The following is a 72,089-nucleotide window of genomic DNA, read 5'->3' on the forward strand; positions in this document are numbered from 1 at the left end:
CTACTACTACTATGCAGAGAGTATTATGCGAAATGCCAGGCTGGATGAAGCACAGGCTGGAATCAAGATTGCTGGGAGAAATATCAATAACCTCAGATATGCAGATGACACCACTCTTCTGGTGGTGGCAAAGAAGAACTAAAGAGCCTCTTGATGAAAGTGAAAGAGGAGAGTGAAGAAGCTGGCTTACAACTCAATATTCATAAAAAGGAAGATCGTGGCATCTTGTCCCATCACTTCATGGCAAATACATGGGGAAACAATGGAAACAGTGAGAGACTTTATTTTCTTGGGCTCCAAAATCACTGCAGATGGTGACTGCAGCCATGAAATTAAAAGATGCTTGCTCCTTGGAAGAAAAGTTATGACCAACCTAGATATAATATTAAAAAGCAGAGACATTACTTTGCCAACAAAGGTCATCTAGTCAAAGCTATGGTTTTTCCAGTAGTCATGAATGGATGCGAGAGTTGGACTATAACGAAAGCTGATCACCGAATAATTGATGCTTTTGAAATGTGGTGTTGGAGAAGACTCTTGAGAGTCCCTTGGACAGCAAGGAGATCCAACCAGTCAATCCTAAAAGAAATCAATCCTGAATATTTATTAGAAGGACTGATGTTGAAGCTGAAACTCCAATACTTTGGCCACCTGATGTGAAGAACTGACTCCTTTGAAAAGACCCTGATTCTGGGAAACATTGAAGGCAGGAGGAGAAGGGGATGACAGAGGATAAGATGGTTGGATGGCATCACTGACTCGATGGGCATCAGTTTGAATAAGCTCTAGGAGTTGGTGATGGACAGGGAAGCCTGGAGTTGGACACGCGAATGAGCAACTGAACTGAACTGAACGGAACTGATGCTGGGAAAGACTGAAGGGAGGAGGAGAAGGTGACGACAGAGGATGGTATGGTTGGATGGCATCATGGACCTGATGGACATGAGTTTGGGTAAACTTTGGGGGTTGGTGATGGAAAGGGAAGCCTGGCATGCTGCCATTCATGAGATCGCAGAGTCGGACACGACTGAGCGACTGAACTGACTGACTCGTACGTAGTTCAGCTGGTAAAGAATCAGCTTGAAACAGAAATAATAATTTTAAAACCCCCTTATTTCTTCACTTTCTATTTTTATTTTTGCCGCGCTGCGCGGCAACAAGTTTAACTTTAGCTGATATTTTATTTTTATATTTGTTTAAAAATGTTTTTTTCTTTACTTTTGGCTGCACCGAGTCTTAAGTTTCAGCATTTGGAATCTTCTGCAGCTCTAGGGGTGATGCGCAGGCTCTGTACCTTGTGGTAAGAAGGCTTAGTTGCCCAGAGACCTGTGTGTGAATGCTCTGACACTAAGTGTCTTAACTCTTTGTGACTCCTTGGTCTGTAATCCGCCAAACTTCTCTGTCTTTGGGATTCTCCAGGCAAGAATACTGAAGCAGGTTGCCATCTCCTCCTCTGAGGGATCTTCCCCATCGAAGGATTAAACTCCACCTCCTGCATCTCCCACACTGGCGGGCAGATTCTTTACCGCTGTGCCACCGCGGAAGCCCCTAGCTAATATTTTAAACAGAAAACAAATCAGAAGACTCATAAACCAGAACACAACAAGCACCAGCGAAACATTTCACTCTCTAAACCTTCATTTTTCCTGTTTAAAACAACTTCCACTCTGCCACAGAGGATTCTATTCATATCCTGAGTTTCATTTGAGTGTCATTGTGAAAATACAATTACTGTATGACTTTATATTCCTAGTTCTTCGTTTCTAATTTAGACTTATTATACGTTGCTTTTTTCTCTTACAATATTCTGGAGCTCTTTTTCAAATAATAGTCAAATGTCACCAAGAAAGTTTTAAAAAATAGGGCTTATGGAATTCACATTAGACTTTAAATTCTTCCTTATAGCAACTGTATTTCTTAGAGAAGGAAATGGCAACCCACTCCAGTGTTCTTGCCTGGAGAATCCCAGGGATGGGGCAGCCTGGTGGGCTGCTGTCTATGGGGTTGCGCAGAGTCACATACGACTGAAGCGACTTAGCAGCAGCAGCAGCAGCAGCAACTGTATTCCAATGAAATACTTCTATATTGTTGCAAGTCAATCAATGAAAACACCTGGGAGCTTAAATAGAGGAAAAATCGCAAGAATATAGCTCTCATATTGATAACTTCATCAAATAAAAAGGCCATAGTAATTATTTTTTAAAAAATTAAAACACCAGAGAACATGAGCTTTGCAATGACATTTGAGTTAAAGGAAGGGACAAGTGTTAAGTAATGACATTTTCAGTCCTTATCAGTGCCTGAAGTTGAAAGCACTGTTTTTGAGGAGTACAACCTGTTTCTGTGCAAGAAAAAAGGAAGGAAAAGAAGAATGGGCAGGCAGAAGCAAAAGAGGGGAAGAAGAGAAAGGAAAAAAAGAGAAAGGAGTAGAATATGGTAAAAATTAGGCAAGAAATATTGCGAACTATGCCAAACATGTTCCAAACTTGTCTTAGTATGAAGGCATGTTACAGGTGTTTCCACAGGATGTAAAAGTGGAATAGAGTTGATCTGATTAGACTGAAGGAAGAAAATAGAACGAGAAGGCTATAACAGAGAAGTTAAACCTCACTGTAAATAATTTTAAATTGCTTTAGGGGAAAACGCTATGATGTTAAAAGTGTAGTCATTTGCCCTGCTGCTATGCCTTTGCCTACATCCACTTTTGACGAGCAGAACAACCAGTAAAAAATATTTTTGGTCTTCAGTTCTGAAGGATAATCTGTAAGTCTACTTAGAAATAGGTTTATATTGCTATTTGGTGATATGCCAACTTTAGACATCATGCAGGGGTTAGAGGTACTGACTCCTCTCCTCCAGCAGTTCAAATCTGTGTTGTCTGAGGGTCAAATCTGAGGGTCAATTGTATATTAAATTCTTACATGATAAATGAAGATTTAACTCATCTGCATAATATCCCCCTGAGCTCTCCTCCCCAGGGTTTATACTGCGATTTTCCTAGGTCCACCATATACCTCTGCGACTTAAAGCTATATACTTTAACTTTCATTTCTTTTCTCAAATCTCTTTGTTCTTTCTTGTTCTAACAATCAGAAAGAGGAAGATGTCAGCACTATTCTTCTTTCCTTAGCCCTCCTTCTTTTAGATGAAACTTTTGTCAAAGATGGGAAATATAAGAGGGGATCAAGAACGAGATGAAATGGGAGGTATTTTCTGACCATTCTCATTAATTCTTTTTTTTTTTTTTTTGAGTGCTGGGAGGACTTTATCATTAATTCTTAAATAGTCATTTGGATGAGGCATGTGAGTGAATTCTTTTCCCTGAAAGATGACATTATACCCTTTAAAGAGGTAAAATGCCAAGCTAATGATGAAAAGCTTCAAAATGATCTGAATTAACTGTAAATAGGTAGGTAGGCACAACAACAGAACTTGGGGAAAACGTAATTCAAACTCTAGATGGATGGAATCTAAATTCTTTTATGACTTAGGAATGAGATCTAGGTTTTCCCTGTAGCCATCTCCCTTAAGACACTAGCCTAATGTTAGCTTACACAGCTTACAAATTACAGGTATTTGTGGACACAGAAGAACAGCTTTTTTGCTTCCTTTGAAGAAAGAAGATAATGAAATTATGTATGTGTATATATATATAGTCATTTTCTCCCTGAGTAGGGAGTGAAATACATATAATTGCAACCTTGATCCTTAGCATCTTTTAAACAAGTATTTGTTGAATGTATGGGTTTATATCTATAATGGGTTAATAAAGGATTGGGAGGAAATTATTACTTCTGAGCTTAATCTTAAAAATAATTAAGTTTTATTGAAAATGCACCCACTGCCACTAGAGTGAATCTTGTCTGGAAGGACTGTTAGTAAGTAAAATTGGTTATAGTGTTCCTCAATTTTCTTTACATTCCAAATTTTCTGAATCACTTTTTGAATCAGTTGTTGATGGCTGCAATTTTCCACACAGTACTGTGTGTGTGTGTGTGTGTGTGTGTGTGTGTAAAAGTGTTGGTGGCGTACATCCTTGGGTTGTGAGTTTTATTAAACAATGCACTTAGGTGAAGTGAGGACAATGTGAACAGCTACATTCAAGTTTCTATGTATGGAAGGAATGACCACTTGGTTAATATTGCCAACTGGCCAATAATATTGAGACCATTTTGTAACATTCACCCCAATTTCAGAGATGTTAAACAGTACATCATGTTATGGTGTCTGGGTTTATGTGTAAAGAGTTTTCTTTCATCATTTCCAAGGTTAGGATTTGGAAAGGGTTTGCTTCAAATGAGCACTTTTTGGTGTGTCAAAAAAATCGAAACGGGTTTTAAACGAACAGTTGCAATACTCCCAAATTTAAAGCGGGAGAAAGATGTAGTGGGGGAGGCAAGAGCTGAGAAATGCAAAAAGAAAGGAAACTATGGACACCACTTCAATGCATACTTGAAAAAAAACGGGGGGGAGGTGCAATGTCACAATTTGACCAAAAAAGTGTAATGATAGTTATCAGTTCAGTTCAGCCACTCAGTCGTGTCCGACTCTTTGCGACCCCATGAATCGCAGCACACCAGGCCTCCCTGTCCATCACCAACTCCCGGAGTTCACTCAGACTCGCATTCATGGAGTTAGTGATGCCATCCAGCCATTTCATCCTCGGTCATCCCCTTCTTCTCCTGCCCCCAATCCCTCCGAGCATCAAAGTCTTTTCCAATGAGTCAACTCTTCGCATGAGGTGGCCAAAGTACTGGAGTTTCAGCTTTAGCATCATTCCTTCCAAAGAAATCCCAGGGTTGATCTTCAGAATGGACTGGTTGGATCTCCTTGCAGTTCAATGATAGTTATAGCAGCAACTAAAGAGAAGAGTAGCCCATGCTAAGGTTATTTTTATATAAGACATGCTCTCCAATTGGAGACCCTTTCCATTTTTGGAATGATGATTTTCCTCCTCACAAATTATTATGATCTATTCTATACTGTGGTTGATTTAGGCTTATATCTCTCATACACAAAACTATAGTGTTTCTTCCACTCCACTATATTCGTAGTGAGTTGCAGTACCGTATGACTGTCGATTCTGGTTAATTTTCATAGCCTTTTCATGTGCAGTGCAGGTCTCCAAATATCTAACTTCTTCAAATCTCACTTTTCTTATTTGTCAACTGAAAGTTGCTCAGTCCTGTCGGACTCTTTGTGATCGCATGGGCCGCAGCCCACGCTCCTCGGTCCGTGGGATTCTCCAGGCAATAATACTGGAGTGGGTTGCCATTTCCTTCTCATTTGTCAAAGGAGGTATTAATAGGATTCGTCCTAAGATCCTATAAAGGGGTGCCTTGAGTATACATTGCAAGAATACACAAATAAACCTTGAACAGCTCCATTTTCTTTTCTACAGTTGCTCTGCGGCTTTGAATAGGCAAGCAATTTCTAGGCGGGTCCTCAAAAGCTAAAACCTTGAAGTCCATCCTGCGCTGGGAGTCTAGTCGCTCGGTTTATAACAGGTTTGATCTGACAAGCTCCGGACTGGGGCCCTGACCCTGGAGAAAGTGTTCCTTCGGAAGACGTGAGGAGGGGACATTGCGGCGGGAGGAAGGGGCACTTCGGCGCCAGGGGCGAGGGGTGGGCAGGGGGCGGTCCCCCGGCTCCTGCGTCAGTGGGGCCCCTGTTCTCGCACCTTCCTTGACGTCAAACCTTAATGAGAGCCGCAAGGCTGTGTTCCCCGGGGATGTCTACGTGATGAGGCGTGATGCGGGACGGGGGACCTGCGAGTGACGCTCCCGCTCTGCTTATCCTCCCGCAAAGGCGGGAGAGACGGCGGCTCCGATTTCTGGCTCCGCGGGCGGCGGGCAGCGGCTGCTGTCTGGCCGACCTTGGGGTCCGGACGCCGCGGTGGAACCGAAGTAAAAGGGAGCGCAGTCCCCAGGTCCTCAGCTTTCACCCCAGGCCGGGAAGAATTGGGGAATCTTTCACCGAGGTGAGAACGGCGGCGGGGCGGAGTGGGGGCGGAGCGGGCGCGGGCCGGGCGGGGCCGGGCGACACCTGCGGGCTCGGGCCGGGCGCCTTCTTCCTCCCGACGGACGCGCAGACGGCTCGCCAGTCTCCGGCGCCTACCGCGCAGGTCCTCGGCTTCCCCTCGCCCCGAGTCCCCTTCGGCGCCTCCTGCGGGAGCCGGGCCGGCACCTCCGGGCCGCGATCCAGGGGGCCTGGGTGGTGGGTGGAGGTGGCGAACTGGCTGCCTTGCGCTTCTGTCGGGGCCCCTGGATCAGGGGTCTCCCGGACGAGGCCCGAGGGTGGGGTTGGGGAGGGGGCTGCCTGTGGAGGTCGGATTTAGGGCTTTGTGCCCGCGGGGACGGGCAGAGGCACCTGTGGAGCCGAGGCCCGGAGCCCCCTGTCCACAGATCCCAGTGTCCGCTTTCCCTCAGTGTCCCGCGTTGTGGCCAGCTCTCCCCAAATCTAGGCCTTCAGCGGCCTCTGGCGATCAGAATTTGCTTTGAAAACGTTAGATTTTTGTGTTAATGATCGTTTTACTATTATCGTGCAACAGTTGTGTAAATCTGGTCAGATCACGCCGTCATTTTCACGCGCTCCTAAGGCCCTCTCCAGTTCCTAACATGATTCTGGCAGCGCGTGGAAGAGATACCGGCTCTCACGGAACGAAAACACTTTTTTCTGCCCCCTCAAATTGAAATTTTGTCTACTTTTTTTTTTTTTTTTTTTTTTGCAGGAATTATGTACTATCAGGGAGGGAAAAAACGTTGAAAAAAGCTATAAAACCCTTATCCTCAAGAGAGTCACTATTAACTGTTTTAGACACAAAATATATATTCGTCTTACATAAATGGGTTGCTAATACGATCTGTATTTTAATACAAGAAAGACTTTTCCTATATTAATGTGTAAACATCTTTCTACTGCCTTCCCAAATTGCACTGATTTGGACCCAATTGCACTGATTTTGGAACAGCAAAAATTTTCTTCTTCAATCTTGACCAGTGACTAACCTTAGCAGAGAAACTATTAAAAAGCTTAATAAATGTCACTGCAGTGGCCAAGACGTTGGATGAAAATAAACTGAATTCAGAGTACCAGTCATTTTCTAGAAAATATTGTTTGCTTTGTTTAATCACTTGAGACAATGTTTTTTAAAATGGCAGCTTTCAAACCATTAGTGAATTGTGAAATTAATTTAGTGGATCATAACTACTAAATTGATTTCATAAACCAAAATAAGATAACATAGAAACACCAGAGTTCATTACAGGTAATGAAGGTATTGTTTTGTGAAGCTGTTTTAACGTGTGTGTGGTGTGTACGTGTGGGTTATGATAAAATGAATTGCTTCCCATGTGCCATGCTAATTAAATTTGGAAATCACTAATCCAAGGTACTGTCAAGCACTCATCTCTGAATGGGAGGGGAAAAAATGAAAAGGAAAAAGAATGGGTGCAATGATGCAATTAAGGTTAACAATAGTTTTACTCTTTTCTTTGGTCTATGTGACCTTGTTTTTTGTACACATTAGGTTTGCAATTACGTGTTTTCACGTATTATTAAAACAATCAATTAGCATTCCTGAAAATACAGAGAGAAAGCCTTTGAAAGAAGTTCACAGATTAAGAGCATAAACTGCTCAGACTGACCAAGAGTCAATTTGGAGCTATACTGGTGATTGGTGAGTGACTGGAATAAGATAGTGCTTCTCTCTGAACTTCCTGATTTGTAATGTGGGAGTTATTGGAACACCAACCTTTTAAGGGTGTTTGATATTCAGATGCAGTAATGCATGTGAAACTGTTGATTTAGTGCTTGGAACATATTTGATTAAGTATTCACTAAAAGTTATCTATTAAGACTGAGCGAAGGTATCCAGGATAATTCTTGTCATCAGAGGTAAACCCCTATAAGGCAGATAATCCAAAAAGGTGGGACATTGAAAATTAGTTAATAATGTTATAAAGAAGAGTACCCTGAATTAAGATGGTCTTTCAGTATCATTTGGTCATTATTTTGTGATTGCTCCCCTATTGTTTTCCTATTGCTAGAAAAATATTTTAGATTTTCTTATTCAGTTGACCAAGTGCCCTTGATAGTTCAGTTGGTAAAGAATCCGCCCACAATGCAGGAGACCCCTGTTCAATTCCTGGGTCAGGAAGATCCCCTGGAGAAGGGATAGGCTACCCACTCCAGTATTCTTGGACTTTCCTTGTGGCTCAGCTGATAAAGAATCCGAAAGCTTGCATGAGATCTGGGTTTGATCCCTTGGTTGGGAAGATCCCCTGGAGAAGGGAAAGGCTACCTACTCCAGTATTCTGGCCTGGAGAATTCCATGGACTCTGTTGTCCACAGGGTCGAAAAGAGTCGGTCGAGACGTTCACTTTCACTTATTAATTTATTTATTTTGGCCCCTCTGTAGGGCATGTAGGATCTTACTTTCGTTACCAGGAATCAAACCTGTGCCTCCTGCATTGAGAACGCAGAGTCTTAACCACTGGACCATCAGAAAAAGTCCCAGTCTTTCCTTATTTGCTGTTGAGCTGATGTCTCTGTTGTCAGACAATTGAAAAATGTTTCTCACAGGGATTCTGGGTTTAGTTCTTACTCAGTGTCACAGCTTGAGAAACTCACATGCTTCTAATTCAAGGCATTTCAGCAATGTGTTTATCTCTGCAGTAGGTACAGATCTCAGATATGCAAGAAATAGTTCTGGGGGAAAAAAAAGCACAACTTTATTTCTGTTTTGAGTCAGTTCTGCTGAAGTTATCTCAAGCACTTCAGAGATCTCTATTCGCTGCCCCAGATTGGTTTTTACAGTTTTGAAAGTTACATAAACCAATGAAAAAAGAGTGTAAGCACTGTCATGTTTTTTTGTAGCATTGTTATTTTTATGAAAAGTAAATGCTTTGGCCTCAAAAAAAAAGGCTGTTGCAAAAGTACTTAATTGGGTATCACAACTGTGAAAGGTTTGGGAAATTCTTAAGCATTAATCATAATACTGCTTTCGGTTTTGAAAATGTCTTTAAGTTCTTATTCTGTTTTAGAGGAACCAAAATGGAAATGTTACCGAACCGAACTTGGGTCTGCTCGCCTGCTGCACAGCAAAGCCAGTCTACTGACACCAGGTTGTAAAGGAAAGTACAGCGTTTATTTGCAGGGTGCCAAGCAAGGAAAAAAGGCAATTCGTGTTCAAAAGAACCGAACTCCCTGATGACTTTCAGGAAGTGTCTTTTAAGGACAGCATTTGGGATGAGGGTTGATGGACTTTTTTCTGATTGGTTTGTGGTGAGATAATTGGGTGATGGCTCAGAACTCTCAATCATTAGCCTTCTGGTTCCAGCCAGTCTACCTACTTTCAGCATGTAGTCAGCTACACCCATCCCTGGCCTGGGTGTGGGAGGGGCACCTTAGTTTCTGCAAAAAAAAAAAGCTGGAAGTTATGCTTCAGATTGCTACATATATATACACACATACCCTACGGTTGTTTTATTACTGAAATATTGTTTAAGCTATATTTACTTTTCTTGACTAACTGCTTTTCCTTTGTTTCTGCATTCTCACTTCCCTCTTTGCTTTTTGAAACTCAGGGAAGGTCTAGGAGGCTAAAGCCTTTTTCTACAAACAAGAAATCGGAGACATGGAGGGGCTTTTGCACCTGGGAGGGCCCTTCAGGGTCCTGCTGGGTCTCAGAACCCGCCTTTTCTTTGATACTTACCTCAATCCTAAAGGGAGCAGGGGTGGAATAAGAAAGGGAATAAAGTTTTGGATAGAAAGGTTAATTATAAAAGTCATCTGAGGAACTCAGTTTTAGGGGGACTTGGTTTCGGAAACTCCTTGAGGGTAAATCAAATGTGTTTATGAAAATATGACAAAAAAAAAAAGACTCGGAACTCAAGCTGACTTGTCCACAAAGAGACCTCAATGAAGCAAAAAAGCCCATCTTGACCTTAAGTCAAACGTGTATTAATTTGTATGTTTTAAGTTCGATAAAATATTAAGATTATATGTCTATATATTTTACAAATCATCTTATTGACTAATTTTTAAAAAGTTAACTCACCAACTGCCGGGTCTTTTCTTGTTAGGCAAGAAGACTTTTATCTTACACTGATAAAATGAAATAGTATGTAGTCTTTAAATATTCTGTTTTGGAATTGTATATATTATCATATAGAGGTATCCATCATATATAGTTAAGAGAGAGGAGACTATAAAATAGATTGGGTAGTACCATTCCATTTTCGTGAAAACATGTTTAGAACAAGATTATATGACAAATGTGAATGGTGGGTAGTGGGATTATGGCTGATTCCTATGCTCTTTCTTTCTTAATTTTTATAATTGTGCTATAATTTTGTTTTTCATAATAAATTAAGTTAATAAATTTCATAATAAAATTAATAAAAGTCATTTCTTAAAAAAAGTTAATGTGTGTTTTCCTAATTTATAAGCATAAATGGGACTAAGTCTTTGCTCTAAGGGATACTGACTCTTTGAACTTAAATGTTTTGGGTATTAACTAATTCTTCAATATTCTAGGAAATGGTGCTGAATAGTTTAAAGCTATATTCCTAATCCTGTGAAAAACATCTTTGAGTAGGGAAGAACTGTTGTTCTAGAATTTTCTTAAAGCACTCTCTGAATACACTGCTTTTCAAAAAATTTATATGCTGCCTAAAGATATAGTCTAAATCAGGGGTCCCCAAACTTTTTGGCAACTGGGACAGGTTTCGTGGAAGACAATTTTTCCACAGACAAAGAAGGGGGTGAGGGAGATGGTTTTGGGATAATTCAAGCACACTGCACTGATTGTGCACTGATTTCTTTCTTTCATTATTGCATCAATTCCACCTCAAATCATCAGGCATTAGATCCCAGAGTTTGGGGATCCCTGGTCTAAATCTTTGGTCTACTTTTAAATCCTGTTATGTCAAACTTCAGTCTACTTTTCTTGCTCTAAGGCCCCTTAAATTCTTAAGTGAAAATGTAGCTCAAGCTGAACTTGTCAACTTACCATCTCCAAAGGTACCTCGTGCTTTCTTGCTTTTATACTTTTACCTCTGTGATACTTGGAATATCTGTTCCTGACAATTGTGTCAGCAAATTCTGTGCAGTTACCAATGTCGAGTTATAAAGCCATATCTGCTGTGACATCCTGGTTCCTACAGCTAAAACTGAATTTTGCAACTAAACCCATTTGCACGTATTATTTGTGCCTAGACATTTCTCAGCTACCACTTCATATTTTTGCATTTATTTCCCAGTTCCATTTAAACTTATTGAGAGCAAGAAAGCTTGTCTTATATTTCTTTCTATCCCTTCACGCTCCTAGCATGGACCTTTGTCCAGGGTAGGAGCCTGATGTTTATTTCTTGATCAGACAGTGGTGTCGGGTGTTGAGTCCAAGTGTTGGAATTTTTTGCTAACCAGTGATTCTGGATAAGGGGGAGGGGGAGTCAACATTTAGCTCACAACAATGTGGAGGAATCAAAAATTGATAATTCGGCTGAATTGTCAATTGATATAGATAGCTGAGAGGGAATCGACAGTATTTTTTTAAAACTAAAACTAACACAAGAGCTAAGTGTTGGCGTGGTTAGTACAAGACCCAAACCTAAATTTCACATAAATATTTCTTCGAGAAGTTTCTCATAAAGTTCATTTTGGGTTTGATGGCCTCTTTGTTCTTAACCCTACCAGAGGCACAGGTGTGCCTTGCGTTCTTACAGCTACTGTTCCCAGAACCCAGACATCTGAAGTGTTTGACGGTGGGTTCAGTGAACCGTCAGAGTTGCTCTGTTCCAGAACATCTTAAGAGGTCATGTGGGATTCAGTGAGTCATAGTATGTAAAGTGCTCTGTGTTCAAAAGTTAATTTTCTTGTTATTGAAAGCATAATTGTGTCACTTTTCAAATTTAAACTGTGACTTGAGGGTGTTTATTTAGTTAATGGTAGACACTTAGAGGGCTTATCTTTTTTTTTTTTGTTAAACAGTTTTATTTTGATTTATAGATGTTTGCCAGGACTAAATATAGCTGATGAAATATTTGATCTTTTCTGCTCAAGGTAAATGATTTGTTACTTTATAAAAATACCAGGTACCAATAGAATTCAGAGTTTATATAAAAAGAGCCATTTGGTCATTTAATGTCATCCCAGACCCCAAAGAAATGGTACCTTTCAGGATTTTGTTACTACATGAAAAATGACATGTTATTGGTTCAGCCTGTATCAGAATAATCTTGGAATGTTTTAAATTTGTGTAATATGCATGTGCCTGCTTCCAACCAGGGGATTTTGGTTCCGTGTTTTTGGGGTTCTAGCATGTGAATTTTTCAAAATGCCAATGGGTGCTTTTGGTTTATTGTAGGTCTGTTTCATTGTGGCATATGTATGGCACTAGAGATGATGAAAATGGCAGGTAATAATGCCTTGGGAGTTAACCATAAGGGTGAAAGATTAAAAAAATTTTAAATTTTGCGCGCATGTGTGTGAGATGGTAGACTTACACTTTCATTTTGCCTTTTATTCAATGAATGTTTTGATTATATTTTAAATAAAGCACTAAAAAGTTTATTTAACTATCTTCAGAGTTTAGGTTTAAACTCTAGAGTTATCTCAGCCTGAAAATTGCCATATCTGTGAATGCAACTTAAAATTTCTTTCATTTTGTTGCTTCAGGTTAATAAAGTAAGTTGAAGAAAGATCAAATTTTAAGTAAATAATTTCTTTAATATTCTTTATTTCAGAGGCTGATTTAATTGATTTATTTTCCTCACAAGTGAGAAGTCAGACACTATCAGATTTTCTCATAATAAAAAGTAATGGGTAAGTGAATGTTATGATAGAATTTTGATTTAATGAAGCTTTGTTATTCTCACGGGTTTTAAGGTTGTGATTTCAATGTTTGAACACTGATTTTAGTGAATAAACTTTTTCTGTTGCAGACAATCTTATCAGAAATACTCAATATTACAGAATTGTTCTCTTTATATTTTTTGACAGTTAAGAGTATTTAAAATATTAGAATTAAAATGTTAATGAAATTATTTCTTAAAAATACTATTTTCACTTTCAAAAAACAGCAAAAAGATGCATTGTATTGGATTTATTACTTAAATTTGTCATATTTTGTATAAATGAGTACGTAAGGAAATTAAAAAAAATTCTAACTTCTAGGCTCTATTCTCAGATTTACTAAATCAGAATTTTGGAGGATGATTTTTATATTCAGTCTGGCTTGGAAATCACTATATTATGAAGTGTTGAAGGATTATAGTTTTGGGCTTGAGGGTTGAAACTTGGAAACTATTCTTTATTTGTTTAATAAATAAACTGTTCCTGTTTAACAAATAAACTATTCCTTTGTCTCTTATTGTTTTCATTAAGAGAAATTTTTGTTGGATTTCCACTAGTTGGAAAAAAAATCTTCATGTTTGGTTTATGTAATTGTCAGAAGAGAAATATCTTTTGCTTCTGAGGCTGTATTGGTTGCTATTTTGTTTTTTAGCAACTTTGTTGGATAAATTACTTTAAAATCTGCCTCTTTGTGGATTAAGCAGAAAATAAATGCAGTATGCTTTACTCTCATGATAGAGAATAAGGTGTTATATATGACATTGAGTGTTCACATGATGTGGGATTTTGTGTAGAAACATCATGGAAAAATTAACGAGCTTCACTAGAGTATAGTAAGTATACTATTAGTAACAATTTAGGAATAGTAATTTCTTTTTATAAATTGAGTACTGTATTCAATACTGAGCCACTTCCTGATAATTCTTAACAACTTACCAGGAAATCAGTAAAAATGTAGTCCTCAAGGCTTGAAGTATTGGCAACACATTATTCCTTTAGAAGATGCATAGGTCTCAGTGAAAGACAAATACTGCATATATGAGGAATCTAAAAAATAAACTAGTGAATATAGCAGAAAAGAAACAGACTAGCAGATACAGAGAAGAAACTAGTGGTTACCAGGGTGGAAGGGGAAGAAAAGAGGGGCAAGATAAAGGCAGAGAATTAAGAGGTACAAACAATTATGTATGAAATAGAGAAGCTACATGGATATGTAGTACAATACACAGAATATAGCCAATATTTTATAATAACTATAAATGGAATTTGGCCTTTAAAAATTGTGAATTGTGCTATGTTGTACACCTGAAACTTATATTGTGCATCAAATATTCCTCAGTTTAAAAAAAAGATAGAAGGGTCTCAGTTCATTGCAGGCTCACTGATTGGTTCAGTAGCACATGGTGCCTTTTCTATTCTCATAGTTATTAGAAATACTAGTGAGTAGGACTCAAGAATGAATTTCTGTTCTATGGTGTTATCATAGCTATCTTCTTCACGGTAGTAAGGAATTATTGTGTTTTTGTCATTTTTCTTTTCTTCCAGTTTGAGTATTCAAGGACAATAGCCATCTGACTTTGGTTTTTCAACATGCAGAACAGATCAGGATATTGCGGTTTTTGTTGTGTATTCTATAATAACCTGGAGCAGGTGAGAAGATCCTATTACTATGGTTATACCACAAAGGACCTACTCATAACTTTCCCTTCTTTTACACAATCAAATTCATTTAACAGACCATATTGAGAATCTACTAATGAGGAGATGTGGCTTGTAGGGATATGGCTATGAACAAAATCAGTTTCTTTTATTCATGAAGCTTACAGTGTGATGCACTAAGACAGAAAATAAGCAGTCACATAAATTTAGTACATAGTATGTCAGATTGTGATAAGTGATATGAGGAAGGTAAAATAGGGAAGAAGGTGCGATTTTAGGGAGAGTGGCCAGGTGAGGTTACGGAAGTGACATTTGAGCTGAGATTTGAATGAATTGTGGGGACCAGGCTTGCTTATATCTTGGGGGTGCAGAATTTCTAGGTTAGAGGGACAGGATAGCAAGGATAGAGACCCTGAGGCAGAAGGGTAGGATTACATCCTGATCATAATTTGAAAGTCTCTTAAGTTGATAATGCGTGTAACACACCTAACCTACTGAACATCACAGTTTACCTAGCCCACCCTAAAAGTACTTGGAATACTTACATCAGCCCACAGTTGAGCAAAATCATTTAATGCAAAGCCTGTTTTATAATGATTGGGTACCATGTAATTTATAGAATACTGTACTGAAAGTGAGAAACAGAATCGTTGTATGGGTCATTTACCCTTCCGTTAGAGAGACTGGTTTCCCTTTGCCTTTGAATCCCCTCCCCTGAGCACAGGTACAAACCACTTGCTTGTTTTTCTTCCCTTTGTACCCTTCCTGCCTTTCCTGTGTATCTTCCTTACAGCCATGGTTGTGCAGGAGTCCTTTTACTCATTTCCAGTTAGTTTTCAGTGAGAATTGTTTCACATGTAGATGTATTTTTGATATGTTCATGGGGAGAAGTGAGCTCCATGTCCTCTAATATTCTGCATTGATTTGCGCTCCCCTTAAAAGGTCCTCTGGAGAAGGAAATGGCAATCCACTCCAGTACTCTTGCCTGGAAAATCCCATGGATGGAGGAGCGTGGTAGGCTACAATCCATGGGGTCGCAAAGAGTCAGACATGACTGAGCGTCTTCACTAAATGGTTTTCAGATTCGTATTTTAGAATTGCTTTATATAAAGGGCATATCAATTTATACTTTTACCGGGAGTATGATGAATCTATAGTGTGATGCTCTCACTACTAATGAGTATTACCCATTAGTATGTTTACCCATTAGAATATTTAGAAACATTCATTTTCTTTTTACTTCCCAGCATCTATCCAGTGACTATCACAGATCCTTGATCACACAGAAAAGACAACGGATGGGTGCTGCTAGTTTGATGAAACGTTTCTTGCAGGATGTACTGCAGCACCACCCATGTCATTATCAAGAAAGCAGGTAGAGTAACTGAGTGAAATAATATTAGTATATCCATGTGTGCTAAGTTGCTTCATTTGTGTCCAACTCTGTGCGACCCTGTGGACTGTAGCCCCACCAGCCTCCTCTGTCTGTGGGATTCTCCAGGCAAGAATACTGGAGAGGGTTGCCATGCCTTTCTCTAGGGAATATTAGTACGTAGTTGTATATTACAGTAGATGTTTGTGTTAACGTCCTAATGTTTCCTAAAATGAATCTTTGAATCAGGGAATATAAAGTGAACCTTTAGTAACTTATCTTTGCAGTTTAAAATTTTTTCTTAGGTTAAGTAACAAAAATCTCACTCTAAAAGATACAGACTACACTATGCTTTTTCTAAAGAAAAGTCAGGCCAGTAAATATGTATCATCAAGGATGTCACAGGATTAAGCAGGGTAAAAAGGTGGGAACAAACATAACTTTAACAAGATTACCAAAAGATGTTGATAGTAGCTAAGTAAGGATAGTCAAGGTAAAAATTAATTGCACATTAATGGAACTATTTGCTAACTCTATGCTACTCTGTAAAACAGAATTGATTATTTTTATAATTTGTCAGTATCTTGATAGCTTACTTTTTATTAATATATTTTGATTGTTTTAATAAAAAGAAATGTTTTGATAACATTTTTAAAAGTTAATGCCCTATGTTGAAGAAGAACTTTGGTAGAAAATCAGATGTACTCTGATGAGTTTGCTGCTACAGCTGTATAAGATAAAGCAACATAGATCATTAGCACACCTGTACAGTATTAGTTGACTTTAGTCCTAGCAGCAGAATAAAGGATAAACTTCTTGCACACTTTGCAAGTCACCAACCTAAAACTTAGCAAATGACGAAAAAGTTATGATGGGGAAAAGTTAGGAAAAAATATTTGTGTTCTTAGCTGGTGGAAAGATGAAATTAACCTATCTTGAGGTCAGTATAAATTACCAGTTTATAGTGTATATAAGCAATGCTTCAACAAACATATTTGTACATCCAACTCTTTCTGTGGAGTAGACTTCTAGACTGTGAACTTTTGGGCTAAAGTTTATGGACATTAAAATATTTTTATTTTTTAACTTTGCATTTTAGAATAATTTCAGACTTAAAAAATTTAGTTGCAAAATGTTTCTTGTGTAACATTCACCTAGCTTCCCCAAATGTTAAATCTAAAATAACCACAGTGGACTTCCCTAGTGATAGTGGATAGGAATCTGCCTGCCAGTGCGAGGGTCATGGGTTTGATCCTTGATCCGGGAAGATTCCACACGCCGTGGAGCAACTAATCCTGTGTGCCACAGCTAGGGCCTATGAGCTGCAGCTACTGACACCCACGGGTCTAGAGTCTGCTCCACAACAAGAGAAGCCAGCGCAATGAGAAGCCCGTGCCCCTCAAGGAGGAGTAGCCCTGTTCCCCGAAACTAGAGAAAGGCTGCACACTAGCCAGGAAGACCCAGTGCAGCCAAAAATAAATAAGAAAAATAAAGTAACCACCCACTTGATCATGGTGTATGATCCATTAATGAATTGTTGGATTTGATTTGCTAATATTTTGTTGAGCATTTTTATGTCTATGTATCAATACATAAGTGATACTGACCTGTAATTTTTTCTTTGTGTGTGATATCTTTGTTTGGTATAGCATTAGGGTGGTGCTGGTTTCATAGAATCCTTTGGGATTTTCAACTTGTTTGATTTTATGATTACCTTCCTTTCTGTCCTTAGCCAGATGTTACAAAATTAATTTATTTTGAAACTCTCTGTTCTAGGAATCCGGCCCAGGATAGAAAGAACATAGCATTTATTATGCGTTGAAAAATCTTAAACGGATGTCAAAATAGTTTAATGGAATTTTCCCCCTTATTTTTTAGATCAGTGCAAAATGAGAGACCTCATATGACTACTGTGTCACCTTCAGAAGTGGTTCCTAATGATGATTTTAGTCCTGAAATAAAGACTGAGGATGTTGCTGGAGTCAGAGAAGAGATATCTACCAAGGCATCTGAACCCATTGAAAAGTTGTATTCTAGGCCTCAGGGATATATGCATAGTGTTTCAGATAGACCATCAGTTATTCAAAAACTGGAGAAAGGACAACAGCATCCCTTGGAGTTCATTCATAAAATTGGGAGCAGTATGAAAGAGTTTAATCCAGTTGGTATTGGTCACAGTACAAATAATAGACAAAGTGTAATATGTTCATCAGTGATTTCTAATGCTCCTGTTAGTTGTTTACCTGAAAGTTCTGATGAAAGACCAGTTACAACTGACACCACTACTAGTTTATCACTTGGAGTCCATTTGGATTTAGTTAACAAATGTGACCCAAACAAAGCTGACAAGTACCTTAAACAGCTAAACAAGGGCTCTAGAAACCCTATGCTACTGTCCCATCCAGAAACTTCTTCAGTTCCATATCAGAAATCTAAAGAGTTAAACAGAAAGTCTTTATGTACAAATTCAGATAAGTTGACCTTACAGGAAGATGTAAATTCTCAGACTAAAGCATTGTCAACTGGCTTTAAAGTCCATGAATTTGTGGGTACTGAAAACTCTTTAAAATTGGAATCTCTTTCTAAATTTGCAGTAAATCCAGTAGTCAACCTGAGTAAAACTAATATAGGAATCTTTGAAGGTGACATTCCAAAGCACCATGAGAAATTCTTTCCTAATATGGATCATAACCAAGAAGGAAAGCATTTGGTTTTTAACAAGTCAGCCTTTTTGGAACAGAAGATCGCAGTGAGTTCTGAAATGAAGTTTGCTGGTGGCTCTCTTCAGTCAGCATCTGATCACTGTGAAGAGGCTGAACCAGACGTTTGGAAGGGGGAGCAAACTGACCAAGAAGATAAGAACTGTGAATCAAGAGATTCTGAAGTAAGTTTTGATGGCAGTTCCTCTTTTTATCCACTGATGGACCAATCCAAAGTGACTGCTGAAGAAATAAAGCTTTCAAAGGAAGTACATACTGATTTGCAATATAAGAATAATACATCTTATATTTCTGAAATAAGCTCTGATTGTGATGACTCCCTTCAGTTGACTACCAGCAGAACTCAAGTGAAAGAGGAAAGTGTTCAGAAGGTAATGCGTATTAGGCTGGTTGATGAAAGCTATGAATCCAGTGATTCTGAGATGAATTTTGATTGTGATGCCTCACTTCAGTCAACTGATGACTGCCGCCAACAGCCTGAGAAAGAAGTGAACCTTCCTAAGGGGGTGCTCGTTGGCTTGGTTGATATGAACTATGGATGTAGTAGCTCTGAAATAAGCGCTGATTCTGTTTCCTCGCTTCAGTCAATGCCTGGCCAATTCCCAGTGACTGTCACAGAAACAGAACTTCAGAAGAAGGTTCAGATCAGCTTGGTTGATAAGAACTATGGATCGAGTTGTTCTGAAACAAGTTTTGATTGTGATGTTTCCCTTCAGTCAGTCTTCGACCATCCTCACATGGCTGTCAGTGAAAGAAACCTGGAGGATAGGCCCGTCTCTCTAAAAGATAGGAATTATAAACCCAGGAGTGCTAAAGCATATCTTGATTGTGATGTCTCTCTTGAGACCGTGTCTGATGGACCTCAGAAGGATGTTGAAAATATTAATCTTCGGAAAGAAAAGAATGGCCTTGGGGATATGAACTGTGAATTTCATGGTCCTGAGATAAAGTTTCATCTGATGAAAACAGATCCTCAGTTAGTGCCTGCTCAATCCCAAGTAGCAGTTAAAGATGTAAATGCTCAGAAAGTAGCTCCTGACCTGGAGAACAAGAGTGTTAAGTCTAGCATTTTTGATCTCAGTTTTGATTCTTACCCTATAGGTGCTTGTGGTGAAGTAAATCTGAAAGCATTAAATGTTGACATGGAAGTTAAGAGCTCTGGATGCTCCAGTTTTGAGTCCACTTTTGACTCTGATTCTTCTTTTATGTCGGTTTCTGAGTATCCTGAGCTGGATGTTGAAGAAATAAGTAAGAAGCATGTTAACCTGGAAGATGAGAGCTTTGAATCAATTAGTTTGGAAAGAACTTTTTATTCTGATAGTCCTCTTCACCCAGTAGTTGACCAATCTCAAGTAACTGTTTATGAGGAGGATCCTGTTGATCTGGAAAATAAGATTAGTGAATCTTGTGTTTCTGAAATAACTTTTGATTCTGATGTGCCTCTTCATTCAGGGACTTATCAGCCTGAAGTAGTGGTTAAAGAAACATTCATTCAGAAAGAAGTGCGTACTCACTTAGGAGAGAAAGATGATGTACCCACCGGTTCTGAAATAAGTTTGGCTTCTTATATCCCTTTTCACTCAGTGATTAAGCAGCCAGAAGAAGCTGTTAAAAACCTAAATCCTCAAAAAGAAGAGTGGGTACACTTAGAAAATAAGGAAAATGAATCTAGTGATTCTGAAATTTTTGATTATGATATTTTTCGTTCAATGACTGGACATTCTGAATATCCTATTAAAGAAAGAAACCTTCAGAAAGGGGAGAATATACACTTAGAAAATAAGGATAATGTACCTGTTGTTTCTGAAAGCAGTTTGAAATCTGTTAGTACTTTTCATTTAGTGACTGGTCATCTTTCCATAGCTATTAAAGAAATAAACCAAAACGAAGAACACGTAAATTTAACAGATAAGAGTACTGAGTTAAAAGTTTCTGAAACAAGTTTGGATACTGATATCCCTGTTCAGTCAGTGACTCACGAACCGGAACTGATTGTGAAAGAACTAGGGCTTCAAAAAGAAAAGCATGCTAAGTTAAAAGGTCAAAGTGCTGAATATAGTGGTTCTGAAATAAGTTTAGATTCTGATTATTCAATGACCGAACCTCAAATAACTGTTAAAGAAAAAAGTGCTCAGAAAGAAGAACATGTTGTTCTAGAGAACAAGAGTGATAAATATAGTAGTTCTGAAATAATTTTGGACTCTGATGTCCCTCTTCAGCCAATGAATGAAAAACCTCAAACAACTATTTTGAAGGAGGACCATGTTGACCCAGAAGATGAAAGTACTGGACCTAGAGGCTTTGAAAAAATACTGAATACTAATAACCTTCTTCATTTAGTCATTGACCAACCTCAACTAGCCCTTTTGAAGGGAAAACATGTTCATTTGGAAGATACAAACAATGAATCTAGTGATGGTAAAATAGATTTTGATTCTGCTGACCCTCTTCAGCCATTGACTGAACAATTTCAGGAAGTGGTTGAAGAAACAAATGTGCAGAAAGAAGAGGATATGAGCCTGAAGAATAAGGTTGATGAACCTAATGATTGTAAATTAATACATAATTCTGATGTTTCCCTTCCAGCTGTGCCCAGTCAACCTAAAGTGGCTGTTAAACTAATAAACCTCAAGAATGAAAATCATGTGTACTTAAAAGATAAGAACAGGCAAGATAGTGGTTTTGCGATGAGTTTGATTTCTGATCTCATGGATCAGTCAGTAGTTGATCATCCTCAGATAACTATTTTGGAGCAAAAGCATACTGAACTAGAAGATAAGCACAATCAATCTTGTGGTTCTGAAATAAACTTTAATTCTGATGACCCCCTTCAATCAGTGGCCAACCAGCTTAGACAAAGTGTTAAAGAAATAAGCCCTTGGAGGGATGAAGTTGACATGGAAGATAAGAGAGATGAACCTAAGCATTTTGAAATTGAATCTGACTCTGATGTCTGTGTTCAGTCAGTGGCTGGCCAAACTGAAGTTGTTAAGGAGGTAAACCTTCTGAAGGAGCATGTTGACTTGGAAGATAAGGTTGTCAAACCTAGTGATTCAAAAATAAACTTTGTTTCTGATGAAGCCTTTCAATCTGTGGCTAATGAAGTTCAAGAGGCTGTTACAGAAATGAATCTTCCGAGGGAGGGACCTGTTTGTCTGAGTGCTAAGAGCTATGGACCTAATGATTCTGAAATCATTTTTGCTTCAAATACCCCTCTCCAATCAGTGGTTGAGCCACACCACGATTTGGAAGAGCAACAAGCCAATTTGGAAGATAAAAGCAATGATCCTTGTGGTCCTAAGATAAATTTTGTTTCTGAATATCCTCTTCAGTCAGTGACTGGCCAGCTTCAAAGAAAAGCTGTTAAAAAAATAGGTCTTTGGGAGGAAGGCCATATTTACCTGGAAGATAAGAGATACAAACTAGGTGATTTTGAAGTAAGTTATGATTCTGATGTTGACTTTGTAGCTGGTCATTCTGCTGTGGCTGTCAAAGAAATAAACTTGCAAGAGGAGGATCAGAATAACCTAGAAAATAAGAACTGTGAACTTAGTGTTTCTGAAATAAAATGTGATTCTGGTGTTCATCTTCAGTTAGGAGTTGCCCAACCTCAGGTGGTTTGCAAAGAAATAAACCTTCAGATGGAAAAGTACCTTGGCATGCAAGAGGTTAGTGAACCTAGGGATTCTGAAATGATGTGTGATTCTGATGTTCCTCTTCAAATAGTGATAAATGAAGAGTCAGACAGAGAAACAGATAAGATGCTGTTTGTGGACCTGACAGCAAGTGATAATGACTGTGAAGTGATTTCAGATTCTGATGTCCCTTTTCAGCCAGTGATTGATTCACCTCAAAGGACTGTCAAAGAAATCAGCTGTATAAATGCGGAAAGTTTTGACCTAGATGAGAACTGTGACTCTTGTGATTCTGACCTAAGATATGTTTGTGAAGCCTCTCCTCAATCAGTGACAAATCATTCCAAAAAGGTCTTCAAAGTAGTAAAGCAGAAGCAAGACTATATTATTCTGGAAGAGACAAGCTGTGAGCCTTATGTTTCTGAACTGAGTTTTCAAATTGATTCCTCTCATCAGTCCATGACTTACCAGTCGCAAAAATATGAAAAAAAAAGGGCAAAATATAGTGACCCCAAAGATAAGAGCTGTCAATATAGTGGTCCTAAAAGAAACTTTGAACGAGAGGAGACTTCTCAGCCAGTAACTCAGCAACAGCAGAAGGTTGACAAAGGAGTCAGCCTTTGGAAAGATGTAGAAAATATTGGCCTAAAAGATAAGAACTGTGAATCTGGTGTTTCCGCAACGGATTGTAATGCATCTCCTGGATTGGTGATCCATCAAATGCCTGATCAAGAAAACCTTTTGAAGTTAAAACATACTGATCTAGAAAGTATGAGCTATGAACCTTGTGGTTCTGGGGTGAATTTTCAACGTGATCCTTCTCTCCAGTCTGTCAATGACTGGCCTCAAGAAGCTGTTAATAAGATCAACCTATTTACGAAGATGTCTTTTGACCAGAGAAAAATAAACGATAATAATTCCCATTCAGACTCTGTTCCCATGATTGATTCTATAAGGAACTTGGCAAAAGCAAAGGAGGTCATAGAAGATGATCTTCATGAACTACTTCCTGAAGACTTGCCTCCCGTCCCTCCTTCATTTGTGGGGAAAACGCAGTCTCAGATAATGAAAGAAGATGATGTGCAAATGAGTGCTCTTATGAAGGAATTCAAGAAAGATCGTTTCTACTGTTACTTTGTTAGCGACTGTGAGATGAGAAAAATGAAAAAAAAAAATTTGAATGAAGAAAAAAAGATGACCTGGACTGACCTCAATCAGGATACCACATCAATTCAAGTTCTGTCAGATTGTGATGGTAATGCGGGTGGCATTTCAGATATTGATGACTTTTCAGTGGCTTTAGATAAACCTAACCATTATCCTTCAACAGGAAGGAATCATGAACAAACATGGCAAGTTGCCTCTCAAGGCCAGGCTATAAAAGTTAGCCATAGAACTCAAACCAGTCTCACAAGTCAGCCAGGGACAAAAAGAAGAATTAGTGGACAAGAGAAAGACTCTCCAGTAAGGAAGTGTTTACTTTTACAAAACAACGGGAAAACAAGAGAGAAAGTTAAAAAAAATGAATTTCCTGAATCATGTATTAGTGTTTTGAAGCCTTTGCAAGGAAATACCTTAATTTATATTCTTTCTTCAAATATTAAGTTGAAGAAAGGTGAATCCAACAGCTTCTCTAAAAGGAGGCACTGTAGTAGAAATAATTGGGATATTAACATACAGTACAAATTTAACCAGAGTTCCTTTAATTGTTATGACCCATTGAAAAAGAAAATTGTAATTGATCCTCCTCTGAACATAGAAGTACCAGGGTCTGACAGGAATACTGTTGAAATACATGTTAGCCCCTTAAATTCTAATGCAGAAGATAATGATCCTTTTGTACAAAGCTCTGCTTCAGTACCTTTTATGACAGTGCCAGTAAGACATGAACTAAACTCACGGCAGGAGGCCAGTGAATCTTCTGAGTTTCCAGAAAAATCCAAGATTTTTAGTTCTAGTGAAATTTCAAAGGAAAGTAATTTCCAGTCAACTTTTTCAAGTCGTGATGTTGCCAAAACTTCATCAAAATCATTTAGAAAAAAGTTTTTGAAAAGTAAAAGCAAAAATCAGACAAAGAAGGTATCAACAAATAATAAGCCAGATTCTCCCAAAAAAGGTTGTAGATCAGTTATTCCCCAGCAAAATATCAGAATTGCTTCAGAAAAACGGTCGATTTGGATTCAGAGCAAACTAAGTGATATAATTAAAAAGTATATTCCAAAATACTCTGTTTTTTTGCGTCACAAATATCAGCCCAGGAGCACTTTTGTTAGGACCCATATTAAGAAGAAAAAACCTAATGTGAGTAGGTTAAAGAGGGCGAAGAAACCAGCTAATATGCTCTCAAACGCCTCAGTTCTGTCAGCAGGAGCTGAAGAGCAGTCACGAGCTATAGCAGGCTCTTCTAAGCAACGTGTGCAGACGTCTTCCAGCGTTGCACGAAGTAAGAAGAATGGCAATAAAAAACACCCTAGAAAACAACAGAGAAAGCCGTGTAGACCTATTAGAACATATGATTTGAGAAGTTTGTTTTCTGGTGTACCGTATTCGGACAGAGTGAAGACTCGATTCTCTAATAACAAATTGTGAGGTAATGAAGTAAACTAGAGGTGTTTCTGTTAAGGGCTGGTTGAAGATTCAGTGCTTCAGTTGAAAGTACATTTGGTACCTAGGTACTACCTAGTCTACATAGCTTTCTTAACTTTGGTGGAAAAAATGAACCTTCAACTGTTTTGCTATAGCCTTATTTTTCAGGGCTTTTAATATTCATTTAAAGTTAGTGTTAGGGTCTTTTTTTTTTTTTAAATGCCCTTTGTCCCTTTGTTGTGGAAGAGCTTCATCTTAATTTATATTATATAATTTAGCACAATGTATATACCATTTTCTACCTTCAATCATGTCCCATTTATTTTTTATGATTGTGTCTCGTGTCAGCAGCTTAAAATATTGCAAGAATGAATGTGGCAAACATAAAATGCTCTCTTATTACTTACTTTTTAAAAATTGGAACAGATGAAGTTCCAATGTAGTTATGTAGTTATTTTCTGTGTGTTTCACAGTAGTGTTGTCAATGTCATATTCTAACTGGGTAGTTAAAAAGAAGAAGTTCTAATAGATTATCTCAGCTTTTGAGTGGGATTAACCTAAATAATCACAGACAAAATACAATTTATCTTTCTTTCAAAAGCATTACAGAGAATGAGATTTCATTTTTAATCCAGTTTTTTAAAAAAACTGCTTGGTAATTTAAATACATAACAGACTCCTGTTTCACTTAAACTGTATCTGCAGGCCTTCAACTTTCTTCACTGAGCCACATGCATATTGTATATATACAGTATCTGTAGGTTTTTCTTTAGCATTACTAGATCTTAAGGGGAAAATGATCTTGCCAGTGTGATTATGCTTTCCTACCAGCTTCCCTGGTGGCTCAAGCAGTAAAGAATCCGCCTGCAGTGCAGGAGACCCAGGCTCGATCCCTGGGTGGGGAAGAGTCCCTGGAGAAGGAAATGGCAATCCACTCCAGTATTCTTTCCTGGAGAATTCCATGGACAGAGAAGCCTGGCGGGCTGCAGTCCATGGGGTTGCAAGAGTTGAACACAACTTAGCAACTAAACCACCACCACCAATGAAACTGATAACCTAAGTGGAGCCCCATTTCGCTGTATTTGTACATTGGTTTGGCCTTCTTTCAACTTGCTAACTGATTTTAATAGTTCAAATGAAAGATGTCAAGATATGCAGTTTAGGTCTGACGTACTCAAAAGATCTTCAGATCTTTTATTCAGGGACACTGGTTGTGCTGGTACAGGTTCATTTGGTTATTCTGCTAAGTCAAGGAAACTGGATCCTTTTCTGTCATTGGTACTAAAAGGGAAACATGAATTTCAGCTTCTGTATTGTATAAACCATATTTAATTGAAATGATCAGTGTACCATGTTTTCAGAAATAAAAATGTGTTACTTCAGAATTAGGTGCAGTGTAACAGTTGGTTTCTAAATGTAGCTTTATTTCAGGTGCCATTATTTAGCCTGTGGATATGTTATGGTGTTACGTTGTATTGTATTAATAATTTCTTTTAGTTCTGTTCAGTTGCTCAGTTGTGTCTGACTCTTTGTGACCCCAGCACGCCAGGCTTTCCTGTCCATCACCAATATCTGGAGCTTACTCAAGCTCATGTCCATCGAGTCGATGATGCCATCCAACAATGTCATCCTCTGTCCTCCCCTTCACCTCCCACCTTCAATCTTTCCCAGCATCAGGATCTTTTCCATTAAGTCAGTTCTTCACATTAGGTGGCCAAAGTATTCCAGTTTCAGCTTCAGCATCAGTCCTTCCAATGACTATTCATGACTGATTTCTTTTAGGATGGACTGGTTGGATCTCCTTGCAGTCCAAGGGACTCTCAAGAGTCTTCTCCAACACCACAGTTCAAAAGCATCAATTCTTCGGCGCTCATCTTTATAGTCCAGTTCTCACATCCATGCATGACTGCTGGAAAAACAATACCTTTGACTAGACGGACCTTTGTCGACAGAGTAATGTCTCTGCTTTTTAATATGCTGTCTAGGTTGGTCATAGCTTTTCTTTCAAGGAGCAACCATCTTTTAATTTCATGGCTGCAATCAGCATCTGCAGTGATTTTGGAGCCCCCTAAAACAGTCTCTCACTGTTTCCATTGTTTTCCTATTTGCTGTAAAGTGATGGGACAAGATGCCATGATCTTAGTTTTCTGAATGTTGAGCTTTAAGCCAAGTTTTTCACTCTCCTCTTTCACTTTCATCAAGAGGCTCTTTAGTTCTTCTTTGCTTTCTGCCAGAAGGGTGGTGTCATCTGCATATCTGAGGTTATTTCTCCCAGCACTCTTGATTCCAGCTTGTGCTTCATCCAGCCTGGCATTTCTCATGATGTACTCTGCAGATTAGTTAAATAAGCAGGGTGACAATATAGAGCCTTAACATATTCTTTTCCTGATTTGGAACCAGTCTGTTGTTCCATGTCCAGTTCTAACTGCTGCTTCTTGACCTGCATACAGATTTCTCAGGAGGCAGGTAAGGTGGTCTGGTATTCCCGTCTCTGAGAATTTTCCACAGTTGTTGTGATCCATACAGTCAAAGGCTTTGGTGTAGTCAAAGTAGATGTTTTTCTGGAACTCTCTTGCTTATTCTATCAGTGGATGTTGGCAATTTGATTTCTGGTTCCTCTGCCTTTTCTAAATCCAGCTTGAACATCTGGAAGTTCACAATTCATGTGCTGTTGAAGTGTGGCTTGGAGAATTTTGAGCATTACTTTGCTAGCATGTGAGATGAGTACAATTGTGCAGTAGTTGTACATTCTGGCATTGCCGTTCTTAGGGATTGGAATGAAAACTGACCTTTTCCAGTTCTGTGGCCACTGGTGAGCTTTCCAAATAATTTCTTTACTTCTAAATTTAAAGCAGTAATTTGGTTTTAAAATGGACAAATGTTTTTATTTTTAGTTGCAGAGCAACTTCAACTTACCCTATATTCAAATATTTTAATTTCTTTTCTTAAAATATCACTGTCAGCTGCTAATTTGGAATAATCCTCCAATTTTAATTTAGAAAGAAAACTGTCCTACTGATTAGGAAGTAAATAAGCAATTAATTCATAAAAATATTCTACTTGTGGTTATTGGTGTCTTTTTTCCCTATGAAGTAGACATGTAATTCTCTTGAGTACTGTTAATAGACATTCTGCAAGCTTTTAGTGTCAGTTTAAAAGCAAGAGATCATATGGAAAAAAATGTACCATGTAATTGTGATGTATCATATCTACTGTGATTACATCATGCAGAGAGGAAAGTTCTTATAATTCAGCTGAACAAAAACTTGAAGAAAATTTACTACCATTTTCACATTGGAAACTCTTCTAAGTACCTTTTTTTCCCCCTAAGAAAAGGTTTATATCTAAAGTTTAAAGTATAAAATAGTCCTGATTATTTTAAAAAGCATTTTGAAATGTTTACTGAGTTCCCGTAGTCATTGTTATTTTAGACAGGCTTGAAATCTTGAAATTGTAAATGTTATAATTTAAACTAAGTAGTGAATAACTTTCAGAGTTTGGTAGGATACAAGTGTGTCCCTTTGTCAAAATTTGTTTGGGCTTAATTTACATATTAGATAAAAATTACATTTTTCTGTGTGTGTATTCAAGTATGCATTAAATTATTTTAATAGTAAAACATCAAGTGATAGCCATAGTCAGTGTTTTATTAATCTGGTCCTTGCTCAGTAGCTTGCATAAATGTTTATTATAATTATTCCAAATTTTGTAGTATGTAGACAGTGTGTAAAGTGTGTTTTGGACTTGTGTGTTTAAATTTTTGTGCAACTCAGGCTCTGACTGACATGATTTTGCTAAAGAGAAACTATATTTAAATACTCAAATGATTATATATTTCCATGTAAAATGAATGTGAAGAGTAATGTATTTTTATAATGCAATTTAAAGAGTAAATTTGTTTTCAAAGTTAACACGATAAAATTTATCAAATATTGAAATTTGCCTCTATTTTCTCTTCACGTTAGGAACTTTATCTGGGAATACTTAAGGAATGTTAGAATAAGGAAAACAGAAGTTCATTTTATAAATCGTCATACAGATGATATAGGGGAATATAAATGTTGATGCCAGTGAGAAAATAATTTAACCAAAGATACGTAGGCTATATTCGATGAAGTAGTTATTTCAAAGGATTAAAATTAAACAACTTTTTCTTTGTCTGGTGGAGTGGTGAGTTAGCAGTTTTTCACTTTGTATACCTGTATGGAAAGAGTCCGTGAACAGATTGAGTTCAGGAGGCAGTACCTGTATCATTATTTGACACCTACTGGAAGAGAACCTGGTGCCTCCAATACCATAGCACTGTTTTAAAGAATGAGAAAACGTGGAAGAGCGTACGTATCTGTCAGTGCCTTTCTCACCAGTATTGGCTTCTAGCGTTTTGGTTCAGGATTATATTGGATTATATAAGGAGAAGTCTCTCTTATATATGTCTCTTAAATAAGAGACTTCTCCTTATATAAATATGTTAATAAAGTAAAAATGTTAGTTGAAGCCAATTTTCAATAAAGGACTTTTATGTATAGAAAAAATGTGGAAAACTGTGAAAAATCATGTAATTAAAAAAATCAGGAAGTTACCCATCAAAATGTCAAGATGAAAGGCTGAGGAAGAGTCTCAACATTTCCTTATACTTCACTGAGACCGCAAATATTAGGGAAATAACAGTATATTTAATAATTTTCATGTGTTCTTGTACTTGACTGTACATATTTAAAAAGTTCTCCTAAAGTCTTTTAAATTATTTACCTTGATTAGGATGAGCTATACTTAATGCTGAATCTTTAAAGTATGAGCTTGTACTGTTCTCTGTGTTTACCATTTATTACACGCATTTTTTTTACATGCATTTTATTTTCTGAATTTTTAAGCTGGACGTGTGTATGTACATGTTGAGCCCTATGTACCAGACATTGTTCTAGACTTTTGACCTGTGTTGTCTCCTTTGATCTTCAAAGAGCCCTTTTGAGCTAGGAACTGTAATTGTAACAAAATAGCCAATGAGAAAATTAAGGCATTGAGCTTCAGTTTGGTGATTAAAGATGAGTTGTTTTCTATAATCAAATGAGGATTACAAATAATCCCCATTCCCTTCCTCATCCCCAATTTCAGGCTGCCCCTAATCTATTGTCTGTCTTTATAGTTTAGCTTTTTCTGGACTTTTCATATAAAGGGCACCATATAATATGTTGTGTTTTGTGTCTGACTTATTTTCATTTCCTGTAATGTTTTTGAGCGTTATTCATATAGCATGTAACAGTATTTGTTCTTTTCTAAATTGCTGAGTAGTGTTTATAATTAATTTTTGATAAAAATGGTAACAGAACACTGATCTTCTGATGACAAATATGATAAAAGCTATTAGGTGTGAGGTTAGATGTTTATGCGTCATATTCCTGTTACCCTTGATTACTGCCCTAGATCCACAACCAACTGGATATCTGCCTTTGTGAGTGCTCTTATTCCATACTTGAATGCTTTATACTTCCTGTTTTTGACTCTTATTTTCTTTACTGCCCTTCTTGGCATTCTTTTCATTGTGCTTTGTGAATTCTCATTTTCAGTGTCAACACATTACTTTCATTATGAATTCCTTGCAAGTAACTAAACTGAGAATCATATCCAAGTTGCCCATTTTCCTAATCTTACATGTACGTTAAAGCCAGGAAGTGTTGATAATGGTACCGGTCATAGTGAAAGTTCTTGTTTAAGATGACTGTCCTACAGGGACTTCCCTGCCGGTCCGATGGTTAAGACTTCATCCTTCCACTAGAGGGGGTCTGGGTTTGATTCCCTAGACAGGGAACTAAGATTCTGCATGTCGCTTGGTGCAGCCAAAAAAGAAAAAAGTTACTCTCCTACATAACCACAGTGTACCTCATCAAAATCAGGAAACTAACATTGGTATGATTATTACCCTCTACTCGACCGGTCTCACTTGGATTTTACAGACTGCTCCAACGCATCCTCTATAGGTCCAGGATTTAATTCGGGATCACACATTGTCATGATTCTAGTTTCCTTCAATATGGAACAGTTCCTCAGCCTTTCTTTGTATTTTATAACTTGACATTTTGAAGTGTACAAATTTCTTTGTGGAATGTCCCTTAGTTTGAATTTGTGCAGTGTTTCTTTATAATGCTTTTTCTGTGGGCGGTGGGGTGGGGCAGAAAAATCTGTGGACTTCTCAGTGTATTAGAACAAAAGTCATGTGATGTCAATATGAATAAATGTGATGATTGAAAATATCTAATTTTTGTTTTTATTTTAGAGTAAAAGCGTTTAGTAATCTGAAATGGGGGCTCTCATATAAAGTAAATTATCAACAGTGGAAATAGTGTCAGACTTTATTTTTTTGGGCTCCAAAATCACTGCACATGGTGACTGCAGCCATGAAATTAAAAGACTCTTACTCCTTGGAAGACAAGTTATGACCAACCTAGATAGCATATTCAAAAGCAGAGACATTACTTTCCCAACAAAGGTCCATCTAGTCAAGGCTATGGTTTTTCCCGTAGTCATGTATGAATGTGACAGTTGGACTGTGAAGAAAGCTGAGCTCCGAAGAATTAATGCTTTTGAACTGTGGTGTTGGAGAAGACTCTTGAGAGTCCCTTGGACTGCAAGAAGATCCAACCAGTCCATTCTAAAGGAGATCAACCGTGGGTGTTCTTTGGAAGGAATGATGCTAAAGCTGAAACTCCAGTACTTTGGCCACCTCATGTGAAGAGCTGACTCATTGGAAAAGACTGTGATGCTGGGAGGGATTGGGGGCAGGAGGGAAAGGGGACGACAGAGGATGAGATGGCTGGATGGCATCACCGACTCGATGGATGTGAGTTTGAGTGAACTCCGGGAGTTGGTGATGGACAGGGAGACCTGGCGTGCTGTGATTCATGGGGTCGCAAAGAGTCGGACACGACTGAGCGACTGAACTGAACTGAACTGATGTGCCTAGCCCTATGGTGGGTGCCCAGGATCCAAACATCAATTAAACAGGTCTCTAGTTGATCACTTTCATTGCTGATATGAATGAAAGACAATTTCTGTAGTGGTAAGTCTGTGGAATTGCAACATAATTCTTAGGCTTTCAAAAGATCATTAAAAAACCTTGTGTTAGATCAAGATAGTGCTCTTTGGCATTAAAGAATTCCCCAACTTTCTACATTGGGGCCCATTGCAAAGCATTTCTCATGATTATCTTGGAATGATTGTTTTTCTATATTTGCATTATTATGAATAGTCTCTCCTGTGTTGGTTGATGCCCCAGGATCAAGTGTTATTTATATAGATTCACTTAGTTACACATCTTATCGCAGCACAAAAATGACTTCCTAAGGAAAAGTTTATATTTTCATCAGATGTTTATTTGAAAATATTCTAATTGAGGTATAAGATGATTTACAATATTATGTTAGTTCAGTTCAGTTCAGTCACTCAGTCGTGTCCGACTCTTTGTGACCCCATGAACCGAAGCATGCCAGGCCTCCCTGTCCATCACCAACTCCCAGAGTCCACCCAAACCCATGTCCATTGAGACGGTGATGACATCCATCCATCTTGTCCTCTGTTGTCCCTTTCTCCTCCTTCCCTCAATCTTTCCCAGCATCAGGGTCTTTTCAAATGAGTCAGCTCTTTGCAGCAGGTGGCCAAAGTATTGGAGTTTCAGCTTCAACATCAGTCCTTCCAATGAACACTTAGGACTAATCTCCTTTAGGATGGATTGGTTGGATCTCTTGTAGTCCAAGGGACTCTCAAGAGTCTTCTCCAACACCACAGTTCAAAAGCATCAATTCTTCGGTGCTCAGCTTTCTTTATAGTCTGACTCTCACATCCATACACGAGCACTGGAAAAACCATAGCCTTGACTAGACGGACCTTTGTTGGCAAAGTAATGTCTCTGCTATTTATTATGCTGTTTAGGTTGGTCATAACTTTCCTTCCAAGGAGTGTCTTTTAATTTCATGGCAAATAGATGGGGAAAGTGCAAACAGTGGCTGACTTTATTTTTCTGGGCTCCAAAATCACTGCAGATGGTGATTGCAGCCATGAAATTAAAATTAAAATATTATGTTAATGTATAGCATATTGATTCAGTAGTTTTGCAGATTATATTTCATTATAGGTTGTTAATGAGAATAATTCCATGTGCTACATGGTATATCCCTGCAGCCTATCTATTTTATTATATAGAAATTTGTATTTGTTAATCCCATACACCTAATTTATTCCCCCCCATTTTCCTCTCCACTTTGGTAACCATAAGCTTTTTTTGAAAAAAAATCTGAGTCTGTTTCTCTTTTGATACATATATTTGTATTATTTTTTAGATTCCATATATATGGTATCATATAGTATGTTGTTTCAGGCTCTGTTTCTTTCTCCTCTGATATTTATGATTTCTTTCCTTCTACTAACTTTGGGTTTTATTTGTTCTCTTTTTTCCCTAGTTCTTTTAGGTTTAAGGTTAAGTTGTTTGTTTGGTGGGAGTCTTCTCAACCCAGGTGGCTGGCATGTTTCTCCCTCACTTGGCCATCCCGTGCCTCCTCTGCAGGACTCAGCCCATATACTTTGAAATCTAGTTCTTGTTTATTTCTCCCAGTTACCTTTTAATTTTCAAAACTTTGGTGTGGTGTGTGAATCTTTTTTTTTTTTTCAAATTTTGAAATTTAAGTAGAAGATCCTGAGGATGAAGAGGGTGAATTCACTGAGGGATATACACTTGAAGTGGCAGCATCCCTTTTTTTTCTTTACAATTTGTTTGAAAAAAAAATTATACATTTATAACAATATATAAATTATATATTAAAATTCAAACACATAGCATTGGGATTTTGGAAGAGTTAATCTCTTGTCACTTTCCAAGCAATTTTTGACTTGTTATTATGAATAAGAGGTTCTTTTCCTTCCTTGAATTTTGTTACAAAGTCCTCTCTAATAACTTGCCATTGAAGGATCCTATGAGTTTGTGTGTGTGCGTGCAGCGTGCATGTGTTTGTGTTCACATGTGTGTTTTTTCTTAACTAGGAGTTGTAGGAGAGAGGGCAAACCTCATATGGGGGAAGATTGTGACATAGGTTAGATCTATTATAATCAATAATCAGTGAATGTTGAAGGAGCATTGTATTCCTCAGCAGCTAAGTGCCTATTCTACATTCTGACCAGAAGCTTCTGGGGACACTGGTGTTTGGGTAGTAGTTTTCCTTTAGGCTAGTTATTTGGCGCCACAGGACACTTTCACCTCTTACAGCTAAAATCTATGAGGGAAAGAGCTGTGGCTATCAAAATATTTATCTCTAGGATATCAGCTATCTAGAAGTCATTTGTCACATTTACTTATTGATGTTCAAGTCAGAGGTGTTGAGGGATTTTCTTTACAAAAAACAAAAGTGAAAGCAAAACTTTTAGAAATTTAAGATAAGAGAAAAATAAATTTCCTTGTTTGTTCTGGAAAAACTTGAAGCTATGGACAAAGTTAAAATCATCCAGAAAGAACAGTTTTGGTATTTTGGTGTATATTTTTCCAGATATATTTTAATGAGATGATCCTGCAAATAGTGTATGGAGGATTGTTTTGTGACTAGTTTTCTCACCACTAAATACACTGTAATCATCTTTTCTTGCCACATTTTTGAATAAGGTACTTTTTTTTTTCTTAGGCCTCGCTGGGCAGCATGCAGGATCTTAGTCCCCTGATGGGGATTGAACCTGTGCCCTTTCATTAGAAGCATGGAGTCTTAACCACTAGACCACCAGGGAAGTCCATGAACAACATTCTTTTTAATGGTCTTGCTGTACTCCCTTGCATGCATGGTCACATGTTTATTTAAATAATTCTAGATATATTAGATGGTTTTCAGTTTATTTTTTGCAAGTATGTAAAAACTCTGCAACTACTATTCCTGTGGATAAAGCTTTTGAATATTCATGATTATTTTCTTGTGATAAATTCCTAGAAATAAAACTGTTGGAACACAGCCTATGTGCATTTTTAATAAGTGCTTTTCCTAATGTAGACAAACTGGTTTTATAATTAGTTGCTCTACCAAAAAGTGCAGCAGAGATTTAACATATGGCTTTTTCTTAAATTGTTCCATAATAAAAAGCTGAGGCTAATTTTTGTGCTATCATATTGTGAAAGGTAATTCTATTGAGGATAAGAGAGCAATGTAGTACAGATAGGCTTATTTCTGGCAGTCTGTCTATTATACTGTCTCTCTAACCCCATAGAATGTAAGTTCCATGAAGAGAAGGATTTTTTTCTGGTTTCTTTAATACTGTATTTCCAATGCCTGTATCTAACACAGAGTAGGCATTCAATAAATAACTGTTGAAAAATAAATAACTCTGGACTTTTGGGCTTCCCTGATGAAAATGAAAGTAAAAGAGGAGAGTGAAAAAGTTGGCTTAAAGCTCAACATTCAGAAAACGAAGATCATAGCATCCAGTCCCATCACTTCATGGGAAATAGATGGGGAAACAGTGGAAACAGTGTCAGACTTTATTTTTGGGGGCTCCAAAATCACTGCAGATGGTGTTTGCAACCATGAAATTAAAAGACGCTTACTCCTTGGAAGGAAAGTTATGACCAACCTAGATAGCATATTCAAAAGCAGAGACATTGCTTTGCTAACAAAGGTCTGTCTAGTCAAGAGCTATGGTTTTTCCAGTAGCCATGTATGGATGTGAGAGTTGGACAGTGAAGAAGGCTGAGCGCTGAAGAATTGATGCTTTTGAACTGTAGTGTTGGAGAAGACTCTTGAGAGCCCCTTGGACTGCAAGGAGATCCAACCAGTCCATTCTGAAGGAGATCAGCCCTGGGATTTCTTTGGAAGGAATGATGCTAAAGCTGAAGCTCCAGTACTTTGGCCACTTCATGCGAAGAGTTGACTCATTGGAAAAGACTCTGATGCTGGGAGGGATTGAGGGCAGGAGAAGAAGGGGACGACAGAGGATGAGATGGCTGGATGGCATCACTGACTTGATGGACGTGAGTCTGAGTGAACTCCGGGAGTTGGTGATGGACAGGGAGGCCTGGCATGCTGTGGTTCATGGGGTCGCTGAGTCGGACACGACTGAGCGACTGAACTGAACTGAACTGATAGCTCAGTTGGTAAAGAGTCTGCCTGCAATGCAGGAGACCCCGGTTTAGTTCCTGGATTGAGAAGATCCACTGGAGAAGGGATAGGCTACCCACACCAGTATTCTTGGGCTTCCCTTGTGGCTCAGCTGGTAAAGAATCTGCCTGCAATGTGGGAGACGTGGGTTTGATCCCTGGGTTGGGAAGATCCGCTGGAGAAGGGAAAGGCTACCCACTCCAGTATTCTGGCCTGGAGAATTCCATGGACTGTATAGTCCATGGGGTCATAAAAAGTCAGACACAACTGACTTTACTCACTGGACTTTTTATAGGTACATATTGAAGTCATTAACAAGTGCTTACACTGCATGGTGTTAAGTAGAGGCCCATTGGCAGGGTAATAGGTAGGAAATATAAGTTATCTTTATTTAATTGATAAGAAAAATTTAATTATTGCATATATTCCAAGAAAAAACATAAATAGAGTTCGAAATGAAACTAGAGACTTATTGTGAAACATTCCTGTCAAATAAAAATGCCTGTGAAATATAAAGAGGGAGGGAGCAAGAGTAGGCAGAAAAGTTCTTCAGATGTAGTACATGTCTGATAGCTATGAAAGGAGAAGGGGGAAAGAAAGAGGGTTGGGTGGGGAGAGACACAGACTTGTACAGTTTGATAAAGTCTTGGCCAGCCAGAAGGGAGCTCCAGTGACCCATAGAAGAGTTCCACATTGGGTAGCAATGGCTCAGTGGTAGGCTGAGGGTTGTCCAAGAGACTCATGGGCTCAGCTCAAATACTTAGTGGATCCTGAGGATTCTGCAGCTAGAGGTGATAAGTTAACTGCACTCCTGGTTGCTGACCAGTGAATTCCTCTTAGAGCCAGGAGGTGTATCTTCTTGGTTACCATAGTCCTTACCTTGAGCTGTGCAAATCCTCCTCTTCATGCACATTTTTGAGGACACCTTCATCAAGGTTTGTTATGGACTATTGCCTTTAAGCTTACACCTTAATAAGCCATGTCACTGCTGTTTCAGACTCATTGCTGTTTGGTGGTACTGTGTGTATTATGACCAGTGATTCCCATGGTCATGAGCTCATTACTTTACTTCCTTTGCTGTGAGGTAGGTTGGATGCTATGTTGTGTGTGGTTTTATGGTTGCAGATTAGTCCCTCTAAACCCTCAGATCAGGGATGTTGGCAGGAAAAGTGGAGGCAGAAAAGACATTGCCTTTACTTGAAACAAGTATCTGTTCTTGAGAGAACGAATCACTGGCTTTTCGAGGACATAGGGGGTCCAGAGTAGTCAACTGGCCACCAAGTGGTTGTTAATAGTTGGTTTCATTAAGAAATAGTGCCCAATCATGGGTTCAACATTGGTCTCTATTGTTGGCAGTTTAGACATTCAGAGATAGCAGTACCTCAATTGGCCTTGGTAACTAAAAGTTCTTGCTCTTGGGACCATGTGCAGCCTCTATCCCTGCCGTGGCAGGTACTCTATTTGTATGTCCATCTTTCCTGTTCTCAAATGATTAATGATGAAAGCTATCTAATGTCACCATTCTATCTGCGCTGTTGTTTATTGCCTCTGTGCTTTCTGGTGGACGTTAACATTTGACATAAAAGTTTTTACACTTTGTACCCATCACCATCTGTCCATCCACTTGCCTCTTCTCCAGAACTCTTTCCTCCAGTCACTCAGAATTTTCCTCTCAACCCCTTGACCAGCCTATCAGGCCATTCTTTTTTGTTTTGTTTTGTTTTAATTATTTATTTGGCTGTGCCAGACTTTCACTGTGACATGCAAAAGCTTATTTTTGGCATGTGAGATCTATTTCCCTGACTAGGGATGGAACCTAAGTCCCCTGCCCTGGGAGCTTGGATTCTTAGCTATTGGACTACCAGGGAAGTCCCTATCAGGCCATTCTTTACTGCTTATGATTTTGTATGTATTCTCACCTTGGACCATTTCTCCTTCCGCACAAGTGAGTGATCAGGTGTGCCAGGTGAGGCTCCTGTCATTGTATTTTTTTTCTCACCACTGAATTTCAAAGTCACCCCTGGATGGGATGTAATACAGCTTCCGTTTATGTTCAGCTTTCACCAATATTCAGAGCCAATCCATCTGTGAACCTAGGTCAGGTTTTCTCCTCTTGATTCAGCTGTTCATGTGGGACCCTCCATATCACCATGAGGTGTAAGCTAAAGGAGGAACATTGATGCAACCAAGGAAGGCAAATCAGAGTCTGAACTACTTCCCCATGCAGCTCACATATGCTTTCTTGTCTTGCATAAGCTTGATCTCAGGCCTATCTTTTCAATCTTCTGCTCTTGCTGGGCAGTTATGTGCCTGGTCTTTACCATTTCAGGGACCCATTATTGCCACTGCTATCTCTGAGCCTCTCTGACTGGCTCTCCTATGGTCAGCCCTAATCTGCAGAGATGGACCACACTGAGCTTCCTAGTGACACTGGTGCATTTCCTCTCCCTACTGCATTTCCTTTTGTTGTATTTCTTTTTCTTAGGTCGTATGGCTTAATTTCTACATTATTATGCAAGTCCAAACTAAATCAGTTTTTCTTACATACATTAAAAACTCTACCTTTATGCACCCCACGAAGAGATATCTAACAAAATCACAGACATGGGGCTCAGATTCAAGACAGACAAAGCTAAGTCACAATACTAAAGAGAAACAGAGGGTCAGAGGAATCTAGGAAAGGTCAGAATCCAAAGGCAAGCACTTGACTGTAAGTCAGGGAGCACTGTTACCTCTGTAAGCGCCCCAGCACTCAGAGAGCAGAAATAGGTCAGGGGGCTCCTGTGGAGGGTCAGAAGGTTTACTTAAAATCCTGGCTCAGTTAGGAATACCTACATAGCTAGGGGCAAGTAATTAAACCTTTCTCAGGTTCATATTTCTCATATTAAGTGGGATAATAGCACACCTTTGCAGGTCTTTGTGAAGATGAAGTGAGTAAATGAGTTCTAAGTGCTCCCTACTGCATTTCTGATGGCCTTTGTGAACAGTGCGTCCTCCCGGTTCTCCGGTGGAATATTACTCTCTGGTTGTCTTCTGGCCCCACATATATATGCATTCTGGCATGTTCAATTCCCTGAGGCTTTAAATGACTTTTGCCACTGCTTTTCAGGGCAACTCATGCATTTAAACTTACTTAGCATGGCTCATTGCTTTCTCCAGGTGTTTAAAGTCACCCTACCAGTGAGTTTCTATCATCTCTTTGGGTCCTTGCCAGGGTGCTAAATCTTGTGTTCTGAGACAGTGTCTCTTAAGCCAGTAAACTCTTGCTTGTATGGGAATTGATCCAAGCACACTCAAAAATCCAGTCCTTTGTCTTCTACCTGTATGTCTTAGCTAATCCTTGCCGGTACTTTAGGGTGTAATGTCTTCTTCCCTTATTATTTCCAACATGTTTCCAGGGATTTCACCCTAGTTATTGATCTGACAGCTGAGGAGGTGGAAACAGCTTGTGAGATGGGGTGCTGGTTGACACGCAAAGGGAGACATCTCCATAGTGTCTTTCTCATAGGGGAGGTGCTCACTCAGAAGGGAGCCTCATGGAGGAAATGCTGTCTTCATAGGGAGGGATAGGTAGTCTGTGAGGGCTTGGTCTACAGAGCCAAAGTCTTATGGGAGACTTCATTCTTATCCTATATTTTAAAGTCCTGTATTTTCTAACCAGAGCCCTGATCTTAGTAAAACAGACTTGCCTTGGCTGAGTATACAATAGTCTTTGAAGACTGGCTATCCTAAATTGGCTCCACAGCTGTCTGTTCTCTGATTGTGGGAGATATATCTCTTTGGAAGCTGTTTTTTGGTCTCACATGCTTAGTTTTAAAATAAGTGGCTTCAGTTTCTCATTGCCCCTTTATACCCTACAATAATCACCAGCCAGTTCCGTTGTCCTTGTGTGCATAGTTCACCTGCAAATGCCTGAATTAACGCACTGGCCAGAGAAGTCTCCTGCATCAGGACACGCTCTTGGGTCACCACTGGTGAAAGTTTAACGAATAGCGCCATTTTTTGCTGGGAACTATCCATGCCACTGGGGCACAGGGTCCTCATTTGCAGCTGGGCAGTGAGTAACCTAAGCCTGAAAGTCCCTTTTCTGTCCATTGTTTTGGACCACTCTCAGGATCAACTGACTGAGTTTGAATCCTCTGGGAAAAAGAGATCAAGTCCAAGTTGGTAGTGAAAGTGATGGGAGTGACTCTGTGAGATATAAACAGAAATAGGAACAGGCAGGTAAAAAAAGGGAGATAAATTAAGCAGGAAAGGGCTAACCCTCACTCAGCTCAATGGAGGGCTCTGGCATAAGGACTGTGGATAGAGGGGTCCTATGTTGGGAGATGACCAGTCCCTTGCATACCTGCCATGCACGGTCATTGGCTTGGGGTTGCCAGGCAGAGTATGGCAAATCCTGAAGGTGTTGTAGTTGGAGGCTGTCAGCTAACTTGAGTTGGGCTTGAGCTGACTGACAAATCTATATGGCGCACATCTACAGCTGCCATATTACATCAGTTATTTATACATAAACCCAGGTGTGGTAGATTGATAATAACTCACAAATGTCCTTATTAGGAAAGAGGAAGGTCACACACACACAAACGGTAAAGTGATATGAAGACAGAGGCAGAGTTTGGAGTAATATGGCCAAGGAACATCAGCAGCCATCAGGACTAGAAGAGACAAAGGTGAATTCTCCCCAGAAATCCCAGAGGGACCACAGCCCTACTGACACCTTGATGTCAGACTTTCGGCCCCTAGAATTGTGAGGATAAATTTCTGATGCTCTAAGTTACAGTTCTGTGGTTGTTACAGAAGCCCTAGGAAACTCATGCACCAGGTTCATAATTACTTTTTAATGTAATTTTTAGTTGAGATTTAATTCACATACCATAAAATTTCCCTTTTAGAAATATAGAATTGAGCAATTTTCTAGTATAATCACAAAGTTGTACAACCTTTACCACTCTCTAATTTTAGAACATTTTCACCGTCCCCAAAAGAAACCCATGCTTGTTCACAGCAACTTCCCAATTTCCTTTACCCCATTCCTTAGCAGTCACTCATCTATTTCATGAACCTAATAGATTCGCTTGTCCTGAACCTTTCGTATAAATGGAATCTTGCCATGTGTGGCCTCTGATCTGTCTTCTTTTGTTTGGGATAATGTTTTCAAGGTTCATCCTTATTGTAGCAATCATCAGTACTTCATTCCTTTTTATGGCCAAACAACATATCTCTTTCAGGACTTGATCTGTGGCTTTGGTTGAACTATGGAAAAAAAAAAAATGGCCTTAAGTAGATGTCAAGTGGAACAAACAAGAAGTATTTTAAAAGTCTTGTCAAGTAATTGTGGACGTTTGTTTTTGAAATTACATTGAAACTTGACAAGTGGTAGTTTCTTAAAGGATAGTTGCAATGTGAAATCTAAAATCATACCAGTGATCATTTTATACTTTGTTACTTCAAGGTCCATTGGTTGATTTTGCATTTTGAGTGAATCTTTAACCCTTGCATGATTTTGTAACTTAATATGCATTGATCATTTGGAAAATGCCATTTCACCGAGATGTGCAGATCTTCCAAATGTTGAACCTATTATACAATATCAAAAACTTATTTATATTACTGCTAATTGTATCAGAAAGTTCTTAAAGTATTGGCAAACTGTTAAGTTCACAGTGTTGGATACAGTTTTCTAAAATTCTAATTTTCAAGTGAAAAAGCTTGCACTTTATCATTGGTAACAATACTGTCAGTTGTTTTCCTTGAAGTTAAAGGTTCATTTTGTTTATTTTCAATAAAGTGTCTGCCAAATATATAAATCTGAATAAGCATACCTTGCTCTTTTTTGTTTTTTCAAGAAAAATGAGGTTATAGGAAAAAGTCTAGTTCACAAATCAACTGTGCAAATTCTCTTCCTAGAGACTATTTTAGTTTAGTGCACAATAGTTCTTATTAATTTTATTTGATTTATTTTTATTGAGTTATATTTGGTTTACAATATGAAGTTTAATAAACTTAATACATAAGTTTCAGGTGTAATACTCAGGAGATTCATGTTTACTTACCATTTCATTTTATGGAATATTTAAAAGATACGTACCTAACCACCCAGATAGACTATAACTAATAATTTTTACTGATTCATCAAAGGTATTCTTAAATGAACCTGTTTTTCCCCTCAGTAAGCACATTTTGGTAAAGACTATAATAACCATTGGTACAGCACCACTTTTATTATGTACTTATGTTCCAGCACTTTGAATCACTATCGTTTTGTGCTATCAATAGAAATGTTAACTTGGTGAGGCAAGCCCCTCAAATGATGTCTTAGTAATATTATAAAATTAATTTTTTGTCTTATGACCTCCTAAAAGGGTGGGCTTCCCTGGTGGCTCAGATGGTAAAGAACCCGCCTGCAATATGGGAGACCTGGGTTCAGTCCTTGAGTTGGAAAGATCTCCTGGAGAAGGGAACGGCTACCTACCCCAGGATTCTGGCCTGGAGAATTCCATGGACAGAGGAGCCTGGCAGGCTATAGTCCATGAGACTGCAAAGAGTTGGACATGACTGAGTGACTTTCACTTTCCTGGAAGAGTATCCCTGATCTCCAGTGGTCCATGGGTCATGCTGTGAGAACAGCTGCCTTAGATCATCTTGTGTTCTGAGTGCAATGCTGCTAGGAGCTTTAAGCACCCCATTATCTCAGCTAAGAAGCCTTGATAGCGGAGGTAGGGGGCTGCAAACTTCATAATTTAGCAGTAAAGATAGGCGTGAAACAAAGAAGCTTTGACTTGTTTAATCTACCAACTGTTTATCATCTGGCTTGTTTGCTTATTTATTTATATCACTTTGTTCATATGGTTTTTATTATAAGCTACAGCAGTGAACTCATCAATGCAATTTTATAAATATTTATATGGTATTAAATAGGTTGATGAGGTAAAATAAACTCTCAGCTTGACAAATGAAGCTGTTCAGTTTCCATAGAGCTCTAAGTCGTCCAAAGATAAAAGTCACTTATAAGAGCAAAGAACAGGGACAGAAATCGATTCTGGTATCTCAAGTGGGCAAAATCCATTTTCATGTTCCAAAATGATCGTTACACCAGAATCTAAAAGATGTCATTTTCAATATGAATTCTGTTTCTGTGAGTTGTTCAAAATGGATACCATTTACTGGTTAGTAGTTTCACAGAACAAGGAAGTTGTTGTTGTTTTTTTTAATCATATGTTTCAATTCAGGTCAGTTTCAGGGTAAAGCATCAACAAGATCAAAAAGCAGTTATGTGGGCAGGAGTTATACTATAAACATTTTTATTATGGTCATGGAGATATACAAAAGGAGAATTTCAGGGTGTCTTCAAGTGCTATGAAAGGGCTTGCTTTATTTTAGTAGTAGCCAGTTAGAAAAAAACTAGAAATCTATAGGTAATGATACTTTAAGGGAACTAAGATGTGATATGCAGTTGCCTTGAGAGAGAAATCAGAAGGTTTGACCAAATATCTGTTAGGATTTCTTCTAGATAAAGTGCTCCTTGTCAGGGAACTTGCTTGAAACAGTAATCCTAAAAAGAGTGATACAGCTCATTCATTCAGACAACACTTATTTATTATGTTTTTTTAAATGGGCTGACTATATTCCAGGCACAATGTATTTGATCTGATAGAAAATTATGAATGTGTGTCAAATCTGAGTGTTGGAGTAAGCCATAAGTTTGACAGTAGTTCAGTAATATAGTGATATGATACAGGAAAGTGGAAGCATGCTGCAAGCTCGAATGCCCACTTAGTCTTCCAGTCCCTATTTATCTACTTTCTACCTTTCTATTTATCTACCTTTTATCACTCTGAGTAACTTGCACTTTTACTCTTTTAGTCTTCCACCCTCTGAGTAGGTCCCAGGTGTTACACATCTCCTTCCATCCCACTTCACTCATTTATCCAACAAATATTTATTAGTCACTGGTTGTGTGCCAGGTGCTCTGCTAAGCACTAAGCATGCAGCCATGAACAGGGCACGTGGACCCATGTGGCACTTGCAGTCTATTTGAGGAGATAAAATTAGACACACAGTTGGATAACTAACAAGCACAGTTGTGATAAGCAAGAGAACTGACCTAGACATGTGATTTGGGACTTACTTACCCTCTGTCTTGTGTACAGTCCGGCAGCCAGAATCACCAGGAAGATGATCAGTTGTGCAAATCCAAGGGCTTAAGGGTATATGGACCCATGTTATGGTGACCAGATTTGCCTGGGACTTGACATTTCTGGCACACGAGTCTGTTAATAAACCACGATCATCCCAAGCTACCCCTATCCTAGGACATTTTCTATCAAGTGGAAGGTCAGAGGCTCCTTTGGAATGGATGGACCGTAAAGACAGTGCCTGGTAGTGACACAGAATTTCCCCTTCTTGCCATTTAAAAGGGGGGGGGGGTGGCAGTGGGTGGGATGCAAAGGGTTAGACTGGAAAATGTATAAGCTTGGTCACAGCAGGTGAGTCCCGAGGGCAGGTCTCCTCTGCCAGTGCAAAACATTGTTTAGTGTGACTGGAAATTTCCAGTGGTTCCAAGCTCAGTAAATACTCTTCAGTTACAGAGGGAAGTGTGATTAAGTGATTTTACTATGGTTACAGAGCTAGTTGAGAGAACAGGTGATGCAAGTCTGGTTTCCATGGAAACAGAATCGAGATGATGATTCTGTTGCCAATGATTTATTAGAGCTTGCTCTTGGGAGCAAGGAAAGCAGGAAGAGAGATAGGGGAGAGATAGGTTGAATTGTGATGTGTTTAGCCAGGAAACTCTGAAGTGGGAGATGTGCCATCTCTGAAGATGTGCCATCTCTGAAGATGGGCCTTCAGAGATGTGTGGATTGAGGCAAGAGATCTGGGTCCATGAGTCATTGTATGTAGATTGACCCTGGGAAGAAGCATAACCTTTTGACTGAGAGTACTTTCTTTCATTCAGCTGGGGCAGTGAGTACTTAGCTCTAAACACGAGACTGAGTGGCACATATTCTAGATACCAGGTCTTTGAGTTTCTATTCAGTGTTCCCATGATACCATGTGTCAGCACTTAATCAAGAATCACCTGTTTCTTTCGACTGTTGACTTAGTATGTAATAAAAAAAATTTCCTGTCTTCAGAAAGATGCTGATTGATATGTAAAATCATAAAATTATTAATAATGAATGAATCTGTAGATGCAAATGGGATACAATTACTGTGTTGTGTTTTCACTGAAAAGACAGTGATTATTTCAGGTAGAAGCTGACTTTTAAAATATAAACTGTGATATACTCATGAACAAATAATCAGGTTTTTGTTTTTTTTTTAAACAGTTTCAGCATCTACCAAAACAGCATGTGAGGTGACATTTTCCTACCAGCTTAGAAAGTATTCTGTGGACATCTAAGAAATTTCAACAGTAAGTTAACAGAGGAAATTGGAGAAATGTGTCTAAAAACTTAATTTTTCTTAAAGATTTTTTTTTGATGTGAGCAATTTTTAAAGTCTATTGAATTTGTCACAATATTGCTTCTGTTTTATGTTTTGGACTTATTTTTTGGTTGCAAGGCATGTGCGATCTTAGCTCCCTGCCCAAGGATGGAATCCATGCCCTTACCTTACACTGGAAGGCAAAGTCTTAACCACTGGACCACAAAGGAAGTCCCTAAAAACTTAACTTTAAAAGACTCCATCAATTCTTTTTTTAAGTAATAAGTCTCTAAATCAAGTTTAAAGACTTTATTCAGCTTCTTGCTATATGTCAATATAGCATAATGTAAAAAAAAGATCACCATGTTTCATTATATAAAATCAGTCCATTTAGAGTTGAGTTGATCATGAACAAAAAAGATAGATAACTGTTTTCTTGCCTCTAAATCTGCTATGGTGAAATTGTAGAATGGGAGCCTTTAAACACAGCTACATATTAGAACCACCAGGGGAATATTAAAAAATGCTCAGACTCCACCCCAGACGTAATGCATTAGAATCTTGATGTGGCCCTATATATAGCTTGTATTATGCCCAAGCTCTGAAAGTAATTCAAAATTTACAGTTAACTGGGCACTAGGCCAATGCCCTGCTTTACTTTGGGGAAGTTCTGTATGAGAGTATAGCTTCAGTTGTGGGTTGTGTTTTGTTGTAACTGACTTTTTTTTTTATCGTGGTAAAACATATATAACATAAAATTTACCACTTGAACCAATTTTATGTGTACAGCTCAGGAGCATTAAGTAAATTCACATGGTTGTGGAGGTACCACCGCAATCCATCTGCAGAAAATAATCAACTTCCCTGACTGAAACATGTTACCCATTAAACAATAACTTCCGGTTCTCTTCTATCCCCAGCCTCCTAGCAACCACAGTTCTATTTTCTGTCTTTGTGGATTTGACTGTTCTAGGAACCTCATACCACTGGAATCATACAGTATCCTTTTGTGACTGGCTTAGTGTCTTCAAGGTTCATCCATCTTATAGCATGTGTCAGAATTTCCCTTCTTTTAAAGGCTAAGTAATATTTGATTGAATGTATATACAGCATCGTAGATGGATACTTGGATTGCTTCCACCTTTTGCTATTGTTAATCATGCTGCTTGAAAATGGGGCAATCTTATCATTTTAGCCAGAAAAGGGCCAATTTTTCCTTATTATCACGAAAACTTGTTATTTTCTTTAAAAATAACCATCCTAATGGGTGTTTAGTGGTATCTCAATTTGATTTACTTTTCCCTACATGGCATCCGGTCCCATCACTTCACGGGAAATAGATGGAGAAACAGTGGAAATAGTGTCAGACTTTATTTTTTTGGGCTCCAGATGGTGATTGCAGCCATGAAATTAAAAGATGCTTACTCCTTGGAAGAAAAGTTATGACCAACCTAGATAGCATATTCAAAAGCAGAGACATTACTTTGCCGACTAAGGTCTGTCTAGTCAAGGCTATGGTTTTTCCGGTGGTCATGTATGGATGTGAGAGTTGGACTGTGAAGAAGGCTGAGCGCCAAAGAATTGATGCTTTTAAACTGTGGTGTTGGAGAAGACTCTTGAGAGCCCCTTGGACTGCAAGGAGATCCAACCAGTCCATTCTGAAGGAGATCAGCCCTGGGATTTCTTTGGAAGGAATGATGCTAAAGCTGAAACTCTGGTACTTTGGCCACCTCATGCGAAGAGTTGACTCATTGGAAAAGACTCTGATGCTGGGAGGAATTGGGGGCAGGAGGAGAAGGGGACGACTGAGGATAAGATGGCTGGATGGCATCACTGACTCGATGGATGTGAGTCTGAGTGAACTCTGGGAGTTGGTGATGGACAGGGAGGCCTGGCGTGCTGCAATTCATGGGGTCGCACAGAGTTGGACACAACTGAGCGACTGAACTGAACTGAACTGAACATGATTTCTATATGATTTGTGATGTAGAGCATTTTTTAAGTGCTTATTAGTTATTTCTCTTTGGAGAAATGTCTATTCCAATCAGTTTATATTTCAATAAATCCCCTAGATTTATTGAAATATAATTGACATATAAAAATGTACATATAGCACAATGTTTTAAAACATGTACACATTGTGAAATGATTACCATAATCAAGCTAATTGACATATCCATCATTTCTCATAGTGCTCATTGTATGTATGTTGGTGAGAACACTGGAAGTTTATTCTCAGCAAATTTCAAGTAGAGATCTTCCTTGACTTACAATGAAGTTAAGTCCTGATGGTGAGTAGAATATTAGTATAAGCAATATTTACAGTATACGTCAGTATCTCTTAAAGAGCCAAATATATAACAATACACATATTCTCTTGGTTTAGTCGTTTGTCATAATCCACAGGCTTAGTCACAGAATTAGCCCAGGCAATTTTGGAAAACTCCAGTCGTGATCGATAAAAGTTATCTAGGCAGGAAGGTAACAAGATGGCTTGGCAGTAGGTACCAGACACAGGGGCTTCCTGTAAAGAATGACTCAACAGGCAAAGAATCTGCTTCCAATGCAGGAGACACAGGAGATGTTAGTTCGATCCCTGGGTCAGGAAGATTCCCTGGAGAAGAAAATGGCAATCCACTCCAGGATTCCTGCCTGAAAAGTCCCATGGACATAGGAGCTTGGCCTGGTGGGCTACAGCCCAAAGGGTCACAAAGAGTCAGAGATGAGCAACTAAGCATGCACCAGACATTAAGTACAAATACTTACATTTTCCCAGGGACCTTCCAGAGAATGATCTCATTTAATGGAAGGTTATAATAGTGAGGATTTCAGGTCCTATGTCAAGCCAGAAGTGCAAAAATTTAGGGGCAAATGGACTTGTCTCTCAAGTCACGCTATCTAGTAGGTGATTGCTAGTTTTGATTTTATGAATAATTAGTCCCAAATCTGAACAACCAGTGTCTTCCAGGAAGTTAGACTACTTATTTCTTTATGAGGTACTTTGAATTGAAGAGTTCATTGGGCTGACGTAAGGCCAGTGAATTGGCAGGTGAGTAGAATTCTGCTTTACATTCAAGCCCCATTTTCTCTGACTAATCTCCCCACCATTCCTGTTCTCTCCACCCCATTTCTCACTTGTTCTCACATCTGCTGGAACTGTTTTCAGAATTTATTTTTCTGGCAACTTATTTTGACATAACCGGCAGGTTGACTCGTGAACAGTTAAATTAATCATGGGTTAAAAGTTTGTCATTATGGTAGCACATTAGAGCTATCATAACTCCAATGTTGTCTTTGCATGAATTTTCCTTCCTCGTCCTCAGCTGAACATCTCATTTTCAATGTAAATGAGAGGTTCCTGAATCTGTCTTTTCTATCTTGTTCACTGTTCTGGTTTAATTCACTATCTTCATTGCTAAGCTAATTGGAGTTGGAATGTTATTTCCTCTGTTTTAGAAGAGCTAGAAAGTGGCTAAACTATGATTCAGAGTTAAATAAGATAGTTTCTGTATCTATTTTACAGTAAACACAATTATAATGTTTTGGGCATATTAAGTATTCTGTTTCTAGGGGGTGTTAGGTTCAGAGCTTAAAGGAGCTCAGTTGGGATTTGTTGAGACCAACCTATAATAATTTGTCACACTGAAGAGCTTCTTAGTAGTGAATTGGAAGCTATCCTCTTCTTTGGGAATAAAACAAATTGAGAGGACTTCCCTGGTGGTCCACTGGTTAAGAATCTACTTTTCAATACAAGGCATGCAGGTTCGATCCTCGGTTGGGGAACTAAGATCCCACATGCTGCAGGGCAACTAAAGGCCTTCGACTGGAGAGCTAGTGCACTACAATGAAGATTCAGCACAGCCAAAACCCCAAACAACCCCCACCCCACAAAGCAAACAAACAAAAGCAAACTGGAAGTCTGATGGACATATGACATGAAATACATAAAATGGACATGTAAGTGGGACTTACATTTATTCATCTTTGAATGCCTAGTATGTAAGTACTCACGAAATATTTGGCTGATTTAAAGGTGTTTCCCTTGTTTTACCTCCCTTTATTTATCAGTCACCTACATAAACGGCATGATTTACGAGATACTGAAAGATCCACTTGCTTTCCAGTTTTTGCCATGCTAGTTTGACATGGTATCTGAAATCTTTATCGTAATAATCATTCCCTGGAAGGTTTCTGAGAATATGCAAATATTAGCATTTTCTGTTAGTACTTTCTGCCATTTACCTCCCGAGTAAAATTGCTCACTATTATTGATGCTACTCTCACTTTGCCTATTCAGACCATTCATATCTCCTTCCAAAGAACTTTCTATAGCACAATGTTTAACCAGATGGTGATTGTCTCTACTTCTGGTATGGTCCCATTTAACCTTGAAGTAAGATTTAGTTATTTTTCACGTTTCCTCAAAGATGAAGCTAATCAAGGGCTTATTTTAAGGAGTCTTCCAAGATTGTTTCTTTTCAGGTTCTTTTCTAATAGACCCACTTGATACTTCGGCTTGTACCTCATTGATTGGAACTTAGCTACAGGCCGTACCTATCTACAAGGAAGTCTGGGAAACATGGTCTGTATTTCAGGCAGCAATGTACTTGACTATAGATTGGATCTCTACCAAAGAAGAAGGTGTGAATAACTATTTGCAGGTAGCCAACTGTCCTTGCCCTGTGACTCCATACTGTCTTTCGGGTATTCCTTCTCACGAGGCCTGTCTGGGAGGTGTACTGCTTGGGATGGCCGGATGAGCAGAAAAGCATATGACACGTGTAACTCTTCAGCTGCCACATGGAAACCGCAAGTCAGCTGACGTCTCAGCCTTTCCGTGTGCTCTGCTTCCGTCACGGGGAATTTTCCTGTCCTGTTCCTTCCTGCTTGCCATATCGAGGGCCCTGCCATCTCTGCAGATACCCTTGATGCTTGTTTCCTCCCTGTTTCCCAGCCTTACATCCTGCTTCTTCCTCTTCAAGGGTATGTTTTGTTTTGCCACCATTGGCTTGTCCTCAGCTCTCTCTTTTATACTTCTCACAGTCACTTTGAAATTAGCAGCTCCAAAATAATTTTAGTCTTAGTGGTGGGGGTTGATGATGGGAGAGAGTAGGCAGGCGTGTATGTGGGGACGTTATTAGGTCTTCTTCCAGGCTTATCTCCTCCGCCATACCTGTCATGGTTGTTGTTCTTCTGTAAGAGACTCTCTTTAGTCACAGAACTTGGCTTGAATTCTGCCTAACAGCAATGCCAAGCATTACCTTAATTATTGTTAGTTACAACTGAATGAGTGAATACTCCCCCATTTACTTTCTAGCATGAGGTCTCTATTTCAGATGGTTGGGGCTTTTAACTTTCCCTTCCCTCTCACGTCCCAAGCTCAAAATCAGTAGTTTGTGGAATCTTTTCCACTTTTGCCATTTTGTTCTCTTCCTACTTCCCCACTTATCTGTGTCCATTCTTTCAATCAGTATTTTACCTGATTCTCAAATAGTAGCTCAGTAGCAACCAGGCACTTCATGCTGTCTTCCCTAACTCTTCAGTTCAGTCACTCAGTCGTGTCCAACTCTGTACGACCCCATGGACTGCAGCATGCCAGGTTTCCCTGTCCTTCACCATCTCCTGGAGCTTGCTCAAACTCATGTCCATCGGTGATATCACCCAACCATCTAATCCTCTGTTGTCCCCTTCTCCTCCTGCCTTCAGTCTTTCCCAGCATCAGGGCCTTTTCCAGTGTGTCAGTTCTACCCATCAAGTGGCCAAAGTCTTGGAGTTTCAGCTTCAGCATCAATCCTTCCAATAAATATTCAGGACTGATCTCCTTTAGGATTGGCGGTTGGACCTCCTTGCAGTCCAAGGGACTCTCAAGAGTCTTCTCCAACACCACAGTTCAAAAGCATCAATTCTTCATTGCTCAGCTTTCTTTATAGTCCAACTCTCACATCCATACATGACCACTGGAAAAACCATAGCTTTGACTAGACAGAACTTTGCTGGCAAAGTAATGTCTCTGATGCTTAATATGCTGCTTAACATAGCTCCTCTTCCAAGGAGCAAGTGTCTTTTAATTTCATGGCTGCAGTCACCATCTTCAGTGATTTTGGACCCCCCCTCCCAAAATGATCTCTTTCATATTAGAATACTTTGAACATTGGTAGTTTGTATTACACACTCAAGCAGTTGACTGTGTTGTGTCATTTATCTAGTTATTTCATGAGAATAATAGCTCCTCAGTCACACTGTAAGATTTTAGAGAGGAGGAACTATGTGACTGATCAACCTTCTACCTAACCCGCTACCTTTCTTTATCTATCATCTATCTGTCTATCTATCTTCTATCCGTCTGTCTATATTCTACTCAATATTTAGGGTAATATAGGAAAGATAGTTGTCATTATATAAGCATCACCTTGACAAATAAAACAGAGTGAAGATAACCTATAAAGAGATGCTACACTTTAATGAATCATCGTGTTCATGCTCAGTTGCTCAGTCATGTCCGACTCTTTGTGACCCCATGGACTATAGACTTCCAGGCTCCCCTGTCCATGGGATTTTCCAAGCAAGAATACTGGAGTGGGTTGCTATTTCCTACTCCGGGGAACCTTCCTAACCCTAGGGGATCAAACCCACATCTCCGGCATCTCCTGCATTGGCAAGTGGATCCTTTACCGTTGAGCCTCCTGGGAAGCCCAGTGAGCGTATACAAGGGCTATAATCCTGGCGATGAGATCACCTTCAGTCATCGTGATGACACAGCAAGGGCGGTATGAGCAGCAGTGGAGGGGCATGGCAGCTGTTGTGAAAGCTGCACCTGCTCTTCGTCACGTCACTGTGGCATAGTGGGGAGGCCGTGATGCTGCTGCTACAGCAGCAGCAAGAGAGCCATCATGGCCTCTCACGAGGAAACACAAGCCGCTAGAGGCTCTGCCTGGCCAGTGGAGGAGATCAGAGGCACTTAAGGACTCTGTACATTTATCTGTGATGAGACACTCTGAAGTCCTCTTCATTGGCTCAGAATTTCTAGAATGTTCCAGAATAATTGAGAAGGAATAAGACTGATTCACCATTGCCTAATAACAATAATAATCCTGATGATGAGAATAGCTAGCACACTCTGCTAATGGTGTGCTAGATGCTGTTCTAAGGGCTTCACATACACATTAACTCAGACCTACCACCAACCATTACCGAAACCCCCAAAGCGCTTATTGGCCCTTGCTGGCCTCTTGAGACTGGGAGGGTGCTGAAGAGTGTGTGGGGAGCAGAGAGGAGCTGAGAACTGTCTTGGAGAGCAAGCTTGTAGATTAGGTCTTTTTTCTTCTGAATCTACTCTTTCTGCTAAATTTTGAAAATTGCTAAGCAAACCAGGCTTGTTTTTTTTTGTTGTTGTTCAATAGTTTTCTCTCTCTCTATTCTAAATTAGGAAGTAATTTTCATTTGGAAATGCATTTGGGGTTGCCCTGGAGAGCAAAGGATAACAGAGTAGTGGTGGGCAGTTATGACTCATAGGATGCATGATCTGTGCATCATTGATTTCCAGAAGAGCAACAGGGTTAGACGAGGAACATAACAGGGAGCTGACAGATCGCACTTCTAGGACTATAGGTAGAGTCTTCAATAGTAGCTGCCATTTCTGCTTCTATTCCTATCTTAGAGAAAACTGTTTATTAAGGGAAGGTTTCTCCACAGGCCACTGGGCAATTATCCATTGCTATCTGGTAAAGCGCGACACTTAGTGTACTTTGGGGAGCAAAGTAGTTTTTGTATTTCACTATTTGACACAATATAAAGCATTATCTTCCTGGTATTTGACAGTCAAAGAAATAGTCAAAAACCTTATTCTTCATCCAAGTAATTAAAACCGGAGTTGATATTAAAGGAAAGCCAGTTATATTCTGTAGAAAATTAGTTGAAGAAATTGAATGTATTCTTATTTCTACTATTTTAAGTATTTATTGATCTTTCCTGGTAGCTCAGTGGTAAAGAGCTTGCCTGCCAATGTAGGAGACGCAACGGATGCAGGTTCGATTGCTTGGTTGGAAGATCTCCTGGAGAAGGAAATAGCAACCCACTCCAATATTCTTTCCTGGAAATCCCACGTACAGAGAAACCTGGCAGGCTATAGTTCACACGGCTGCAAAAGAGTTAAACACGACTTAGCAACTAAACAGCAACAACAAAGTATTTATTATTGTAATCACTTTTTAATTTTTTATTGGAAGATAATTGCTTTACAACATTTCATGCAGAGATGGGCACAATAAAGGACAGAAATTGTATGGACCTAACAGAAGCAGAAGATATTAAGAAGAGGTGGCAAGAATACACAGAACTGTACAAAAAAGACCTTCATGACCCAGATAATCACGATGGTGTGATCACCCACCTAGAGCCAGACATCCTGGAATGTGAAGTCAAGTGGGCGTTAGGAAACATCACTATGAACAAAGCTAGTGGAGGTGATGGAATTCCAGCTGAGCTATTTCAAATCCTAAAAGATGATGCTATGAAAGTGCTGCATTCAATATGCCAACAAATTTGGAAAACTCAGCAGTGGCCACAGGACTGGAAAAAGTCAAGTTTTCATTCTAATCCCTAAGAAAGGCAATGCCAAAGAATGCCCAAACTCCTGCACAATTGCAGTCATCTCACACGCTAGTAAAGTAATTCTCAAAATTTTCCAAGCCAGGCTTCAACAGTACGTGAACTTCCAGATGTTCAAGCTGGTTTTAGAAAAGGCAGGGGAATTGCCAACATCTGCTGGATCATCAAAAAAGAAGAGAGTTCCAGAAAAACATCTATTTCTGCTTTATTGACTATGCCAAAGCCTTTGACTGTGTGGATCACCACAAACTGTGGAAAATTCTTCAAGAAATGGGAATACAGACCACCTGACCTGCCTCTTGAGAAACTTATATGCAGGTCAGGAAGCAACAGTTAGAACTGGACATGGAACAACAGACTGGTTCCAAAAAGGAAAAGGAGTATGTCAAGGCTGTATATTGTCACCTTGCTTATTTAACTTATATGCAGAGTACATCATGAGAAAGGCTGGGCTGGAAGAAGCACAAGCTGGAATCAAGATTGCTGGGAGAAATATCAATAACCTCAGATATGCAGATGACACTAACCTTATGGCAGAAAGTGAAGAACTAAAGAGCCTCTTGATGAAAGTGAAAGAGGAGAGTGAAAAAGTTGGCTTAAAGCTCAACATTCAGAAAATGAAGATCATGGCATCTGATCCCATCCCTTCATGGCAAAGATATGAGGAAACAGTGGAAACAGTGGCAGACTTTATTTTTTGGAGCTCCAAAATCACTGCAGATGGTGGCTGCAGCCATGAAATTAAAAGATGGTTGTACCTTGGAAGAAAAGCTGTGACCAACCTAAATAGCATATTAAAAAGCAGAGACATTACTTGGCTGACAAAGATCTGTCTAGTCAAAGCTATGATTTTTCCAGTAGTCATGTATGAATGTGAGAGTTGGACTATAAAGAAAGCTGAGTGCTGAGGAACTGATTCTTTTGAACTGTGGTGTTGGAAAAGACTCTTGAAAGTCCCTTGGACTGCAAGGAGATTCAGCTGTCAATCCTAAAGGAAATCAGTCCTGAATATTCATTGGAAGGACTGATCCTGAAGCTGAAGCTCCAATACTTTGGCCACCTGATGCAAAGAACTGACACATTGGAAAAGACCCTGATGCTGGGAAAGATTGAGGGCAGGAGGAGAAGGGGATGACAGAAGATGAGATGGTTGGATGGCATCACCGACTCAATGGACATGAGTTTGAATCTGCTTCATGAGTTGGTGATGAACAGGGAAGCCTGGTGTGCTGCAGTCCATGGGGTCGCATAGTCAGACACGGCTGAGCCCCTGAACTGAACTGAACTGCTGTACAATGTTGTGTTGGTTTCTGCTATACAACATTGCTAGTCAGTCCTGACTATATATATATATCTCCTCCCTCTTGAACGTCCCTCCCACCTGATTATATTTTTGAAAGTGCCCAACACTCCATGACTTTTGGTGTATTCTTTAATCGAACTGAAAATTTTAAGTGAATGGACCAGAATTTTTTATAAAAGTAATCATTTACATGTTTTTATGAAAAGCATCTCTTACACAAGATCCAATTCAGACAGATGCATAGTAAATGGATAGACGGAGTAACATCTAAGATTTATCCTGAAAAGAAATGTTGTGTCATGTTGTCCCCATAGACAGCTTTGAAAATTTTAATTTTTAGGAAAATTTCCAGAGATGTGAAGGAAAGCAAAATTAGGCTACATGAAATAAGCATCTTTTCCTTTTTGATGATTATTATAATTTTGATGATTTTTTGATTATAATGATAATTATTTTTGGTTAAAATTGTTGCTATAGTGGTTAGAGTTAATATATCTGAGATCTGAGCTTTAGATCAATATAATCTGTGTAATGGAATTTAAAGTGCAAGTTTTACTGTCTTTAAAAAAGAGATTTAAGTTCTTGTTAGTTGCAAGTGGACAATTTAAAATGATTTATAAAAATTATCTCTCTTAGTGACGTAAAAGGGAACTCTGGTGCTATAGCTACTATTTTTAGGCTCTAAAGTACTCTTTGCGAAAAATTTATTCTGAAGACATTACATCTAGAACATGGGAAAATCAGCCTGAAAATTAGAAGTATGAGAGTGAGCACGGCATATTTTAGGAATAAGAAATAAAGGAAAGTATTTCAACTTTATAAAAAAAAATAAAAGCTCGATTAAAAAAAATAAAAGCTTGATTGTGTGCTTCTTGCTACTCTGATATCCATGTAGATGGCATTTGTGCACAATATAACTTTATGTGGATAGAAAACATCCTCAGTGGTACTCAGTTGTGTGCGTGCTGCTAAGCTGCTCGGTCGTGTCAGACTCTTAGTGACCCCATGGACCGCAGCCCTCCAGGTTCCTCTGTCCATGGAGTTCTCTAGGCAAGAATACAGGAATGGGTTGCTGGGCCCTCCTCCAGGGGATCTTTCTGATCCAGAGATCAATCTCTTACATCTCCTGCATTGGCAGACTTGTTCTTTACCACTAGCGCCACCTGGGAAGACCAGGGGTCCTCAGATGCTGCAGTAATTTCCAACCAAATCTGGCAGACACAGCATCATGTCACAATTGTGGTACAGAATAAGATACTGCTTCAGGCTCTTTTCAGTTTTGTGTTATATTCATGCTGGTTTTAAGGCCAATATGGACCTTACTTTTATCCTGGTTGTCTGGTGGCTAACTTAATGAAGCCTTCCCTCTAGCTTTTACTAGGCCCTTACCATCTACACCTGGATCACCAAAACCCCACCTAACCAGGCCAGACATGAAGCCAGACATGCTTCTAAAATGCAGTTCTGATCACGCCATTTATCGTTTAAAAATTATCCCCATCCAGTTTTCTGGCAGAGATGCAAGCTTGTACACATCTGTTGGATGAGTGTTGCCAATATTTATCAAGAATTTAACAAATATATCTGTCTTATGATTCAGCAGTTCTACTTCTCAGCATCCGTCCTCAGCAGATAGTCCTAAGCAAGGTGTTTTGAATACAGAGATGTTTAATGCAGCATTATTTAAGATAATAAAAATTGGAAACAAACTTAATATACATTTACATAGTTAAGTAGGCCATGGTCAATAAGATTTTTTTTGGCAACTAAAAGTACTTAATTTCAGTATTTTATAGCATTGAAAGATCTCCTGTAGAAGGGAATGGCAACCCACTCCAGAATTATTGCCTGGAGAATTCCATGGACAGAGGATCCTGGTGGGCTACCATCTATAGGACTGCAAAAAGCTGGACACGACTGATTAACACGTTCACTTTTATAGCCTGGGACAGTGCTTATGCAATAATGTTTATTAAACATCTTAAAATACAAAACTGTATCAAAATCCAAAGCCATAAAATATAGAAAAAGATTTGAAACCTTCTCTTTCCTCTTCTCATTTCTGCATACTCTGCCCCCATCCTAACCATCCAGGGTGGAGTAGGGAAGGATAATAAACCTCATGTTGCCTTTTACTACTGACAAACCTAGACTTGGAGATAGATGCCCTACCTAAGACAACGATTTGATATAATAGAAAAGCAAGTGATTTCAACGCCTTGCTATTTCTTTGTGGAGCCAGATGTGGCCATCTCAGATGCTTGAAAAAGATGCAGAAATTACAAACCTGGGAAGGATTTGTGAGCAGGAAGACTCACAAGAGTGAGTTTGACTCTTTGCGACCCCTTGGACTTGTAGCCCACCAGGCTCCTCCATCCATGGGATTTTCCAGGCAAGAATACTAGAGTGGGTTGCCATTTCCTTCTCCAAGAGATCTTCCCGACCTAGGGATTGAACCCAGGTCTCCTGCATTGTAGGCAGATACTTTACTGTCTGAGCCACCAGGGAAGTCTATAATAGAAAAGCAAGTGATTTCAACGCCTTGCTATTTCTTTGTGGAGCCAGATGTGGCCATCTCAGACGCTTGAAAAAGATGCAGAAATTACAAACCTGGGAAGGATTTGTGAGCAGGAAGACAGGAAGCAGTTGTGGGGTGGTGAGGTTGTTTTGTGTGATAAGGTAAACAGTATCTTCGGTATATGTAAGGCCCATGTTAACTCACATCTAGGAAACTGTTTCTCTAACTCCTTGGTATGAGCTGAGACTGAACTCAGAATTTTCTTTGTCTCTCTGTGTGTCTACATTTGATTCAATGATTACTTGCTGAATCTGTCAGGAGGAAAGCTGCCTGTTTTTACCTTACAATGGTAGACACCTTTCCTGGAATATTAATCTGACTTTGGGAGACGTTCTCCTGAGAGTGGCCCATGGACTGCTTACGAGAGAAAGGAGCTGAAGGCAGAGGTCTGGGTCTGCCCACAGACTGCTTTGGTAGTGATGGCTGTTTTTCCTTGAACTGTGGAGCCTCATCTCTGGTGTCTGGTTTGCATTTTTCTTTGCTCTGTGTTTCACTTCTATTACCTTCGACCTTCCAGAAAGTCTGTTCTCTCTTTTAGGCTTGTGCAGTACTGTTGAAGGGAGATTAAGGAGCAGGTCAGTAAAAGGGGTTTGCCTGGTAGCTCAGCTGTAAAGAATCCACCTGCAATGCAGGAGACCTCGGTTCGACTCCTGGGTCAGGAAGATATACCTGAGAAAGGATAGGCTACCCACTCCAGTATTCTTGGGCTTTCCTGGTGGCTCAGCTGGTAATGAATCCGCCTGCAATGTGGGGGACCTAGATTTGATCCTAGATTGGGAAGATCCCCTAGCGAAGGGAAAGGCTACCCACTCCAGTATTCTGGCCTGGAGAATTCCATGAACTGTATAGTCCATGGGATGGCAAAGAGTCGGACACAACTGAGTGACTTTCATTTTCCCAGTAAAAGCATCATGTAGCTCACTACTGTAGTAGCTCACTGACTTACTATGCATGAACTCAGCAGCACAAATAGCAACATTGTCCCAGGAAGGTGTGATTCCAGGCACTGGTGGGCAGAGGAATGGGCCACAGCCAGAGCAGGGCTGGGCGTAGGGGAGTAACTACTCCTTAGGAACAGGGGGCTGCCAAATGGGTGGCTCTATGGTGTACTGAGACCATTTGCTTCTTCACCAAAGAAATGAAACAGAGGTTCTGCTCCAGGTTGCTCTGGAACAACCTAGGAGTTTTCAAAGCTACTGATACCCGGGGCCCAATTTGTAACAACTGAATCTGAACCTCTGGAGATGGGGTCTGGGCATCAAGATTTTGTAAGAGGTCCCCAGGTGATTCTGATGAGCAGCCAGGTGGAAACCACTGCCATAGAGATGGTGAAGAGGAATGGGAGAGGCTGACCTGGGTAAGAAATATATATCATACAGATCTCAACAGCAATAGTGCAAAAAACTGAAGCATATTAAAAAGTCTGGGAGAAAATGCAGTCCACTTTCAAACTGGTAGTTATATTCCATAAAGTCTGGAAACACTGAATTAGTGAATACTGAATCACTGTTGCTAGGAGAAATACGTTCTTGCATATACATCTCTCACATACATCATAATCTTAAATACTAAAAACAAATCGTCCTCGTAGAAAACCATGAGGTTCAGAGGTGTTAAGTGACTTGCCTGAGACCCTCCCATCACAGGTACCAGAGTTGAGATTCAAACCGCGTCCAGGTGATCGCAGAACCAGAGATTCTTTCGCTACACCACACTGCCCCCTACTGGCTCCATCCTCTGGTCTTTGCAGGAGAGCTGAAATAGAAGGCAAAGAGTAACCTTCCTAATCTGGAAACCAGTGCAGCTCCAGTAGACTGCTCAACATTTTTCACTCTATATCATACCCACAAGTATTGATTTTGGAGTTCCAAATAAATTTTAGAGGGTGCATTTGCAAATTTAGAATCCACTAATAATGAACGTCAATTGTAAATAATCATATTACTGGCAATTATGTTTGGACATAATTAATTGACTTTTTCTTCCTCATTTTTCTATTTTTCTAATATCCCTTTAATGTGTATGTATAAATTTTATAAGAAAAATGTAAAAAAGACAAACTAAACAGGTTCCCCACTGCATTTGTCTATAGCTCTTTTTCTTCCCAAAGTGTGGCTTTGACATAGTTACATCAGAATCACTTTAACTGGTAGCTGAAAAAGTTTAATACTGTCCCATCCCTTCCAAAAGTACTAACCTAGCATCTCAAATGAACCCAAGAAAATCTGCATTTGGCAAATTCCCCCCAATTATCCTTATGCATGCTGTGTGAAAAACATTTGCTATTGCAGTCTCTAAAGAGTGAGGATGAAATAATGGTATTTCAGATAAAGTGACTGAAAAAATTTACCTGTCACAAACCTTTGCTAAAAGAACTACTTAAGGATATACTTTGTTTTGAGAAAAGAATTAAAACTAAAAGGAAGGATTGGGATGCAAGAGGTGATGGTGAGCAAAATGATTGGTAGACATATGGTAAACCTGAACAATTACATACAGCAAATGAACAACAACAACAAAAAACTAATAAAAGGGGAGGAAAATGAAAATGAGGTAAAATTAAATTAAAAGGCAACTGTAACAAGGAGAGTGAAAAAGTTGGCTTAAAGCTCAACATTCAGAAAACTAAGATCATGGCATCCGGTCCCATCACTTCATGGGAAATAGATGGGGAAACCATGGAAACAGTGTCAGACTTTATATTTTGGGGCTCCAAAATCACTGCAGATGGTGATTGCAGCCATGAAATTAAAAGTCGCTTACTCCTTGGAAGGAAAGTTATGATCAACCTAGATAGTATATTCAAAAGCAGAAACATTACTTTGCCAACAAAGGTCCGTCTAGTCAAGGCTATGGTTTTTCCAGTGGTCATATATGTATGTGAGAGTTGGACTGTGAAGAAAGCTGAGCACCGAAGAATTGATGCTTTTGAACTGTGGTGTTAGAGAAGACTCTTGAGAGTCCCTTGGACTGCAAGGAGATCCAACCAGTCCATTCTGAAGGAGATCAGTCCTGGGTGTTTTTTGGAAGGAATGATGCTAAAGCTGACGCTCCAGTACTTTGGCCACCTCATGCGAAGAGTTGACTCATTGGAAAAGACTGATGCTGGGAGGGATTGGGGGCAGGAGGAGAAGGGGATGACAGAGGATGAGATGGCTGGATGGCATCACCGACTCGATGGGTGTGAGTTTGAGTGAACTCCGGGAGTTGGTGATGGACAGGGAGGCCTGGCGTGCCGCGATTCATGGGGTCGCAAAGAGCCGGACACAACTGAACTGAACTGAACTGTAACAAGGAAAAAGAGATGGTATAAGTGGTGCCAAAGCATGCTGAAATCTTTGTAGACTTTGGAAGAAGAAAGGAGACACTCTTCAAACCTTTTTTTGGAGGCACATAAGAATAACCTAAGGATAATAAAAAAATAAAAACATAAAGTATAATTTTGAAATTAGTAGGGAAAAAGGAATTTAAAAACTATGCTAAGCAAATAAAGAGAAAAAGAAGAAACAAAGAAGCAAAAGTAGGAAGAAAGAGTGTTTCAAAAGAATGTGTGGGCAATGGGATAGAAGTGGAGAAGAAGCTCCACCATCAGGTACATTTGATTTTACTCTACTCACCTGCTAATAGCTTAGCCTATTATAGCTCCCTGGATGTTGGCAGAAGACACAAGATTGCTGGGTAAGATACAAAGGGCAGTGTTACTCACAGCCTGGTTAATAGTGTAAGCATCAGTCAGCATATCTGTTTCCGTCCCTGTGCTTCCTAAGTCCCATAGCAGTGATACACAGGGTTTAGATGCGTGTTTGCACATGTAGTGGGTTGTGTTACAGGAGAGAAACACTGAATCCATTGATGATGAACATCAACTCTAAATTGTATTATAAGCAATTGTATTTGATTTTATAGCAAGCCATAAGGAAGTCTGTTCTTTGTCCCAGAGGAAAACATTGCCTCATCTCCACAGGTTATAGATAACCCTGAGAAATGGTCCCGGTAAACATCAGCTAGGGCTTTGCATTCTTGGCAGAGTAGACATGTAAGAACATGAGAACCTCAATGGAAGCGTAAGAGTAGAAAAGAAGTTGTATGTTGTTGTTCAGACGCTCGGTCATCTCCGATTCTTTGGGGCCCCATGGACGGCAGTCCATGCCAGGCTTCCCTGTCCTTCGCAAAGTCATGGAAAGCTCCAGGGCGAAGGGACTTGTGTGGCTACTTGGGCTGCTATAGCAAAATACCATACACTAGGTGGCTAAAACCACAAACATTTATTTCTCACAGTCCTGGAAGCCGGGATGTCCAAGATCAAGGTGTCAGCCAGGTTTTTATAGCATCTTAATAAAGAACAATGAACGAAAGAGCCTAGTGGGCTAGAGTTCACGGGGTCGCAAAGAATCGGACGCGACTGAGCACAATAAAGAATAATAAACTTGTAATGACAAAACAAAGGGAAAGCACTGTGAGCTTCTAGGGGATGGCAAATTATGAAAAGATAAATAGATAAAGGAAACTAACAAACCTAGACGGAGTATTAAAAAGCAGAGACATTACTTTGCCAACAAAGGTCCGTCTAGTCAAGGCTATGGTTTTTCCTGTGGTCATGTATGGATGTGAGAGTTGGACTGTGAAGAAAGCTGAGCACCGAAGAATTGATGCTTTTGAACTGTGGTGTTGGAGAAGACTCTTGAGGGTCCCTTGGAGTGCAAGGAGATCCAACCAGTCCATTCTGAAGGAGGTCAGTCCTGGGTGTTCTTTGGAAGGACTGATGCTAACGCTGAAACTCCAGTACTTTGGCCACCTCATGTGAAGAGTTGACTCATTGGAAAAGACTCTGATGCTGGGAGAGATTGGGGGCAGGAGGAGAAGGGGACGACAGAAGATGAGATGGCTGGATGGCATCACCGACTCGATGGGTGTGAGTTTGAGTGAACTCCAGGAGTTGGTGATGGACAGGGAGGCCTGGTGTGCTGCGATTCATGGGGTCGCGAAGAGTAGGACGCAACTGAGCGACTGAACTCAGGGCTGATGGTATAAGTGGTGCTAAAGTATGTTGAAATCTTTGTAGACTTTGGAAGAAGAAAGGAGACACTGATCAAACCTTGTTTTTGGATGGCATCACTGACTCAGTGGACAAGAGTTTGAGTAAACTCTGGGTGATAGTAAAGGACAGGGAAGCCTGGCATGCTGCAGTCCATGGGGTCACAAAGAGTTGGACACCACTGAGCAACTGAACAACTACAGAAATGGACAAGTGTTTTTAGCAGAGTTTGTGATGTAGTGTTCTCTGCGCCATCTCTGGGCTGATAAGAGTCTAGTGTTGTCTCTAATGATTGAGAGTCTATCTGCCCTTTCTGGTAGAGAGGGGAAGACAGGAAGTTTTTCTTGCATCTGATTGTGGTTCGTTTTTTATATCTTTAGTTATAGACAACTTTTCTGGTAGGTTATGACCTTTTCCACTGATGGTTGTTCTGAAAATAGTTGCAATTTTGGTGTACTCCGCTATCTTATCTCTAAGTGCAGACCTTTCATTGGGTTGGTGAAAACGTTTGTTTGGGTTTCCCCATAAGATAGTACAGAAAACCCAGAATGAATTTTTTGGCCAGCTCAATAAAATAGACTTAGTCTGTTTATATCCCATGCCAATATTTCCTTTTTGAGGAGAGATACCTCTAAGAGCTCTTTGTGAATGAAGAAAATTAGCCCTTTGTTACATGTGCTGTAAATATTTTCCTGAATTGTTCCTCCTCCTTTTTTATTGAGTTATAGTTGATAAACATATTATATAAGTTGCAGATGTACAAAATCGTGATTCAGAATTTCTTTTTTTGGCTGTGGCTTGCAGCATATGGAACTTCCCCAACTAGGGGTCGAACCCGCAACGGAAGCACAGAGTCTTAACCATTGGACCACCAGGAAAGTCCCAGTGATCCACATTTTTTAAAGGTTGTGTTTCACTATAAAATATTGGTTGTATTCTCTGTGTTTTGCTATATGTCCTTGTGAAGGTGAAAAGTGAAAATGAAAGTGACTCAGTAATGTGTGACTTTGCAATCCTGTGGACTATACAGTCCATTGAATTCTCCAAGCCAGAATATTGGAGTGGGTAGCTGTTCCCTTTGCCAGGTTGATCTTCCCAACCCAAGGATCAAATCCAGGTCTCCTGCATTGCAGGCGGATTTTTTTTTTTTTACCAGCTGAGCTATCAGGGAAGCCTATATGTCCTCGTAGCTTATTTATTTTGTACATAGTAGCTTGTACCTCTTAATCTCAAACCTCTATCTTGTCCCTCCACCCTTCCCTTTCCCCACGGAGTTGACCTTTGTTTGTTGAATTGTTTGTGGCCTTGGAGAAATGTTTAATTTCTTCTTCTTCTTTTTTTTTAATGTAGTCAAATGTTCCATCAGATATTCAGTTCAGTTCAGTTCAGTGGCTCAGTCGTGTCTGACTCTTTGCGACCCCATGAATCGCAGCACACCAGGCCTCCCTGTCCATCACCAACTCCCGGAGTTCACTCAGATTCATGTCCATTGAGTCGGTGATGCCATCCAGCCATCTCATCCTCTGTCGTCCCCTTCTCTTCCTGCCCCCAGTCCCTCCCAGCATAGGGGCTTTTCCAGTGAGTCAACTCTTCGCATGAAGTACTGGAGTTTCAGCTTTAGCATCATTCCTTCCAAAGAAATCCCAGGGCTGATCTCCTTCAGAATGCACTGGTTGGATCTCCTTGCTGTCCAAGGGACTCTCGGGAGTCTTCTGCAACACCACAGTTCAAAAGCATCAATTCTTCGGCGCTCAGCCTTCTTCACAGTCCAACTCTCACATCCATACATGACCACTGGAAAAACCATAGCCTTGACTAGACGGACCTTAGTCGGCAAAGTAATGTCTCTGCTTTTCAATATGCTATATAGGTTGATCATAACTTTTCTTCCAAGGAGTAAGTGTCTTTTAATTTCATGGCTGCAATCACCATCTGCAGTGATTTTGGAGCCCAAAAAAATAAAGTCTGCCACTGTTTCCACTGTTTCCCGTCTATTTCCCATGAAGTGATGGGACCAGATGCCATGATCTTTGTTTTCTGAATGTTGAGCTTTAAGCCAACTTTTTCACTCTCCTCTTTCACTTTCATCAAGAGGCTTTTTAGTTCCTCTTCACTTTCTGCGATAAAGGTGGTATCATCTGCATATCTGAGGTTATTGATATTTCTCCTGGCAATCTTGATTCTAGCTTGTGTTTCTTCCAGTCCAGCGTTTCTCATGATGTACTCTGCATAGAAGTTAAATAATCAGGGTGACAATATACAGCCTTGACATACTCCTTTTCCTATTTGGAAACAGTCTGTTGTTCCATGTCCAGTTCTAACTGTTGCTTTCTAAGCCATTTCATTCTCCATGAGCATTACTGTGCCTTAATTTTTTCATGTAGAAATCATTAATATATTATTTGAGGCTTAAATGAGATGCAGTATTGGAATAGTGCTTGGCAGAGAGTGAGTGCTTCCTAAAAGAGAAAGAGAACTTGGGTTAGGTTTCAGGTGGACTGGAAAAGAATAGACATAGAGAGGCTTGTAGATTGTAGGTGAGTGAGTTCAAGAGGAATGAATGATCAACTGTCTTTCTGTGATTAAAATCATGACCATATTATGAAAACAACAATCAAATGCTGTGGCTTGGAGGTTCAACATAGAGACTCTAGAACCAGACAGCTTATTCTAGCGCTAGCCCATTACTGGTTTCATGACATTGGGTAAATCACTTAATGTTTCTCTCTCTTGGTTTCTTCAACTAAAGATGTGGGATAATAATTATACCTATCTTATAGATGAAGAAATGAAAAGTGAGCTAAAATGTATAAAGCACCTAGAAAGCTACCTGACACAGAGTCTGTGCCCGAAAAATAGTTATTATATGACTACTAATCATTTGCACATTTTGTATCATACATTTTTACTATTACCTCATTTGAGTTTTCTGAGATACTTGTTCTTTTCAATATATATCCACCTATTGCCAAGATACTGTTCCTGATCTCACCAGGTCCTAAATTTGGGGACTGACTTAAGCCTGCTTTTCCATGCCCTGGATCTTTCATATGCTCTGCTAAGCTAATCATATTCTATGTTATTAATAGGTATTGATAACTTCATGTTATCCTTCTCAGATGACATTTGCATTTTAACAAGAATTTTCAAGGCCTTGACTCAAAGGAGTGAGTAATGTGGTTATTTTAGGGATCTTGGCAGAGAGAACCAGTCCTTGGGTTGGGAGAGCTTTCCTAAACTCTAAATTTGTATCAATCTGGCAGCTGCCTACTCTTCTCACTCAGAATATGGTGTGGGGTTGCATTGGTGACCTGGGAGTGATTTAAATCAATTAATCAATATTTTCATCACTAGTTATATGCCAGGAGCTGTATTAGATAATATGGAGAAGAATATAAAAATGAATAACCCTTGTTTCAAGGAATCTATGATCTAACTGAAGAGCTTAAGATGTGGAAAAATAAAAACCATAGTTATTCTCATTGCCAAGGTCAGAACAGACCTGAGAATCTTGCCTTCCATGCATGCATGCTAAGTTGCTTCAGTCATGTCTGACTCTGTGTGACCCTGTGGACTGTAGCTCACCAGGCTCCTCTGTCCATGGGATTCTCCAGGCAAGAATACTGGTCCATATGCTGGTGTGAGGTCTTGAGGGCCAGGTCAAACCAGGAAGATGATTACCTAGAAGCTACTTACAGGATTGTTTTACTGCAGGGCCATAGTGAGAGCAACTGCTTAGAAATGGGTCTGGCTCTGCAGTCAGAACCTCTGAAGGGGGAGATACCGCACTCAGTTATGCAGTGGATAGAGAGTCTGGATGAAGCATTATTAGAGAGGGAGAGCCTGAAACAGGATGGGAGTGCAGGGCAAGTGAAGGTGGAGGATCCATGTGACTTAGCAGGGACCTCTATATGAATTCTGGCCAGACTTTTGAGGTAAGGATGGCATCTTAAAGAAACAAAACTGGGATGAACAAATAATATCTCTTTTCTCATTTGTGGGGTTTCCCTGATAGCTCAGTTGGTAAAGAATCCACCTACAATGCAGGAGACCCGGGTTCGATTCCTGGGTCAGGAAGATCTGCTGGAGAAGGGATAGGCTACCCACTCCAGTATACTTGGGCTGCCCTTGTGGTTCAGCTGGTAAGGAATCCTGGGTTTGATCACTGGGTTGGTAAGATCCCCTGGAGAAGGGAAAGGCTACCTACTCCAGTATCCTGGCCTGGAGAATTCTACGACTGTATAGTCCCTGGGGTCGCAAAGAGTCGGTCGTGACTGAGTGACTTTCACTTTCACTTCTCATTTGTAAAATAAGGAAGGTTGAAACACATGACTGCAAAGAAATTGCCCAGCTGTAGAAGTTTATAAGTCAAGCATTCTAGAACCAGACAAAAAGCATTAATAGGTAGTATTCAGATCAGCTATATAGACTGATGTTTCCAAATCATAGCCCATCAGAGTTCTTTTATTCATTCGCTGTGAAATCTTTTAATTTTCTTACACTATCACTTGAATGTGTTGAGGAAAGGTAGATTCATAGTTCTCCAAAATTGAAGTGATCTTCTTTTCAGAAGAAAAATAAAATTAATCCAATTCAGTGATTTAAACCTAAAGTTAAGCATGTTGAGTCAAAATGATAGTATCCCTTCTCCATTTTTTTCCGTTGAGCATCAGATCAGCTCCGATAATAGCTTTTTTTTTAAATTATCCTTCTCTGTTTTTAATGTATTAACAGCTCATCACTTGTTTATTGTATAATTCTTCAAAAAGGCCTCCCAAAAAGTATTGCTGAAAGGAAAAACAAAAAGTATTGCTGAAAAGAAAAATAAAAAGGAATCTATGAATATGAAAAAAACCAGTTTAACTAATCTTATTGGTCTTTGGTCTTTCTTCGTCCTTCTTGTTTCACTGCAAGATGGTGTCTTGGTGTATTTGCTCAGATAATCTTATGGTATTGAGAGGAGGATGTCCTTGTGTTCATAAACCATGTCCTCTGGCTCTTTGGTGCTCTCAGTTCTCTACCCAATTAGTGCCAGACCTGATTGCACTCCACGGTGAAGCCTAGGGTAATTTGTGTCCTGGCCTCTCTAGTTTGATCAGGGCCAGTGTTTTCCCTGGTTGACAGGATCTATGGAAACCCCTATAGACTGGTTTTGACTCCCATTTGGCCCTGGCCCACAACACTCTTCCCTCTCATTACACATTCAACTTCTACCCTGACTTGTACTTTTTCTTTCAAACCCCCTTGCCAGTTTTCAATGATAAATGAACCCCATCTATACCACATCTCCCAAACCATGCTTACCACCTGATTTACTTTCAGGAGTTCACGTGTCTCTGGGGGGTGCTGGGGCAACTGGAAAGGTGATTGCATTCCAGATGTTCAACAGGAAGAAGAACGAAAGTCTTCTGCCCATGGAGGTCTCCAGCTTATATGAGTGTTTCCAAGTCTCCCTTAGTTTCTTCACTCATTCAATCAATATATGTTGAGAACAAGATAAGGTCCCTATCCTCTGGGACTTTATAGAGGAATGGGGGCTGGGGAGTACACGTGATAAAGAGCTCAGGAAATAAGTGAATAAATGCAATTTTTAGAAGTGCTATGAAAGAAACAGGATTTTGAGCCCCAAATAATAAGTGAGAGTTACTAAAAAATCAATTTTAGAAGTAGTTTGGTGAAGATTTCTCTGATAAGACGATCTGTTAAGGATGAGAGGCAGCCAACCATGTGAAGATGGGAAGAGTAATGCCGGGTAAGGAACAGCAAATGCAAAGGGCTTAGATCATAAAGAGCCTCCAGATGGGTTGGGAAGTGATCTGCAGATGTAAGATTCTCCTTACATGCTTATAGAAAAGTGACGTGATTTTTGAGGTATGATTAAAACTAGAAACTAGAAAATTGCTGAGTTTTAAACAAGGCCCAGGCTAGAGTAAGACAAGTGAGGCACTCACCTCAGGTACAAAATTTAAGGATGCACCAAAAAAAACTGAAGTTTGGAAGAAATTATCTTTATGAGTGCATTACTAGTTTTGACTTGATTTGGTAATGGAGTTCTATTGTTATACATATATTCATTCACTTAACAAACATTTATTAACATAAGAAAATTATCACTAGCTTTTCCCTTTGTTAGATTTTTTCCTTGTATCATCTTGATGATTCTCAAATTCTTTCTCCATTGAAAATTAAGAATGAATGAAGGTCGAGCTTCCCACGTGACACAGTGGTAAAGAATCTGCCTGCCAATGCAGGAAATGCAAGTTTGATCCCTGGTTTGGGAAGATCCCCTGGAAAAGGAAATGGCAACCCATTCCAGTATTCTTGCTGGAAAATTCTATGGACAGAGGGTCCATGGTGTCATTAAGAGTCAGATACGGCTAAGTAGGCTGCATAAAAAATGTTTGAACAGTGCCAATATAGCCCCCAAATCAATGTTTGAATTATTTTAGAAAGGCTTTATGGTAATCTAAGACAGAAGGATGGCATTAAGATTTAAGCTGCTATTTGAGTCACTTGCCACTTCAACGAAGAATGAACAGGGCTGTGGCAATAGAACTGAGACGTGGAATAGGGGCTCCAGCTGTATTCTGTGATGAAGCTAGAAATGTAAACAAAGCTGAAAACTGTTGTGCAGGAGTTCTGAGATTTAAGGGCTCATAAGGCAAGCTCTGGGGGTAGCCACAACTGAAGGCAGCTAGGACAGCCATGTTGGAAGAGAGTCATGACTTCTGCAATCTCACATCCTCTGGGTAGCAGCTGGAAGCTTTACTAGACTGGGAGCCCTGAGGATAGTAAGGGTAGAACCAGACAGTATCACCCACTTAGTTATTCTCCTTCAAAGCCATCTGAACTGTCACCTTCCCTTGCTCTGTCTTCATGCGTGTATGTACGTGCTAGTCGCTCAGTTGTGTTCAACTCTTTGGGACCCCAGGGACTGTAGCTTGCCAGGCTCCTCTGTCCATGGAATTCTCCAGGCAAGAATACTGGGTAGCCATTTGCTTCTCCAGGGGGTCTTCCCCACTCAGGGATCCAACCTGGGTCTCCCACATTGTGGGAAGATTCTTTACTGTCTGACCCACCAGGGAAGCCCTTGTCTTCACGCCTTTGCTCAACTGTACTTAGAAAGCCAAATTATTGTAATTAGGCAAGCTGCAGAAAGGGCAGGGTAGATCTCCTGGCATATTTTTTTCTACTTTTCTTTCTTCTTTTTAATCCACCTTCAATTTTTGTCTTATTATACAAAATATACACCTTCACCTTTACACACAGACCACACACATTGTGAGTCCCAGGACATCTGAAAACTCATGTGGACATAACTTCAGAACATACCCAACTCTCAGCACTGGTCTTCTCGGGTAGGAAGATAATATTTCCCTGCTGTTAATTTCTAAACTGAAAAAAGGAACCCGGTTTGCCTTGAGTTCAGAGTCCTTTCCACTGGCTTTACGGATGAAGACACTTGAGCAGGTAGGATCCAGTGTACCTGATACATTGTGTACATGGGTACATATCCCATGTACTGTAGAGAGGAAAGAGATGACCGAGGGCTGCCACAAAGAGAGAACCAGGACTGGATCAGGTCTGGGACCAGGTCCTGGTATATTCTTTACCAACCTCACCGCTAGAAGTCAGTGTGCTGCCAACTCCTCATTTTCTGGACTGCTGAACTATCTCCTTCGGATAATCAGAAATCCTGAGGTATTCCCATAGACAAAGGCTTTGGATATTGGTTGGCCAAATTCAAGACACATTACTCTCTTGATCTTGCGTGTCCATATGATAACTATAATTAGCTCAGAAAGCCAGGAACTTTGTTTTTCCCCTAAAACACAGCTGCAGTCCCTGTACCCTTGATTCTGAATGTTGTGCTAGGACTGAGGCCACCTGTCCCTGTATCTGTAATTTTTTTCTCAAAGAGCTGAGTGATTGCCTTGAACAGCTGTGGGTATTTGTGTTTTATTTTTATAAGCCCTAAGCGACTGAGTGAAAAGCAAAGCCAATTATGTCATTGAGTCTTTTAATATGTATGAACAGAAGAGCAGAAAACTGAGTTAGCCATGGCAAATCCAAGGTTTACATAGAAGCAGCAGCGCTGAGTTTTACTGGGAAATCAGTGAACAAAGAGGCAAAATGTTTGCTTTCGGGAGGAAAGACTATTTTTATTTTGTTTATGTTCATTTAGATAAACTATCTTTACACAAAGTCTCTTTAAATTCTACAAGCACTGAATCCATCGATACAAAATGGTAGAGGAAGCGTGTTTGGAGGACACGCAAAATCTAAGTCCAGCAAAGAGAATTAGGCCTCTAAAGGCAGTAATCCCTACAGACTTATTTGTTCTTGGGGATGTTTAAAATAATGTTCCCTTTTTCTGTGATTTTTTTTATGGAGTTTAAATGTTACAGTCAAGTTCAGTATCCCCTCTGAAAACTTACTTGTAGCATCATCTCAGTAAATCAAGAATTTGAAGAGCGGGAGCCTGATTTCTGGCATTCATTTCAGATGCCATTGGCTCTTTGATCACTGACTATCACTGGAGAATCTTCAGGTCAGTGTTTAAGGCAGAAGGCAGTTTAGCCTAGTGTTGTGTAGCATCTTGTTTGAAATTACAGGTCATATCTTCGACGGCTACATTTTTAGTTATGACGATAGTGGTGAGTGGTGATGTTTTGGGAAGTTAAATACGTGGACCTTCCAGTCTCCATACGAAAACTTGTAGAAGCAGTCTACTTAAAAAATTATGACAAAATTTGAGATGCTTTGATCTCTTTTTCTCATTATTTTCCTTCTTATTTTAAGGTGAATGCAGTTTATCTCAGTTGTATTTTTTTCTTCTTTATCATGAAAATGCCACTTAATTATTGCCTTTTAAAATGATAGAAAATATAGGAAAACTAAAGATGATAAAAATTCTATTCCAAAAGGCAGTGTTTCAAGTACCTTATTCTTGGCCCAGATTTTTTTATGTGTGTGTATGTGTGTTTGAAATCGCTCAGTTGTATCCGACTCTTTGCGACCCCATGGACTGCAGCCCACCAGGCTCCTGTGTCCATGGGATTTTCCAGGCAAGAATACTGGAGTGGATTGCCATTTCTTTCTCCAAGGGATCTTCCTGACCCAGGGATCGAACCTGGGTCTCCCGCATTGCAGGTAGATTCTTTACCATCTGAGCCACTGTGTGTGTTTC

At 39.5% G+C, this 72,089-nt stretch overlaps 1 protein-coding gene across 2 annotated transcripts; it reads left to right on the forward strand.

Annotated features, from left to right (window-relative positions):
* The first annotated feature begins 5,678 nt into the window (after positions 1–5,678).
* On the forward strand, positions 5,679–31,078 carry ZDBF2 (zinc finger DBF-type containing 2). 2 transcript variants are annotated; one of them, XM_060411247.1, is made up of 5 exons: positions 5,679–5,980; positions 12,750–12,828; positions 14,404–14,508; positions 15,765–15,892; positions 17,768–31,078. In XM_060411247.1, exons 3-5 carry the CDS (start codon positions 14,449–14,451, stop codon positions 24,831–24,833), a joined length of 7,254 nt encoding a protein of 2,417 aa, XP_060267230.1. In that variant the 5' UTR covers positions 5,679–5,980; positions 12,750–12,828; positions 14,404–14,448; the 3' UTR covers positions 24,834–31,078. The 2 variants fall into 2 exon arrangements, with proteins under 2 accessions (XP_060267230.1, XP_060267229.1); XM_060411246.1 differs by lacking the exon at positions 5,679–5,980 and adding an exon at positions 10,725–12,421.
* Positions 31,079–72,089: the final 41,011 nt, after the last annotated feature.

This window comes from Ovis aries, chromosome 2 (assembly GCF_016772045.2).
Source record: "Ovis aries strain OAR_USU_Benz2616 breed Rambouillet chromosome 2, ARS-UI_Ramb_v3.0, whole genome shotgun sequence".
Taxonomy (NCBI): Eukaryota; Metazoa; Chordata; class Mammalia; order Artiodactyla; family Bovidae; genus Ovis; species Ovis aries.

What these genes read in the sequence shown, in the direction of transcription:
- ZDBF2 (XM_060411247.1), top strand. Translation starts at nt 14,449, where the DNA reads ATGCAGAACAGATCAGGATATTGCGGTTTTTGTTGTGTATTCTATAAT. An exon ending in TCTATAATAACCTGGAGCAG is followed by an intron (nt 14,509 to 15,764) that starts GTGAGAAGATCC and finishes TTTACTTCCCAG; the next exon opens with CATCTATCCAGTGACTATCA. An exon ending in TGTCATTATCAAGAAAGCAG is followed by an intron (nt 15,893 to 17,767) that starts GTAGAGTAACTG and finishes CTTATTTTTTAG; the next exon opens with ATCAGTGCAAAATGAGAGAC.